Raw genomic sequence first — 54,754 nt, forward strand, 5'->3', positions numbered from 1 at the left:
TGCACCTTCAGATGTCGTTTCTCCACAGGGGGCTGAGTGATCGAAGAGGAGACGTGGTGCCTCCTCATGAGGGCTCTAAAATTGATGTGCCCTTTTGGTTCTAGTGAGGGTGACCTTAAAAAATCAGAAACACTCAGCGAGCGGCACAGTCCCTGTCTCACTGCTGATCAATCTCAATCCTCCACCCGACTCTCCTCCGTTCTATTTAGACGCCGGAGCACTCGGAAGAGCTCATGTACTTACATTTTTGCTATGTGTGGGCAGGTTGAAAGAATGCCATACAACCATGCAGGCAGGTAGTGTGTGCTTTGTTGAATAATGAGTGAATTTCTTGTGCATAACTTATGTCAGATAGTGAGACAGCCCTGATGGAAAAAGAAAGCTATTAGAGAGGATGTATGAAGTAGCAGATGGTCCCAGAATTCAAATGTGGCAGGCCCTGATTATAACTGACAAGCTACCAGTATCTGACAACGTCTCAGACTTGGTGAGAATGAATTTTGGGGAAAAAAGTCTCTTTCAAGCCTAAGGAAAGGATGCAATCAAACCTTTTAGCAACGGTGGGCTCAGGAATAATTATCACACTTTGGCTGGCTTTGCGTTTAGTTGTTTGATAATTACTGTTGTCCCTGGTGATTTCTCATTAGGGTGTTGACCTTGGGGAGGTGCATGCACCATTGACATCTTAACTATAGACCGGAACATGCTTGCATAATGCACATGGAGGGACACTCTGATCGCATTGTCCGCTGAGAGCCAACTGGAGCGGAAAAGGCAGTGGAAGTTCAGGAAGCGTGGATAAAAAACTGAATGTGATGAAGTGCTGCAAGGGCAAGACGTCTTCAACGACCCCCCCCCCCCCCCCAACCAGAGTGCACAGACACACACACTCGGATTTCAAACACTAGGACACACATACATCCCTATAGTCCATTACCTCAACCTGCCTCTCCACCTCCCCCTGACCCTGTCATCCTGTCCTCCCCCCTCCGACTCATTACTCCCTCACCACCTATCTGCCACAGCTCTCCGGCCCTCCACCTGTTCTCTCCCCTCGTCTCGCTCTCACTCGCTCCCCGCAGGTCGGCTCTCTGTTGATGTCAAGGTAGGCAGCGTGGTGAGTAATTCTCCCAGTGATACCGGGCTCCTGACCTTTCATTGCACCTTAAGGAAAGAGGGATTTCTCTCCCTCCTCACCGGCGTCACTCCTCATCCGCGGTGACGGCTCCCGGTGCATTCTGGGGCTCCAGCCTGGCCTTGGACTGGGAGGAGGAGGGAGGAGAGGTTGGTGGGGGGTACTTGTGCTGTCACGATGGAGAGTGTCAGGCCTGACCCCCCAGGTGGCCTGGAGGCTGACAGCAGACAGACCTGCTATTTGTTGCCTGAAACACCTCTGAGGAAGATGTCAGGTGGCATCACGGCCGCACATCACCTGCCCCTGAGGCCGCTCTATGCACTCTGTCTTCACTTTCATGAACAACTGCCAAACACCGTACCAGTGACATACATCACATCCTTCATCCCACGCAGAAACTGGCCATACAGTTGCAAACTACCTTATTTGGCGTGTGATGGAAAACCTTTTCAGTCCTAAACTGCAGCATAATCAGCCTGAAGATGAAGTCTGTTGGAAAGTCCTCCCCAGACAGCCACATGGTGAAACGATCCTCCATGCCACTTGACTGTAGTAATACTCCCATGTTTTGTCTGAGCTCTCCTGACACTCAGCACTGTGGCTCAGAGCAGGGGGGTTGTTCCTGTGTTCTGTGGTTTGCCATGAGAGAAAGGTGTTTGATTTCTTCCCTGCCAGCAGCATAACCACTCTAGAAAACACAAAGCCAGCAAACACATTTGATAACACGCCATTACACGGAATGAAGGGATGAGATGAGAAAGAAGTGTACTTTGAGCATCCACTGCTGCAGTTCAGTTCATACAGGGGTGAGGGGAGTCAACAGAGCTGATGTGTAAGTCACAGTAATAAGAAAATGAAGCAGGACTTAATCTGAGATCCTGTGTATGTCCTCCCCTCCTTCTTCTGGCCTTCAAAGCCTCTTTTCTGCAGCTTTTCCTAATTTACACCAAGTCAGAAGAATGGGTAATTGCTGACCAGAAAACAGGTTTATTTTGCTATCCTATTAAAAACACACATGGTGACAATGTCCTTCCTGTGCCGCAGAGCGATCAGAGAGGCAGCACTAATGCTCTCGACTTCACACACTTGAATGCACACACATAGGGGTGGGAATCTCAAAATTAGAAGTGGGATCACACCGGTGGTATAACAAGCGACAGTTCTTCTCTTTTTTTTCATTCTTTTTTTTAAGGAGGGTGTTGGTTGTTGTACAAGCCTCTTGCTCAGTAGTCCTAATTTCCACATGGTCCCACAGTGACAAACCCTTTGTCAGCGACGAGGGCTTTGTAGATATTTATGTGCCTGGGGAGAGAATTCTTTTATTAATATTATTCCAAACAATGGAGCGCACACAGGGACAGAAGTGGGTCACAAATGGATTATCTATTTTGTGTTTGTTTGGTTTTTTTGACACCACTTTTATTGCGTTCTATATTTAGATGTTGTAAGGAAGCGTTTCATTTTTGTGCCTTTGATAAAAGTGGTGACTGAGTTGTGCAGCTGCAGTGCACAGGACTGCTTTAAGTCATGAAATGGAAACACAGAAAGTCTTCTGATCTGTCACTGAGTTGTACAGTGAAAAGTAAACTCCCTCTGTTCATGTCAGCCTGCTTAGGGAAAGATATTGACAGAAGAAAAGAGAACTATATATCTAGTTATGTCTGTGGTGATAATGAAGAAAACATTCAGTCCTTACTGTTATGTCTTAGAGCTGTAGCATTATAAAGAGGTAATGTGCTCCTGTAGCTTCTTTCACGCAAAAGATGCATTTTTGTAATGGAAGTTTGGAAATTGAGAAGATAGATCATGACGCTCTATTCTTAGAGTTGGTGCTGGAGAACCCATGGGCCACACATGCTGTACACAGTCACACAGGATGGAACATTTTCTTGACATAATTGTACCATAGTGCCTCGCACTTTTTTGAGTTATTAAACTCACATTTTGTTCCAGTTTAAATCACATGTAAACAGGTCATATATACACAGGTCTGTGTAGATTCTCAGTCATCCAGGTCATGGTTTTCAATGGAGGGTTGAATCAAGGGTAGCTGGACTTGGTTGAACAGAAACAGTCGTTGGAGTCACCTGAGGTCAAGTGAAAATGACAGAAATTGGAGTTGTCACATGAGGCCAACTCTGAATGGTTGTTAAATCTCCTGGGAAGGACAGCATTGTAGATGAGTGATAAGTGATAGCCACTTGTACTGCACCTACAATGCTGTCCTTCACACCTGTCCTTTACCTTCCTGCTGTTACACTGCCAGGTGAACTAACAACCCAAGCGTCCTTGATGACAACTCCAATGTGTTTAGGTTTCTACAAAATATATGAAGAGAATTTGTAGATTTAGAACCACATCAGAAAATGGCCAGCTGCTGGGGTTACGTGAAACTGACTAACTTAACTAACTTAACTGTGAAGCTTTACAACACGTGGCAGCATTCACCCATTCACACGCACTGAGGCTGCTATGCAATGTGCCAAGTTCATCATGAGTGATAAAAATCCAGTTTCTATCCAGGGATCAGTCCATCTGATTGGTGGAAGACCCATTCTACCTCCTGAACCAGGGCCAAACTGGTGGCTTCCTCACTGTCACATTACATATTGTCATTTTATTCATTGTTTTATGCAAATACTGACTATAGCTGCCTTGACATTAGACTAAAAGCCCTTTGTTTTGTCACATTGTCATTTTGTGTTAGCTTGGTTGTGTCAACAGTTAGCTTCTTAGCCAATCTGAAGGCTGACAGGGAAACAAATGTTATTGTAGTAATGTTACTGAATAATAACAGTGGTATTTTCTGCTGGCTGTTAAAAGATAAATGATGACATGAATCACACAATTGTTTTCATTTAAATGAGCATTATGTGTAGCTAGTTTATGAACGTGCAGTATCACAGATGGCATCGTGTTCTCTCAACCTTTTTGCTTTGCATGGGAAACAAATATATTTAATGTGAAAGAGATATTTGTGAAGTTACACAGAAACTCAGTAATTACTTTGACATTTTAAAGTCCTATTACTGGACTATAAATTGGTAAATTAATTCATCACTAAAGAATCAAAACAATGAGGCCATTGATATTTAACTGACAAGAATTAAAAGAAAGAAACTTGAAATGAATACAGTCTGTATACCTACTGTAATGTTCAGTAGGGCAATATTAAAAAGAAACCACACACAGGTAGTAATGTGCACACGGGTACACCTGCACTTTGTGGAGGTTTGTGCACACGTGTGTGTCCTTGAAATTGGTGTGGTGATAAATAGAGGTGAAATGGAAAAGTAAATGTGGAACCAATTACTTAACTAAAAGGAAAACTGATAAAAGAATACCCCCTTTAATTTTTCTTTTTAAAAGTCCTATTGTTGCATTTACGGGTGAATTACACTCTTTATGTGAATATTACATAATCTATGTCATCTGTTCATTTATTGCATTAATCAATTCTAAATCCATCATAACACGATCTCTTTGTGGAATAGTTGAATAATTCATGTCTGTCTGTTTTGCTGCTCAATACCATAATACACAAATTGCTTTAGAACTCTGTCCAGATATGAACTGTCCAAATGAATGACTTCTCAAAGTTTCCATTATGGTTTGTTGGTGCACTCCCAATACTGCCCACACCTTATTCATTAATAAATGTAAAAGACCATCACTAAATGAGCACCAGCATTACAGTGCTTTGTCGTCTTACATCTGTAACTCCTTCCATGGCTGTCACAGACACACAGCGTGGGTAATTAGCCTGGCTGTCACCACACCAGTGGGAATGAAAGGACACCTCATGACCCCTGAGTCATGCTGGATCAAAGGTCACTTTAAGGCCATCGGTAAGTCTGATAAGCATGCATCAACTGTGCGTGTAAGCTCACACAAGGTCTGCTGAGTCTCATTATATTTTTCAGTGTATCTTTGAGTTAAACGACTTACAGTGACATAGTAGATTATGTTAAAGAGGAGTAAACAGCAGCCTTAGAGAGCCGGAGATGAGGTCTGGCTGCCCTCTCCTCTTTGCTACATTACTGTAAGGTTGAAGGGTGAATGTGGCCCTGCGGACACAAGGCAGTAGATGGTGATGGGCTTACTGAGAGTGACATTTAAGATAGAAATGACATCAAGTGTGGCACCGCTGTGCCCCATGGCAAGCAACCACATGGAGACAATGTCAGCATGATCTGACTTAGCCCCAAAATGTTGTGGATCCCCCACCCCTCTGACGCTGTACACACACCCACACACATACACACATATCTCTTACACATGTCAACTGCATCTCATGTCAAGTGACAGCTAACAAGATCTGCCACCTTCCAGATGTGGATGTGCTGTTCTTGCCTTGGGGCGGATTTAGCTGCATGAGATTTATATGAAATACACAATAAATGTTCTTCTATTTTTGGGCTTTTTTGTTGTATTCCCTTTTTTTTTTAAGCACTGGGAGCATTAAAGCTAAATCCTCATTGCTACATTTAAAATCACATCTATCTGGCTGAGGTATTCAGCTATATCTAAGCTAGATATGCTTAGGGTGAGCAGAGGTGTCTTACTGTACCAACTCTGTTCAGGAAAATAGATTTGATATAAAAAAAAAATGAATTACAGTTGTTGGGGCGAGTAGCTGCATCACCTGGTAAGCTCTCAGTATCAGCAAACCTCAAAATCCAATTATCTTATTCATACATGGCACAGTGACCTTTGACTTAACATTCAAATGGTCAATTTCAGGAGAACTCACAGAACCACAGGAAGCATGAAGAATTGTTTTTCTTTTGCTGAAAGCTTATCTTGAACTATGGCTATGTTTTATAGAAGATCTGCTTTGTGTCCTACATAAGTCATCAGAACTACAACTCCCAAGGAGAATGAGATCAGATAGGGAGGTCCGGCATCAAGGACGGGGAAGCCATTTAAAGGTGACATTTCAGTCAGCGCAGCAGATGCTGCCAATCTATCTTTCCTCAGTTCTATCGCCTGCCCTTGTTTTACATCCCTGTCTCTGCCTCTCTCCACCTCTCTCTGCCTCTCTCACTCTCTTTCTCTTTTGGCTTTCTTTTGCTTTCCTCCTCCTTCTCATTTTGCCCATTACCCCCCTCCCCCACCTCTCCCTCCTTCCACCATCCCCCACTCTGTGACGTGCTGACGAAGCATCAGGGAGGAAGCAGTGTAATAAAAAGAAGCACTAATGAAAGGTTGAGCGGGGTCAGCGTACTCACATACCTTTGCCGGACAAGGGGAAGAGAGGTCATTTATTCCAACGGGGCAAACTGTTTCACTTTTTGACTGGGGGGTGTCAAAAGTTCAAAAGGTCGCAATAAAGGACACCAGGTCATAGCCTCTGGGCTGAGATTCTGTGCGTTCTGGGGTCAGAGGTCAGCGCAGGAATGCTGGGTAAACGGGAGGTTGGGAGCAGGGTTAAAGGTGTAGTCTCCATCCCCCGTTTGGATGAACATGTCAGAGTAAATGTGAATTGCGCTCTGTGTTATTCATGTGACTAGAGGTCGCACTGTACCTACAGTAGCAGCAGGTTTAGGCTGAAGGTGTAACTGTGATTTAATATTCTAATTACACACAGTGGAGCGCATATAATGGGAAGTAATGGGTCATGTTATATTCAGTCTGTCAAAAGAAGAATTACAGAGTTTAATTAAACTTTTCAGGAATAACTGTTGCTGCATTGGATGAAATTTATGTATCTAATATATATCCCATGACAACCATTCTTCCATGACTCAAACTGTGGAGTTTTGCATACTGTAACATATTACAAGATTGAAGGATATAATAACAACTCAAATAAACACAATATATTTATCATTATGGAAGATAAAAATGTCAGTTTCCATACACTTCTCCCTGCCATTACTTAAACAAAGTACCAGTATTAACAATATAGAAATCTAATGACAGATCAGATGAGCTCAGAGCCATTTTGAAATCTTTAGGTGTGACACTGCCATCTACAGGAGCAATATGAAACAGCCAGTGACAAGTCACCATATACGCAGTACCTCAGAAGAGTACAGTTCCAGAAAATGATACAACTAATGACAAGAGTTTCATGTGATGATTCAGATCAAAGCAAGAAGACTGTGTTGAAGTGAGTGGAAATAAGCAGAGCAAAGGGACTACCAGAGCTAGTTTAATTAGACCACACAGTGAATCACTGAATATTGACCTCAGAGTTGCCTACAGATTGGTCTATGTCAATGAGAGTCTTAGATGTTGATCACTTTGCACAATTCCATCTGGAGAAGAGCATCAACTGCAGGAAATAGCTGAAATCTGTAAAGTTAAAAATGTTGCTCAGGATATACTGTAATGTTATACGGTGAGGGATGTTTCATATCCGTGCTTAGTCTCATTTGGACAGAGACGCTTTGTGTCATCACTGATTATTAGCTTGGAACATTCAGATTAAAGTAAGGCCTGCCATGGCTGTGAATATTTAAACTTGTATTCCTGACCTGTCCCAGTAGAGGACAGTGCACCAGGACTCAGTGCCAACACTGTTCAAACATGAAAAGAGCCAAAAATGAAGAGAGTCAGTGATTTTATGAAGTGTACAGGATCTCTACATGATGACACCAGAAAAGTTTTAGTATTTCTTTGGGAGGAGTGTTGCCATTTCAGTTATCCTTTGATCGCTCCAACCAGTATTAAAGCTATGGAAATATATTTGTATTTCTTGGTCCCATTGGTCACAAACGACAGAGGCAGTAATTCTGCTCCAACTGGCCACACAGCTAGAGTGAATCAAACGGTTGAGATGTCCATTTACAGTAGAAGCATACTTCTGATCTGATTAGGTACTGTATTCTAATTTAAAAGCATCTCCCAAATGTCTGAAAATGATATTTATATAATCATTTTTATGAATATTATGCATTAACTAAAAAGAAACTAAAAGATCAGCAAAGTATGATTACCTTTGAAAACTCCACAATAATGGCAAGAGTGGCTAACTGGAAGGAGGCCACCTGAAAAGGTCTGGTCCAGAACACCACAGTGCAGCCTCGGGATATTTTGGGGCCTGATATACTTCAACTGAGTCCTTGTGATGGCTCAGTCAGGTTCAGTTAAGCACAAGTCATTTTTCAACAAGACACTCCAAATCATAATATGCCACCAAAGGCTTAAAGGCATGAAACCAGACCAGGATTTCCATATCAGCTCTGCTGTCATACGGTCCCTCTGACTGAATGTTCTGCAGCAGTGGTCACAATCCAGCCGCAGCAGCAGCAGCAGCAGCAGCAGCAGCAGCAGCAGCAGCAGCAGCAGCAGCAGCAGCAGCAGCAGCAGCAATAATATATTAAATATGCAGCCATAACATTTTTAATATGCTGCAGCACTAATAGCTACTTAGAGGATTGTGACTGAAGTCAGTTGAACTACAATAAGCTTGCAGTGAAAGGTAGCCCAGAAGGTTACAGTTAGACCATTAACACTGCTGAGACACCTGTGAGCAGGACACTTAACCCCCCAACCGCTCAGTGGTCAGTTTCCACTGTGGTTTTAGTGGGCAGTTTCCAGGTGTGAGTGTGTGAAGCAGGGGATCCCAGAAAAATACACTTTCATACTCAGTGAACTGACTGGTTATGATCAGGTTTTTGGAGTTATGTTTACACGTGTAAACAGCTTATTCCAGTTTCAGAAACCTGGATGTGAATAGAAACCACATTATCCAGGTTTCTGAACAATCTTGTGGCTGAGATGATGTGGAATCAAAATACACCTGCAGTTAGATGATCAGAACCTGGATACTCTGATGATAAAGCATACAGGGATGTGAATTACCAGGTTTTCATGTTGCATATAAATGCTATATCCCGAATGTGATAAAAAAAAGGGGGATTAATACACATGTAAACGCACATAGATATCCACCGCGGGATTAGATTTCAGGTATTGATATCAGTATGTGAAATCAAAGGATTACATCAGAATTCATCAGTAAGTAAGTGTTAATTGGAAATCGCAGCATATCAGATCTAAAAATAAACATTAAATGGATGCAATAAGTATAAAATCTGTTCTACAAAAGCAATAACGGTCACACAAATCTAATTTCAATTTCAAAAATTCCCCTGATGATATCATCATCATCATCATCATCATCATCATCATCATCATCATCATCATCATCATAAGCTATTGGTGTTTTTGAATTTTGACGCTTACTGGTGACTGAAAGTCCAGGTCTGTCATCTTCTGCTGCTTCCATCTTGATCATTCTGTTCTCATCATTAATCTTACTCATGACATGCTATCAGCTCTGATGTGACAACTTTAACTTGAAATAACTGAAGAAATGCCATTTTGATTGGTCATATTGCTGCTGCAGATTTGATTTGCATTAATGTGTGTAAAATGTCATTTTTAGTAAAAAAAAAAAAAAAAAATCCTTGCTGCAGTTAACACAGAGATGGAAATGTTAGCCCCAGTGTTGGATAAGTAACAGTCGGCTCTTGAGTAAAATGTAAGTAGCATCTTTGTTCCTTATTACCAGAGAAACATTGTTCTCATTCTCTGACCTAATTCTGCAGCGCAGCTCTGATCACAACAACATGAAAGGTCTTCTTTATCTCTGGATGAGAGACAAAAAGACAGCGGGGCAGGAGAAGGTGTAGACAACTGTAGTGGGGAGGAATGGGGGGAGGGGGCTTTCAAGAGGAGATTACCATTGAGCCTGACATCAATAATAATTGTAATAATGTTATTTTCACATGCCTGTTTGCTGGGACCACCGCCTGGAGAGAATAAGAACTGGAAGCTCAAGACTTAAACTGATGTTTATCCTCAGAGTAGATGAAAAGCAACGACTGTAATAAGAGGTTTGTATTTACAGATTTATGGGATTTATCAAAGTGAAACACAGACATTTCCTGAAGTATCACTACTTAGAGAAAAGGTAAATGTCTTTGCAACATCCCTCTGAAAACACACTGTTTGAAATGCCTGAATCACTGCAGCACTGTGGGATGGACTGAATTAATTATGCTTTTCTGATAGATATGTTCCAGTTTATTCATTTTTCCATCACAGAAATAATCTAATTTATTGGTTCTAACTGTCAAATACACGTCTGTTTCTTTACACAGCTTCAGAGACAATGGAGGACATATGATTCAAGGTATTCCTGGACTGATTACAAAGTGTTTCATGCAAACCTTGGCTTCAACATCTGTCCAAACATGCACACACGAAACACGTTGATAACGTGACAAAACCTCAAAGAATATTTGTTCTCATCTGCACGGATATTAAAGGAAGCCATCAGTAAATCAGTCTTTTGTCTTTGTGAATGCAGTCACCAGAAGTTCAACCTCACTCAGTGATTACTTTATTTCTGTCAGGTCATTATCATAATCATTTCAGGCACATGCCAAACAAAGCCGGCCTGTGTTGTTTATTGTCATGTTGTCACGGGTGGCCTGGCTCTTTCTGGGGCCAGTGTTGGACAGCGATGCCTCACTGCATCTATTGGATTATGTGAGGGATTTGAAGCTAGGATTAGTCCATTGGGCTGTAGACAGCACGGGGGCTGCGTGAGCTTTTGCATCAGCGGGGTGTGTTAGGGTGCATGTGTGTGTTTGAGCTGGAGGGTGGTGTGTGAAAGTGGTGTTTGGACATTCCAGAGGCCACAGTGTGTAGCTTTCTCTCTTGGCTCCATCCAGATCTTTGGCACGGACCTTCAAACATGAACCTGTTCTGCTTCACACTGGTAAGATTCATCATCTTCTGAACTTCAGAACCTTTTAGGTTTGCCTATCAGGAGCCCTCGTTTAGTCCCTGCAGCCCTAAAAGAGCTGGGAAGCTGAAGACGCTTCGTGTGCACTGTGGGAGCGACAGGTGATGTTATTGTTGTTGACAAGAATCTGAAATAGTCTTTGTGGGGAGTAAGACAAAAGTGCAAACAACTTTCCCTCTTTGTAAGATACATTAAGCTCCTTGCAGTGCTAGCATTCACTGTTGTGTTGGCTGTTTACAAATGTACAAATGTACTTTCTTCACATTGGTATAATCAGTCATTATGCAATGGTACAATAATCCTGTTAATGTGACACATTTTACAAGAATATAACAACTTTGCAACTTTGTCTTACGTAATCACTGTCACATTTAGTGCACATGTACTTCATCTTGAATTATGTTAAAGGAAGGATGAATGTGCATGTGCTTGGTCTTAACGTGACATTTAGAACAACAGATCATAAAATCAGTGCTAATTGAGTGTGATGGAATGAAAATTTCCTGTGATTATCACACTATTAGTTGTAATTTGCAGCAATACTAGTTTGTTGTTGGAAGTGATTGCATTAACAGCTGTAACATGGCCGCACACGTTCAATTAGACGATTAGTGACAATCTATAGTGGTGGCTGTTAATACCACACTGACACCTCTTTCACCCAGTGCTTAACTATACATTTAGCGTCAAAACAGTACAAAATGTTATCAGCCTCATGAACTCAAAACTGTAACAACTCAGCGGCATAGGATGTTTCCTCACCTGAACAAGCCAAGACAGATTTATGTCAAAGGTTCCACAACTGGTGTCATTCATAAAGGTTGAAATATTGTATTAATGTATGCAATGTAATATGGGGAAGGACATAAAAATTGAGAGAACTGCAAAAAAAATCTCAAAATGTTTAGATGCTGTAAACCCAAAACATGCAGCCTGAAACATATGTTGAAAGCTACCATGATACACATACAAACATGTCAGCTCATAGTATCTATGTCACAGTCTTAAGGTTTAGATGACTGGACTTCTAACCCATCAATCCCATCAGCCCCATCCTGTTCTGTAAACAAACAGAGGCTATCCCTGACATGGGGGACCACTTCACAAAGGGTGAGCAGATGTCAGAGTCATGAGTTTAAGGTTGTAGCCAGGATTTTAGAAATGCTGAGGTCATGAGTCTCCCCCAACAGAGCGCTACCCACCAACCAAACAAGTGCAAAAACAGCAAAATGTGTTCATTTAATTGTTATTTCCTATTTTCTGCCAATTATATCACCTTCATTCCTCGCTAGATGTGGAATACTGCTGGGAAAATGCTTTTTAATTTCTTTCTTTCTTTTTTTCTGCCTAAAAGCAATCAAATCTTGAGATATTTGGTCTACATTAATACAAGAATCAACATTGAAAACGCAACATGTGCCTTTTGACAAGGACATGGAGCTCAGTTTTAATGATCATTTTTTACATATTGCATGCAGCACTTCTCACATAGAACAAAATCCAGCCTTTTCTTTTGACATGGCGAGACATTTGAACTAAATCAGTGTGTTCATGGCAGACTACTGATGTGCTCTTCCCTCGGACTGAGAAAATTCAGCACAAGAAGTACACCAAAGTGTTATGAATATTGATTATACGTGTTTGAATGGCAAACTGTATATGCAGATGTCAGAGCGTTAGATTAGAGGCCATGCTTGTCTCTCCCTGATGTACAGCTTTTCATTGATTTTGCATTGAGTTGTCTCACTGATGATTGATGAGCCTCAACAGCAAGATGTTTTAGTCTAAAAGTTAAAATCAAGCCATCATTGTATGTGTTTTTTAAACCAGGCTGCTGTCACCATGCAGACTAATTGCACTGATTGCATTTTTTTTTTTCCTCAGGAGGGCTCCACAGATAGCATATATGAACCAGCCCACAACCAAACATTTAAGGAAGTCCTACCCAAGTACCAGTGCAGCCCTGCTCTTAGGAGGTGTAAGCCTGAATGGGGCGGCTCAGATCCATCCATAAACTCTGTAAGTTTATTAGCTTTATGTTTTATTCAGAGCTTGACCTGATGAACATCAGTGATGCACATCATGGACTCTGGAGAGTTGTGACACTCCTCAGATCCTTTACTGGCTACACAAAGGGTCTGAATGATACAGGATGAAAGCCTGCTCTGCACAACCAGAAAGAGAGCCAGAGGGAGGTGTAATAGTGGTGTTGATCAGGCATGTGCACTTTAACCATTCCAGTCTTACACTGGAATTAACCCTGTTCCCACACCGTGTGTTGCAGGATCCTGCACAGTTGATGCGGGTACACATAAAGCTGCACAATAGTTAAGAAGGAAACAATGCTAAGAGTCTGTGAGGTTGTCTTTTGGCACAGCAGTTCTTTGAACTAAATGCCACCATTAGCATGCTCAACATGCTGATACATTGCTGATGTTAAGCGTGTCTAATGTAATGTTCTATACTGCCTATCCCTTTTGGGGTTGTGATCCCAGCTGTCAACGGGTAAGAGGCCAGTCGACTGCAGGGCAACATATACACAGACAACCATTCACGCTCACATGCATGCACGGGAAGAACATGCAAACTTCACACAGAAAGGCCCCGCCCGGGGATCGAACCGGCAACATTCTTGCTGTGAGGCACGCGCACTACCTGCTCCACTGTGCAGCCCTGTTTACCATGATCTGTTCAGATCAGTTAATTTTTGTATCACGTACATTGAAGTAGCCAGACACCAAAACATACCAATGTGGTGGTGATACATTTGTCAGACATGAAAAAAACCTTTTACAATTAGCACTAAGCAAGGAAATGCAGCTGAGGCTGATGGGAATGTCATTAGTTTTGCAGGTATTTGGTCATAAACCAAAGAAAAGAATAAAGTTTCCCCCTGCTGATGGCAGAAAAGTGATTGCAATTCATCTTGAGTGAGACACTAATGTTTGTGGTAAATTTCATGGCAATCCATCTCACAGTTGTTGAGATATTTAATTCAAAACCACAAATATGAACCTCATGGTGACGTGAAAGGAAAATTCAGAGGATCAGCAAAATCAGTAAGCTTCACTGTCTGGTGCCAAACCATCTTGTGCATGCTGAAATATTTCACAGCATAAGGGAAAACTTAACGTTTGGTGGCAGTCGATGAATAGTCAAAGTCATTAGAATTAATCCTCTCTAGAAATTTCATGCCATGCAGCCAATAGTTGTTGAGATATTTCACTCTGGACCAAAATGTGTCTGTGCAGTCAAGCTGCTAGCCTGACTAAAAAAGGCACATATAGTCCAGAGACGCACTAGAGACATTCCTATTTATTCTCTTCTTATTCTTTTTCATTTTGCAATAAGTTTTGCTTGTCTTTGTTTCCTGAAGGACCGACCTCAAGACTCAATAAAAGTAATAAAAAGGAATAATAGAAGGTATGTGAGATGCTGCTCATTTCGTACAGAATTGTTTTGTAAGTGAGCACACACTGCTTTTCTTGCTGATAATTTCAGAATATGTTCTGTTGTGATGTTTGTAATTGACTCATTACAATCAACCTTTTTCTCATGAGGGAGCTTAAATATTTGTCATTATCATGTGTCATTTTAGGTCATGTGTGCCAGCATCAGCCTTGGACAATGAAACATTAGGTGGGTTCAAATGATGACTATCACTGATGTTCGTATCTCTGAAGTTTGTGCTATTAGATAGTTTAGATGACTTTACGGGCAAGTTACAAAGACATTATTCATGCCTGCTGGACATTATCAGGTGATGAAGAAGAATTTATCTCATCAAATAAAAGTCCAGAACAATACAGAAATATGTCTACCAGAGCAAAACCAGGTGCTTATCCAAGGGCACCATGTTTCACTGAGGTTAGGTCAGTAGAATGTCAGAGACCTTATCAGAGTGAGGAAGCCAAATAAAAGCAAATATCAAATGACTGTGGAAAAACAAGTTGGTGTTATTTACCTCAAAGCTGAATCAGTGCTAATGACATTATTGATTTGTATGTTTGACAGTGTAATCATTAAATGAGCATTGTCTGACCTGTGTGGATCAATCCTACAGATATGTGCAAAGCTCCCCGTCAGAGCAGCATGTTGACAAGAGATGAGAGAGCGAAGGAGCTGAACTCTGACAGGACACAGACCCATCTGCTGCCAGCTGAGGTAAAACCATAGGACTTCACCACATCACCTTAGCAGAGCCACATTATGATGAAAATAGTACAGTATCCATGTTGAAAGTGATGCTGATGCTTTATTCTCTTGGTTCGTACAGTTGGCTTTTTTCACACTTCAAATCTAGTATCTCATCATTCACAATCTCTTCAGTGCCACAAATGATAATTATTGGCAAAGCTATGCAGGTGAAGAGAGCAGTCTTTTCTAATCTTGCAACAACAAGACTGTGCGTGCCAGATAGGGATGTAGATAGCTGACATACCTGGGTTTGTGTGCACATATTTGTACACATGATGGAAATGTCAGTGTCACTTTATCTTTGCTCATCTTGCACAGTGTGATGGTGGCACTGAAGAATGGAACAGATTTCATTACAGACCCTTTGAGAGTGGTTTAAAGTACATTTTATTTGGAGTCTAAATGTGTGAATCAGAAATCTGGCTAATACTTCAAAATGAATTCACTTGGTAAGTTTGTGTGGTTTGGATGGAGGCTGCAGGGGTAAACAGAAGAGTGACTGTGAAGCAAACCTGAGGAAGGTCAGCTGTATGTCAGCCAAATCAGATCCACTGTTCACTTTAATCTGCTTTCTAATCTTTAATCTCCTTTGTAAGGCTCTTTTATATCCGCCCTGTGTTCTTTAAAACACCTGGATTTTGTACTTTTTGATGTTTTTTGTGCCAACAGCTGATAGTTGAGAGAGGGAAATCACAATAGGACAGCAGTGCCATCCACACAACAGGGAACAAGTGATGGGGATGGTTAGTCATGGAAAAGAGCATGTTTTAGCCCTCTCATCAGCTTCGTTGTTATGTGACTTGTACACACTTGTACATGTAGACAGTGGTAGAAGTACACGGGTATTCAGATTTTTATCTCACACAAAACTAGTGGAACCACTCTGAGAAAATACTCCATTACAAGTTAATGTCCTGCATTCAAAATCTTACTGAAGTCAAATAGGAGACACCAGTTAGAGTTTATATGATTCTAAAAGTAAAAACATGATCTGAAAAATAATGAGCAAACATATCTGTCAAATGAGTAAGAACTGTACTATTTGCCTAGGGAAATGCAGGGGAGTAGAAGCAGTGGTGGAAAGTAACTGAGAACATTTCCTCAAGTACTTACTGAAGTACAATTTTAAGGCACCGGCACCTGCACACAGCATATCTGGTTTATGTTACTTCATACATACACTATGTTTTAGAGGGAAACATTTATGTTGTAAGCATAAGATAGGCTCATGAAAAATCTGATACATTGTCAAAGATTATGTTTATAAAGTAGCTCAAACAAGCTGGACCAGCGTTAACATTAAGATGCTGTTTACACACTGATGCATCAGTATTAACAATCTAATAATGCCATATACAATATGTATGAGTCACAGGTGACATTTTGTTACAGTAATGACTGTTTTTACTTTTAAGTTTATTTTAAGTACAACTCGTGGTAGTTCATATGCTAAATAAAAAGTAAATCTGACATTATACCAGATACTCTCTGTGTGGTAGTAGGGGATCAGAACAATTTCATTCAAATACAAGGCTGACATTGCATATTGTTAGTGTTGCATGTGTATATACTGCATTGAATGTACATACTGTGTCTTAAATACAGGACGGTGAAACTGCAGCTGACACAGCACAATCAATACACAATACAGGAAGACTGAAAAAGTTGCAGAATCTGGTGCAAACACAGAAGGGACATCAGAGTGGAGCTGGAAAAGAGAAAAGCACATCTGAGAACAATGGTGAGTTACTGTGAATGACATCCTTCAAACTGTTCATGACGCTGCCTTGAGTCTGTTTTCATTAACAATACTTTCTGCTCAGCTTCAGATCATCTGTCAAATGTGTTGAGTAACAACAATCCAGTGCTAACCTGCATCGGCCTGGGGAAGAGAACAGAGAAGAAGCCCTCTAAAACTGCTCCATCACTACAGCAGCAGCAACAGGCCAAAGATGTCCATGAAGATTCAGAGGAGGAAGGAGGTTGGAGCCCACGGCTTGGAAATTACCTGTGGAGCCCATTTGAGTGTCCACAGCCCTGGACTCCTTTCTACCACACCTGTCACCAACCTCGACATGAACTGTGGGTCTGCGGTGGCACCTTGTCGCTGCCCCGGACAACAGAATGGGATCGATTTGAGAGTTTGATCCAGGAACTGGACAGCAAACAGTCTGATCTGTCTCCCCCACGCACAGGCTGCAGACCCATCACAGATCTGCAGCGCTCACAAAACACCGTAAGTCAGACTTCCCTATTATTACCATCAGAAAATGAAAGCAGATAGACTAAACAAGTAGTGATTTCAGTGCATCATCATATGTTGCATGTGAAAGGAACAATTATGGGAAATATTCTTATTCTCTTCAATGAGAAAATTGATACCACTCTCATATCTGTCTTAAGAAAGGGGCTGCTTTACAGACGAGATATAAGGTGTTAATTAGTGAGCTTTAGTGATGCTGGTCGGCAGATTTGTTACATTTGGACAGAACCAGCAGAGCTGTTTCCAGTCTTTATGCTAAGCTAAGCTAACCTGCAGCTGGCTCTAGCCTTAAAGTACATTTAACAGGCAGATGTGAAAGAGGTTTTAACGCTCTTATTGAACTCTGCAAGCAACTAAAGATTATTTACCAAAACTGTTGCTTTATGTGGCTTGGGAGGTTTTCAGTCCATTATTCTTATGTCTCAAATGATGTTAAAATATGACACATGATATTCAAATAGCACTGATTTTACTTGTTAAGCATGTATTGTTTTGCCAGTACAGTACAATTCAAGAGTAAGGCTGCAGTCTATGATGTCTCTCACTCTTTGTGTTGTTGCAGTTCATCTGTAGCCTGCTCCCACATCTCCAAAGTATCATTAAACTGTGCTTTGCTGGGCCTGACTGTCTAATTGCACCTCAGAGCTCTTTAGGGAACATTTAGACTAACTGAAGTCTAATTGAAATTTCCAGCTAATAATTGTTTTTTATTGCTTTTAGGGTATCCTGAACCAAACGTTTTACTGCTTAGTTTCATTTTCAGCCTCAGTTAGCACTGCTAATGCTCCATAAACTGCTATTTAATAATCATAATCATATGAAAACAAAACAAATGTGATGGCATTACACAGACTGTGTCGACCACCCTGCTGAAACTGGCGAATGTAGACGTCCTCCCTAAATAACCTGTAACAGCTGACATCCCTTAGAGTTTACACATAAGAGGAAGGAAGCAGCATCTTAAGAGTTGAACATAAAGGGAGATCCAGGAAAGATACATGAGACGCTCATGCATGTTTGAAAAGTAAGGTTTCATGATCTGCGATCTCCATGATTTATGAGATTTAATACATAAGTGTGTAGGAATTTCCACTTTCATGTAAATGCTGAGCAGTCCAACAGCATCCATAATTACTTATAATGTCAGCCAGTCTGTGCAGCCAGTACCAAAAAATGGTTTCTTTTATCATATTAAAGCAATATTACAGTCCTACGCACACACCTGTCCTCTGGCACAAAATCCAGTTAGAGAGCTTCTTCTCTCATACTCGTAGTTCAATTATAGAACGCTTTGTTGAATTATAATTGAAATCAGATTCCACACTACACATCAGAGCACATGATCACATATTTCAGAGAGAGACCCAAAAACTCAGCATTAATATGGCTGTTTCATATAATTGCAAATAGGAAACAATGCACTACAAATGCTAAATACATAACTCCATGTTTGTAAATTGCACCCAGTATTAAGGACAATGGTATTAATAGTTGCTTATCCAACCACTTATAGCGTGACAGTGAGGCCTCAGTTCACCAACGGTCAGTGTTGGGAAATAAGCCAAGAGTCGGTGTAACAGATGTTCTGATAGCAGCACTGAATGACCGCTAAACTGAAGCCAATGGCAAACTGGGATGAATCGTTGCTGTCATTTTCATGTTTCCCCTTTAAAGACAGTTGCATAGGAAAATATAGAATATAAATAAGATATTATGTTTTTTATAATCTGATGATCTATGTTGAAATATATTAGCAAAATAACAGTGAGCCTCTCCCCACATGATATTGAAATACAGTAAATAGTGCAAGATCAGCGCAGCATGACCAAGCCGCAATATTTTGGCTCAGGGTATCTAAAAAAAATGAGGCATATCTAACAACTGTATGGCTGACAGGGTTTAACCTAATTCTGAACACAAATCACAAACAGGGAATAAACACCCAACTATTCATGTTGTGGGGTCACAGGAAGAGCACACACACAAGCAGATGTCCATCTGTCACCAGAACAACCACATTTTAATCTCTCTTTTACCCAAACAGTTGACCAGATTTGGGAGATTTGACGCCTTCAGACAGCACTCGCCTTTAATGAAACCACAGGATAACGGGAGCTCTCTGGTAAGAGATCCATCCTCCTTAATCTACGAGCTTGTCCGTCTGTGAGCTTTCTCAAATGCCCTCTACACAAAGCCAAATCCAACTTTCAGACAGAAAATGTACACTGTTTATTTGTGGAGGAGAGCTCTATTTTCAAAGTGTTTTGTTCTTAAAGCAAAAGCAGGAGCAGAATGGTGATCCAACAACGATGAGGCTGCCGATGAGGGAGAAGAAGACCTCATCACATGGTGACAGGGAGCACGTCAAGGCCTCGCCAGAGAAAAGGGTCACAGCCATCATTGTATGTCATGCAGTCTACAAAGCTCATGTTAATACCCAGTTTTAAGTTCATGGCACTCTGCATTTGCTGTGGTTCACACCAAATGAAAAAACATCTGTTACCGACACAGCTGTCAGCACCGCACCTGCTCTGCCGCACTGTAAGCTATCAATCAAACTATCATTTGCCATTTAACTGAAAGGGCTTTACAGATGAGTGTTGACATTAGCACTAAAAGTACAGCAGGGGCTGACAGGTCCAACATGCATGAGGACTCCTGCCACCTTATCTGGTTAACTTCGTTTAAAAATGCCTAGAGCTGTAAAAGATGGGTTAACACAACTATGGGAATATGATATATGAAAAGTTTCACCCAAGATTCTGTCATATTTCTCATATCTGCAAATGCATTTTTGTCAGTAATAACTACAATGTGACTGTTTGAATAATCCTTAGAGATATTTCCTTTAAAGAAAATGGATTGCCGTCATCCATTTTATTCACGCTTTACATACATGCACAGTTCATGTATTACTAGTCAAAACACTGATTAATTAGAACTGTGAGTGACACTTTTAACATTGATTCATGCTTAAGTAATGCATAACTAATGCATGAGTCATGATGATTTAAATGTATGAATAAATGCAGGATGTATAATGAATTTCTGTTGCTCAAGGTTAAAAAGAAATCCACACATGCATGCATTCCTCAAACTGTGTACATGTCACCTGCATTTCCTAAAAATAGCTCAAGAGGACAACTTGATCCTGTGCATATCTCACACATAACCTCCATCAGGTTCACTGACCTGTCATATTATGGTAGTTTTATCATCTGATAGCTGACAGGCATCATATTACAGATTTAATTTATGTTATCTTTAATTACATTTTTGGAGCAGTCACAGTTCAGTAACACTATATAATAATGGTACAAAATGTATGCTTAACTAAGTGCTTAACTAATGAATGAGTCACATTGATTTTATTCATGAATTATGCACATGTATCATGAATTCCTTCCTCTCACTGTAAGAAATGATCAAGTCACTATGTTTATGTGATTAATTCATGATTAACGAATATTAACTTAAAATTCCTTCTTATATTAATTTATAGGACACCAAATTATCTGCAATCCAGTTACATAGACGAGACCATTTCATTCAGTCCATGCATTGGCTCAGCTTGTCTGAGAAAAGAACTTTATTTTTTCTTTTTAATCAAACTAGGAGTCAGATGCAATGATCAACATGTTCCTCAAACAACTGTTACATTTACAAGTAAAAAAAACCCAAAACATCATCGTAGCCAGGCCAGCTGTGTGGCTGTAGTGATGGCAGTGAAGTTGGTCAATCCAGCAACATATAGATCACTTTAGCTTGAGCTTTAATTATGTGCTACTGAATTTTGATGATCTATTATATGTTAACTCATCACATAAAGTCATAATGAGTTGATCATTTCATGCAGGATTCATCTATATTAAGTTATGCATTAAATCTTTGTGACTGAGGCATTATTTATGCATTCGTTAAGATTATGCTTCGTATCATTATTGAAAACAAATTATGAGTGCTCAAAATATTCAAATCAAACCTTCCTTAAATTCATGGTTAGACAAGTGAAAAAGTAATTGAAGATATCATAAATGCATGTTTGCTATAGTCATAAATGATATCTTTAATGTAGTGCTGTCAATCGATTAAAATATTTAATCTCGATTAATCTCATAGTTAACTTGCGATTAATCACAAATTAATCGCACATTTTTATCTATTCTAAATGTCCCTTGAATCATCATTTTAATGCTCTTATCAACATGGAAAAGTGGATAGGCTTGCTTTGTGCAAATGTTTTTTAATTGAAAACAACAACATGTAGTGTTATATTTCGCACTAACATTCTCACTTTGAGCAGTCATTCATATCTGAATGAATCAAATTTCACACAATTTAACACTGTCAATAAAGCGATGGCAAAAAAAAAAAAATACAAAAAATCCCCTTCAACAATCCTTTCTAAGGGATCAAAACAGGGTGATACAAGATAAAGTTACAAAGTGCACATCATTGTAAACTAGGACTCAGCCTATAGTTCAGTTAAACCATGGCTTAAACTTTCCTTTCTTAAGTTTCCTTTGAACATAACAGCATCCGTATGTCTCTGTTGAAAGCCATCCATTGTCACCTGGTTTTGACAAGGAGGCGGTGGAGAATTCGCAATTGGCGTGTGTTTGGCCATCAAGTGATATTTCAGACTGCTGCGGTGATAACTCAGTTCACACCAACAATACACACAGATAACTTTGGTCTTGTCAGTCGTTCCACTGTGTAACATATGAACTGATGCACCTCTGGCTGGTTTAGTCGTCCCCTCGTCTAATGCATTAATGCTATTTTTAGAAAAATGCATGTGATGTGTATAATGCAATTTAGTCAAACAAACTAGTGATTCAGAGTAAAACATGGTGTGCCATCATCTTTAAATTACATGCACTGATACATTTTGCATTTGTCTGCTTTGTGCCGCTATCATAAATCCTAATTATTCCAGCAGTTTAAGTACAGCCAATCCAGTATCTTACACTTCAGAAACTGCACTTGATGGATTGATGTAAATATGGTCTGTGGTGTCCCTGTACAGGAACAGGAAGTTAAAAGCTGAGCACAGGTAGTTGGGGATTAAACTCACCACACACCTCCTAGGTCTCAGCTATAAAAAGCAAGGCAACTCTTTCAGGATTAAGTGTTTTGCTTGCCAGAGGAGCTGCGTGTCCCAGCATAAACTAAGATACTGAGCTGTTCCTTCACATGAGGAATCAAACACAGCAGCTTAGGGCCCTGACTCAGCTTTCTGGTTGGTTAACTTTTTCTTTTGTTTGCCTGTAGTGGAAGATAAAAAATGACAGAGAACTAAAAATGTATAATGCAGAATAAAAATGTGACTTGGTGTTTTCACTGTGCAGGATGGAAACACACAGCAAGATGAAGCAGACAAAAGAGGAGTTGGCGGTGGAGGACCATTTACTGAAGGACACAGGGGGTGCAGTAACTCTCTGGAAAGCCTCTACAGCCTTAACAGTGGACAAAGCTCCTCAAGTAAGCGCCTTCAGGCATAGGTGTACTCTTCACACCACAGCCTGATGCATTATGCCATCTTTGCTTGTACACTCAAGTATCCTGTCCTCCCCTTAAGGTGCACTAATTTGTAGAGCTGCATTATCCCCTAACAAATCAAAACCTGCATCCTCCACTCAGGCCATCTTACTGTTGACATGAGGATGACTCAATTAGACAGCAGTATGGAATGAAGTAATTAGCTTGCCCTTTATTGAACCCTCGTGTTTGTCTGCTGTTCCACAGGTGGAGTCACCAGTGGGTCAGACTGCTCCAGTAACAGAGACAGTCTGAGGCTGGAGGACGATCTATTGTACACAAGACAGTTCTGTGGTAGAGCCAGAGTCCATACAGACTTTGTGCCAAGTCCATATGACACAGAATCCCTCAAACTCAAGGTAAACCAGTCTGGAAAGGAAATAAACTTACTGTGGGACTGTATAACTGCAACTGTATTACACTGTGAAGGTCATGAAGGTGACATTGACGTGAAATGTCTTGACGTGAAATGTCCTGACAAAGTGTGGGATGGACTGACCATTGTAGTAACTTTGTTTATGCCTTATAATTCCATCCAGTTCCACCCTCAGATCAAATTTGTCAAACACTTGGGTTTATGACTAAATACTTTATACCTTAAACTCATGACAGTCCCATCAGCCTCAGTTGTAAACTACAAAATGCCACTAAGCAAATGTTAGCATGATAACATGCTAAAGTAATATGGTGAACATGGTGACATGACACTGCTGAACACCATAAACTGTATAAACATCAAGACATCACCTTTGTGACATCACCCAAAGGTTTCCAAAGAGCCATTGTGAAACTCAGTGACTGTGGCTCTGGCCGTCACTGTCTTGGCAGTGCCTGACTCCTCCAAACTCCCAGCTAATCCCAAAATAGCCAAAGAGGTGAAGCACAGGTGCAGCTGAGGTTGGCTGAATGTAGCCTGGTTGCTGAAAGCTAGCAGGTAGCTGTCACGCAAAGTGGCCATGCCCATAATTATGCATAACTTTAAGCCTAAATATAATTTAAACAAGTGATTTAAAAATGTAAAAATCCACCCTGCATACAGCTATCATGAACAGTTTTGCACCGCGCTGTTAACATGTTTATTTCCGCCGTAAATTTGGAGATTTTGATATTGGGGTCTATCGGGATTACCTCTTTTGGAGCCAGCCTCAAATGGTCATTTGAGGAACTGCAGTTTTTTGGCTTCGTTTTTCAGACCCAGGGGTTGCTGCTTGTTAAACATCAACATGCTAGCATTATCCTTGTGAGCGTATTAGTATGCTGATGTTAGCATTTAGCTCAAAGCACTACTGTGCCACAGTACAGCCTTACATTGCTGCTAGCATGACTGTAGTCTTGATAACGAATGACCAATTTGCCTCAACAGCCTGACTCTTTTGTCTTACTGTCTGCTAACAGAAATATGAAGGCTATAAACATTTGTTATTGACTGTATCTTGAACTTTGTGCATGGTACCAGTCAAATAAATATAATAAAACTAAACTAAACTTTCACTCAGATGGGAGATGTGATTGACATCATCGCCAAGCCCCCGATGGGAATATGGACAGGTATGCTGAATAACAGAATGGGAAATTTCAAGTTCATTTATGTGGATGTGCTGACAGAGGAGAGTCCTGACACACACGAGGACACATGTACCCACAGAGTGAGGCAGAAATCAACTGTCCAGGAAGTGTTAAAGCGCCTTAGCTTAGAGGTATTGTGTTCTTATTTGTCTTTCAGACTGATTTTAATGTAGCCTATCAACATTTATCTTCCATATAAGAGGGTGTTCTTCATCTTCTGAAAAATGCTTTTTCCACTTGCTGCCCTAGGAGTATTCCTCATCTCTGCAGCTTCATGGTTACCAAACAGTGGATGACTTGATGAGGCTGCGGGAACATCACCTGACGGAGCTGAATGTGACTGATCCAGAGCACAGGCATTGTCTGCTCGCTGCTGTCGACTCTCTGCAGCAACTGCGCTGTGAGTAATGGGAAACACAGAAAAGGTCATCCAAGGACAGTGTCACCAAGCACATTTTGTGACAAGATAAAACCCAAAAAAGATACGCTGAGACGTTTGGATTCAGAAAGGAAAAGGGACAAGTGACATTGCACCTCATGTAGATAAGACTGGGAGGGTATCCGGGCCACAGCTAAAGAGGTTAAGGATAACAGGATAACCCCAAAGAGCATTTCTGAGAATAGAATAGGACACACAAGGACAGTAGCTGCAGACAGATAGGCCGTTGAGCCTTAATGCACAGGAATAATAGCTGTAAAGGATTACTTACTGCTCATCTTTTCAACTCTGTGACAGTCCAACCAGCCATCTCCTCTGCTTTACAGCTGATAGTCAGATGGAGAATGAGGCCAATCAGGAGGCCGAGACCCCCAGCAAGAACATGAAGGCAGATATGAACAACTGCCCAAGAGACTCTGGCTGCCACATGCCATCTGACGGCTCTGACAACAGCACAGAGGACACAGACCTTCACTTTATCTGTGAACACCCTCTAACAGCTGAGATGACAGCTTCATGAGAATAATAAGGCCTGTTTCATTCCATATGTCACTGCTGGGCTTACTTGTGAATCAAAAGCAGTTTTTTATGTCATGCAACAGTGTAATTTGTAAATATGAACAATGAAATGCCCATGCTGAGCTGTTACCACTGCTAATCCTCAGCCCCACTACTGGCCGCATGTAAGATGTTCATTTGTTTCCTGAAATAAAACATTTTATGAATATGTTTTCTTTAATGAGATTTTGCTGTGTCCAATAACAGACAATGAGGAGAATCACCATGAAATATATAAATGCTCTCACATTACACGCAACATGACAGTTTGCTCAGTTGACTCCACTGACTGTCCCATCAAAGTACAGGTGTCCAGGGCATTACAAGCCAACCTGTCAATTGTTTCATTGATTAATTGATTAACTGTTTGGTTTGCAAAATGTCAGAAAAACACTCTTTGCTTCTCCTCTTGTTGATTTGAAGAAAAATAAGGAACTAAACATGTGCTGCTCAGAAATGTCTGGACCAGCCTGTCTACAGCCAACAATTCTGTGAGGCTCTAATTAGGTACAGCAGTGCTTTGAGGCAAATGTGAGCTTTATCATGCTAATATGCTGAAAGTTTAAATGCTTGAAGTGCTAGCATGCCAACATTTGCTCATTTGTCCCAAACACACAGTACAGCTGCGGATGATGGGAGTCTCATTAGTTTTGCAGATATTAACCAAAGTAATTTGACCTGATGGTGGCACGAGAAGAAAAGTCAGACTGATTCAAAGTGAGTACATTTCATCCTGAGGGGGACATCAACATGTGCACCCAATAGCTGCTGAGACATTTCACTCAAAGGCTCAAATGTCAGCCTCATGGTGGCACTAGAGGAACAGTCTGAGGACCAGCAAAGTCAGTAGGATTAATCATCAGGTAGCATAATGCTTTGTACAGAATGTCAGATCCATCCTGTTGAGATATTTCAGTGTGGACCAAAGTGGTGGGCAGACCGACAGACACAGCCACACACACACATTCCTTTGTCTTCATTATCAGGCATACTGGTAGAATGCATGAAAAAGCAAAGCAGCTCACTTCTCTGATCTATTGTGAGTTGATATTATTTTTTACTTTTAAGTATTTACTTTTAGATATATTTGTTGCATCCTCCACAAAAGACAACCACATTTTTCAAAGAGAAAAGATCACTTTTATTGAACAGCTGGCATGTCTGCAGCTAGTAGTGTAGTTTTAACTTGAAAGTTTGTACCCATGCTAGTAAACTAAAAGACAAAAAATATTCTAGCCTACATCCTACCGGTCCATTGATTTCATGAAAAAGGCAGTCATGTGAAAGTTGTAGTCGCTAACGTGACTATATAGTTAATAAATCATGGCATGACGGCAGGGAAAAAAGATTAGAACATTCACTACTATATCCTCTCCACGTCCCCCAAACTCCCTCATGAAACTGGTTTCATGTATCTGTCTTTCACACTGAAAAGAAGTGCATCAGCCATAATGATAATAAATGCAAACATAAAATATACATTTGATAAACCAAATGAAACCATTGATTGAAAAAAGATAAAAACATGTTAAACAAGTCATATTTACAACAGTCGATAATATAGGACACTACTTGAGTCGTTTGCCCATTTGTCAGCGATGACAACATAGACACATACCAGCCATGTGTTCCCAGTGAAGATTTTGATGCTTCATGCTAACCTTCAAGCACAAATTTATCACACTGAAAGTAAGAAACTAAATGGCCGTGTGGCTAAATGGAGAACTATTGTTGAGGAGTGTGGTTAACATGGGCAGTCTCACGCAGTATTATGAAAAAAATGCACACAAAATTATATTACATATATACATATATTACATATAACTTGTATATAAACAAGTGAACAATGTGTTATTTCAAAAACTGATGAATCAAGAGGCCAAACAGAGGAAACTTTCATTGTCCATACTTTATCCACGCTGTCGTCACATCCAGGGTAAGGTGACTCACAGGTCACTGCTCCTTTTTTTTCTGACAAGAAAATAACATTCAGCCTAAAAATCTCTGAAATCAAACTAACATTCAGGATTTGCTAGCTGTGGCAGTGTGTTTTGCTCAGCGACTGAGGCCTCCATGAGAGTATCTTGCGTAATTGTTCTCGGGATACAGAGAAAGCTCCTCTGTACTGCTGAGTCCATTGTTGAGTTCTGAAAAAGATGACAGAAAAATCACTGATGATGTTGCAGCTCTCTTTACTTAAAATTAACATATTGTGATGCACTTTTACATGATTTTGCTAGAAATGATTTAGTTGCATTACATTAACAGCAGGCATTTATATACGCACCATCAGATCTGCTTTTCACTGCCCACAATGCAAATGAGTACATTATTTACACATCACTTAAACTACTGATGTAATTAAAGTAAAAACTACAAATTATGTCCAACTATGGCACCCCCAACTGGTAGTGCCATATAATTATAAAACTCAATACTAAAAACCCTCCACTGCTCTCTCTGTTGCCTTGTATCACTCTGCTAAGCCCCTTCTACCAAAACCATGAGTTCAGATGGCAGCAGAAGGAATCAGTCGACCTGTGAAACCTCATGCCTTTGTAGGGCCTGCTTTCCAGGGTGTGAGCCTCACCAAGACCCCAGTCCCTCTTAGCCTGACTTGTCTTCTAAGCGCCCTAATGTTTTGTATCACAAGTTGCAGGATTTTCTACAGGATTTTACACACCTGAATCAGGCTTTCACTCACTTTCTCCAACGCTGGCACAGTGCTAAAACAAAGTGTGGAGGCAAGCCTGGCTATAAGAGACTAGACTTTCATCTGAAGGCACGTACAAGCACATTTGCATGTGTAGAATAGCCAATAGGAACACCCTCTGTGATGCCAAAAGTAAACTGCCTACCTCAGCTTTAATAAGAAATATTGGTTAATAATGGCTGTGTGCTATAATAATGTCTAGATGCATGTTGGCCCACCACAGGGGCTGATTTGTGAATTTAGGAGCTCAAAGGCTGTATTTCCATGTGGACATTATTTATGTTTGCTCTGTCCAGTAACAACCTGGACAATTTATTCCAAGGTGTGAATGCAGTCAGAGCTGCACCTGAGAATATGAGCTTCTCCTTCATGATGTTGACGTCCCGACTGGACCGACGCGCCACAGCGCTCAGCATGATCTGTTCTGGGTTGTAGTTCTGCATCCCGCTCATCCTCCACCTGTTATAACACACACAGATACAGACCATTACAAGCACATCTGGGCAATGATTCTATCAAGCCAGACAGTTCAATATTTATGGTGCCCGACAGTCTTTAAGGTAAGGATACACATGAAACAATACATACATGTAATGGAATGTATGCCAATAAACAAGAGGTAAACAAGTGCAGTGAAAGAAAGGAAGGAATGGGCCTCTGGGTGTCAGGCAGAAAAAGTACAAGAAGGACAAACAGAGAGGCAGAAACAAAGGCCAAGGCAGTCGCAGCAGTTACCTGATCATATGATAGCTGACAGATGCCAGGGGCAGTGGAGGAAGGTTGCATGCAGATCAGACAGAGCACAGGACAAAGTAAGAATGTCAAAGGAGAAAGAGAGTACAAAGAGGACAAAGAGAGGTTATAGCATGGAGGAGAAACAGAAACATTCAGAAGACAAAATACAGCAGGAAGAAGGAAGAAGAGAAAAGTAGAAAATATAAAGAAACTAGAATAACTGCCTTGCACCAATGCTCAGGGACCCCCGAGAAACAAAAAACGGTCAAATTCCTTGAATGTGTTCAAATGTTCGGCCAATAAAGCAGATTCTGACAGAATGTGAATTTATAGCCATGACAATAGACATTGCTTCAAATATGGATGTTGCTGCAAAGAGGCATTGTAAAACTGAATTGTTAAACTTGGTTGCTTTCACACACATCTTCAGCCCAGGAACATTCAAATATAAAATGTCATCATTTCATCATCTCTTCCTTTTAGGCATTTGTGTGAAATCTTTTCATAATTTTATGTCCAAAAACATGTTTTGTGAGGTCACAGTGACCGTTGACCGCCAAAATGTAATCAGTTCATCCACGAGTTCAAGTGAACATTTGTACCAGATGTAATGAAATTCCCTCCAGGCGTTCCTGAGACATCGCATTCACAAGAATGGGATGGACGTAAGGTCACAGTAACCTTGATCTTTGACCACCAAAATCTAAGCAGTGAAGAAATTCCCTGAAGGCGTTCCTGAAATATCAAGCTCACGAGGATCGGACAGATGGACAACCCCAAACATAATACCTCTGGCCAGGGAAGCATAAAGAGCAGACTGACCAGACCGGACAGCTCAGATCCAGTCAGACTCAGGCTGCTGTAAGTTCAGCGTCTTTGCATGTGAGTGCATTCAGATATGTGCTGCTCATGCCAGCGTTTATATAATACTTGATTGAGTTCTAAAATTGTTTATGAGGTAAAGAAAAGCACATTTACTGTTTTTCTACAGGACATTAGGTCTAACTATGTTCACTGAGGCAGATAAAATGTTTAATTATACCATCCATAACAAGAGATGTCTCAGTGCACGCTGAAAATAAAACTAAGACCTCATGATTTTTAAAGGTTGAGTCTGGGTCCAGACCTTGTCTGGCATCATCACATGAAACAGCGCTTACTCGGCTTAAAAAGCAATTGATCCAATGAGCACTGCAGGAGCACTAACAATTAGCCAATCAGTGCCATGGACAGGACTAACGGCATTGTCATGCTGTTGTCAAGCTGCGCGCTGAAACCAAGGCGGCTCTTCACCTGACATCGTGGTTGATTTTACTTTGCTGCACTCCCCTCTTAATACCCTGCATGTTGTCATGGCTACGCATCAGTGTTGACTTAAAATTCTGTTAGATCCTCTCTGGTGATTTGTTGAAAATCAAATCCCTCCCCCATGGAAATCCGTTGAAATAAAGCTCATTTAGAATAAATGGGAAAATAAATGCGGTGACTCTTAATTACATTTCTGTGTTTGCTACTTTTATGACAGGTGCTTATGCATTAAAGGTGAGTGCTGTAGTGATCAATACAATATATCTGTGACTTTTAACATGATCACAGTGCAAACTTACTTTTGAAAACAGAAAATCCCGATGACTACGGCGATGGAGACCAGATCTGAAGCGATCCAAATGAAGTTGTAAGCGTTCTGGCTCTGCACGACAAGAGAGAGAAAAGTAGTTTCTGGTGAACACCAGTGGAGGTCACCATTAACATGCATGTCTCCTGAAGCAAACACAAGGCCCTGACTAAAGCAGAGGCCTGCTGGACAGCTGCTTTTTAGTCCAGAACTGTGCCCTTGTCTCAATCTGTCCCAGACACTTTCCCAGGGTCCTGTTGTTCTCTAATGCCACGCTGCGCTGAAGTCTGCCGCTGAGCTCCCTCATATTTCTCTGTGTCCTTGCCCTCGAGTCTTGCTGAGCCCTCGTCAGTCTCTGTCCTCTCTCCTGCTGTCCTCTCGTCTCGCTGTGTGACCTTGTCTGTGCGTCTGTGTGAGTGTATGTGTGTATGTGTGTGCATGAGTGTGGTGTCAGATGAGAGACGGAGAGAAGAGAGCTGTTTACCATGAGCCAGATGGGGTAAGGCACCTTTCGGAGGACTTGGGGGGCATCAGAGGACACAGAAGGCACCCCGCTACACCACAGAGTGGAGTACAGCCAGGGCTCGTTCACTGGGTAGACAGTCACACTCACATTATTATCCAGATACTCCCTGGGGAAGAGAAAAATACATGTCAGGCCTCCCTTTCACTCTTTAGCTCCTTTGACTCTCTTGTCACAGCACAGAAAATACTGTTGCTTATCAAAAATGTACACACTGTGAAATATTAAACTTAAATATTTCATCTGTATCCATTAAGCCTGTGTTTAAAGGATCACAACAGTGTACGTTTGACATCAATGCACAGCTTTCTGCCACAGAGCAGTTTGGATTATTTCAAAGGAGTGATGTTCAGTCTGTGCTCTTCTCACTAGTTTACAGTACATGGGGCTCACGTGGTAAAAGGTGATGTCACATATTTGCATGCGCCAATGAGAGTAGAACACTAGTTGAATCAAAATCAGATTATATTTTGGGGTTGTTTGCTGATTTTTGCAGCAGTTAATCACACTTTGATCAGTACACACACCCAATTGTTCCTATGCTTGTTTAGCTCCTGACCATTTCCACAGTCCAAGTCAAGAGTTACATTTGCTTATAAATTAAAGTAATGAAAATAAATATGCACATATTTTCATGAGGCGGTAGTCCAAATTGCAACAGAATGGTCCTTCACTTGCTGTTTGAAGGATACTTTTCAGATAGTGCTTAGAGCAACATACAAAGCTCCTCCCTTCACTTTTTCCTTTCCCCATTGCCTGGCAGTAGTTGCTCTTACTGTATGTCTTTGCGGCTGGCCTTGCTATAATGGAGGGTCAGACTTGTTATTCCTCTCTGCCTTATCTCGTCCACTGACAGCTTCTCATTTGCGGTCTGCTGAAGCCCTCGCACCCTCCCCCGGTCCGTGTCGGGGGTCCACGTCACCTGGCAAAAACACATATGACATGGAAAGACCCTGATCAGACAGAGGGCAGCATATTCTTCACATGTAGAGAGGTTACACTTTAATGGTAAAAAGGTGCTGCTTGCAGAATTTAAAATACTAATATGAATGTGATGGCAAATAAGCTGTGATGCCCTGGTATATATTGACTACAGTAAGCCAAGGAGGACACGACAAGGTGTTTGGCATCCTGTTTGACATTTTTAATCAAACATAAGACTATATTCTTTAACTAGGTTGTAATTCATTTAGACTTGCAGGAGTTTACAGTAGTTTTCAGCTGAAAGAACAGTACCCTCGAACTGGTTGGGCTGAAAAGAAATCCATCTCACACTTTTCTCCATTGTAACACACTGTACTACACTAGGTTACAGTATTACAAGCAGCACCTTTAACTAATCAAAGAATTGTTATAGAGGGACCTACAGTCCTCACCCTCTTCTGGGAAATCCCTGCTTTCTGAACAGCCCACAGCGTGTCCATGAACCAGTTCCGGGAGCGGGGGTGCTCTGGTGGAGGCTTGCGGATGTTGAGCAGAGCAGAGCTGTTGGCCCTGGCTGCCAGACGCAGCATTTCCACCAGACTGCAAACTGTCTGATTGCCTATTCTGCTGCGGTCCCTCGCTGTCAGGGTTTCTACTGTCCAGTAGGGGTCACTCTGGAAGCAGGGGAAAGCAGCAGAGAGAATGACGCTGACATGTAACATACACTACGTACGTCTGTAGAAATACAATATAAAAACAATTATCAATAATCTAAACCAAGCATATAAAGCTTTGTGGAAGGTTTATCTTTTAGATATCAGATTTAGAATTTGAATTTGTTAATATGTTATTTGCCTTCATTCCATCACTTTTCCACTGAAAAGAAACCAAAGCATCTCTGCACTTATGCTCTTGTTGTCTAAAGAGGGACCTTCTTCAAAATTAGCACTGCTCCACTGCAATTATATTCGATAACCTCAAAATATTGCCAGTTTTCATTATTGGAAAAGCTAACTTATTTCTACAGCACTTACAGACTTTCTAACATGTTACTGTTAAAACTGGAGGGTTCGCTACATTTTACAGTCACAAAATGTGCTTGCATCATATTCTAAATACATTTTCACTGGAGGACAATTAATTGTCCTACACATCACCAGCATAATTCATCCTGGACTCCTTTAAAACTGAAATATTTTGTATCCCTAGAGGACTTTTTGAATATGACAAATGATGTGATCTCGTCCAAGAGGAAAAGACTGTGATGGAATCTGCTTTAACAAATGAAGGTGAATTGAATACATTTCAGTACCTCCAAAAACCACTGGCCTGCGTTTAGAGAGCGAATTTCTGTCCAGTTGAAGAGAGAGGCATCATCATGCTGCCTGGCTGGAAAGATCTTACTAATGTCTGTGGTTCTTCTCAAGGTGCGGTCTCGCATTAGGAAGGGAACTCCGTCCACACTGGAAGAGACAAAATGTCAGGAAATGTCATACTTTACAACGTCTATTATGATTTAGTATATATTTTGGGTAAAGGAAATATAATAATTATCTACCAACAAAACAGCAGTTCAGTAAATAATCAAAAAGCAGGTATGGAGTGTGCTGACAATCACAGAACATTCTTCTTTCAGAGACAGGACGACAGGTTGTGTAAAGAATCACACAATATTCTTCTGCATCTTATTCATTAAATTTTAAATGTTGCAAACAAACAACCTAGATCTCAGCTATGGGATCTACATGTGGAAATTCAGAGCACAGTAAGTTCATTAAATATGAACAGCCCAGGATTAAAATGTTATAAATGTGTGGTTAATAACCTGATGGTGACATCTGCCTCCAGGGAGCTGGCTCCCTGCTGCAGGGCTCTGTTAAAGGACACAATGGTGTTTTCTGGAGCCAGCTAGAGCAGAGAGAGACAGACACAAGCACTACTGTCAGTCACTGTGTGCAGAAAACATACACGAAGCAGAGGTGATAGAATTAGAAAAGAACATTTAAAGAGAGAAGCACAGAACACATTTGTGGGTAATGATTCAAAGTCAACCTGAGGTACAGTACCTCCTTTACTGTGCATATCTACACACAACACATGGTTTGTTCATTTAAGTTCTTTATGGCAAAAGACTCTCCATAATTTGTGTGTTCTGTGTTTGAACTTGTACATTTCAAACACAGCACAATTACCAATGGGCTACTGACAGACACAGGCAAAATGCAGTAACTAAGCTACATCTGTTTACATATCCATATAATTTCCATAGAAACATATCATTTCCATGAAAACAGCATGTGGTAACTACAAAAAAGAGAGAGAAACAAACTTAGATCAACAAAGACAAAGATCCAACTCAAGTAAGAGCTTCAGCCTGCTCAGTGAAAGCTAGCTGGTGAGATAACCATGGCACCAAATGTACTTTTCCCTCGCTGTTTTATGTAATTCTGTAATTTGCTGAACCAGCATCTAGCATAGTTTGTTTGTTATTCATCATGACTAGGTAAATGACACAGTAGCTAATTCCTATCATAATGGACAAAAAATAAGCTAAGCTCTCGCACCAGATTTGGTGAATTTAAACTACCTTTAAATCACAAATGTAAGTGTATTAAATTGTGAATAAATCTCTTATATTGCTGTCGATATAAATATTGATAGCTGACACAGACACCCAGCAAAACAGATTTTAGATCTATGAACAATGAACTATAAATAATCAGAAGTAGGTTAATTTTCTTTTCTTCAACAACTTAATAAAATTGATTAAGAAGGTTCTGCATTTCCCGCTTGTATTCTGTGTAGACAGTATCTGCACTTTTTATGTCGACATGTTATTACGTAGGTTCTGTGATTTTCTGCTTCTGCATTTGCTTTCTGCTTTGCTGGGCAGAATATTTTCAACTACAACACAGTTCCCAATAGACTCTCTCGTGTCCGTGAATTAATCTAAATATTTCTGGTAGTGCTGTCAATCGATTAAAATATTTAATCGCGATTAATCTCATGAATATCATAGTTAACTTGCGATTAATCACAAATTAATCGCACATTTTTATTTATTCCAAATGTCCCATTAATTATCATTTTAATACTCTTATCAACATGGAAAAGTGGATAGGCTTGCTTTGTGCAAATGTTTTTTTATTGAAAACAATGTGTAGTGTTTTATTTCACACTAACATTCTCACTTTGAGCAGCCATTCACATTTGATTGAATCAAATCTCACACATTTTAACACTGTCAATAAACAGATGACAAAAAAAATAAATGCTTGGTTACGAAAAATCCCCTACAACAGCCCTTTCTAAGGGATCAAAACAGGGTGATACAAGATAAAGTTACAAAGTGCACATCATTGTAAACTAGGACTCAGGCTATAGTGCAGTTAAACCATGGCTTAAACTTTCCTTTCTTAAGTTTCCTTTAAACATACAAGCAGTCAGACTATGATGCTCTTCTATTTATTCACCACAGGCTCATCAACCCAGCCTCTTATTTCTCCTCAGAAACAATGAACATTACTTGGCTATGGCTGCATTAAGCTTGTTCTTAGTTGCGGTATCATATGTCTCTGTTGAAAGCCATCCATTGTCGCCTGGTTTTGACAAGGAGGCGGTGGAGAATTCGCATTCGCCGTGTGTTTGTCCATCAGGTGGTATTTTAGACTGGATGTGCTGCGGTGATAACTCACACCAACAATACACACAGATAACTTTGGTCTTGTCAGTCGACCCATCTGGCAACTTTTTGAAACTAAACCTTCCATTCAGAATCTTGTTCGCATCCATTTCAGCGTTTCATGCTTGACATCCACACAAACCGGTAGCCTACTCTTTTACAGCTAGTGAGCAGGCAAGACACCAAAGACGTGTGCGTGGGGCGTGCCTATTGTTTTGTTTCCAGTTTACAACCGGATCCTGTAATTTTCCTAACGTTACTAGAAGTGGCCACAGCTTATAAAAAACTACAAGTTCACTGGGTCACAAAGAGTGTTAATCGCGCGATAAAAAAAAAAATTACGCCGTTATGCGTGAATAACGCGTTATTTTTGACAGCACTAATTTCTGGTGATGCTTTGTCTTTGACTAGAGTTTTTAGTACTATTTCAGCTTTATACAATCATCCATTTATGGCAGGAACTGATCAGTCAGTGACTGTGTTGTAGTTCATAAAATCTCTGCCTACCATTCTGCTTATGTGTGTTTCCCAGCTGAGATAGGCAAGTATTGATTTCATGGAGCATACGTTGTGGTAACATCTGAATAATTCACATGGTACTGTGCTGATGCTTATAGTCATGAAAACAGCACACAAAACATATTCATTTATCAAAAAGCTTTGGTTCTGTTATTTATTTAATAACTCCACACAGTTGAGGTGTTTTCGGGCGTGTGTGTGTGCATTTAAAGGACAGGAAAACACAGCTCTGAACATCACTGTACATTTGTTCATAGCTAGTCATCTGGAACAGTATTTGCTTGCCCAGCTGTGAAATGACAGTTCAGTGTGTTGTTGGCTCTCATGCTTACTGAGCCTGATAACAGTAGCTCATGTACTGCAGCTATACACCACACTGCTGTGTGGAATATAGTGCAGAGGCATGCACACAGTCATTTATGAGCATAAAAATATATCAATTGATCCATCATCGTGGGATATTGGTGTGATCTAACAATTGTTAATGAGAAAAGTTATCAGAAAACATAGTAAAAACATAAGCCATTTTTTGTAGTTTTCTCACACTTTTATCCAGAGTACCAGCAGGAAATTGATATCAGACATGTCTTGGCAGCTGCACATCATCCATTTGAACAATTAACTGGATCAGACAGTGAGGTCTGGCAAAGCATCAACTCACCATGGGAGCTCCCCGGCGGCCAGTGATGTCTGGTCGAGGTTTGAGGCTGTGGCGGTCCATGATGCAGGGGCAGGTGAATGTGAGCGGTGCCAAATAGAGAGCCAGGAGGATGATGATGTAGATCAGCAACACCGTCACCTGGAAATCTATGAGTTAGGAGTAAAGAGGTTTTAAGAGTCACTTTCTTCATCTTCAGCTCATCTCATCTTCCCAATATGACAAGAAATGTTTAGCTCTGTCTGTGTTGGCTGGCAGAACTGGTAATCTGTTTGGAGTACCAGAGTGTAGCACTTCCTCACAGGGGAAAATAATTTGCTAATGCTGGAAAATTCTGACAATTACTGGAAAGCACTGAAAATCAATTTAACATAGAGTAGGCACAAATGAAGTTAAACAACTATGACAGCACCTTGTAATGGAAACAAAAAACTATAACATTATTCATGATACAATGATAAAAATTGTCTTCTTCAGTCCTTATCACTCTTAATAAAAAAAAAAAAGAAATCAAAAGCTGAAATCTGTCCGGGTGATGACAGAGATCTTAGAGTGAAATATTAAATAGAGAAATAACAGTCAATACTCACTGGATCTCTCTCTGCGAACCACAAATCCAGCTATTAACCAGCTCATAGCTGTGACTGTTGCCAGGGCTCCAATGTGCAGGAAAGGTGCTGTGGACTGGTTATAAAGCACACACATAAAACACTAGTGTTAACTGGTGATTACCTATTGGAGTCAGTTCAACAGAATACAATTATGAGAGCATGTAGATCATAAATAAATGTCTCAGAAATCAGTACATGATGATCAGAGCATTTTGTCATGGTGTTATGGGAGAAACAGAATACATTAGGAAGCCTTGTCATTGCTAATACAAAATGCAGCAGTTTTTTAACATTAAAACTTTTGTTGTAAATGTGATTCATTTGTACAAGATGTCGGTTTGGTCAAGATTTAAAGGTACAATGTGTAAGTACTGGCCCCCTCAAAGGTTGCTGGGGGGCAGCATATCATCAGAGTAACCGCTAACTGATGTGAACTATACTCTTCTCTTTACTCTATCAGCTGCCGTTAGCTTGTCAGCTCAGCAGCTGTACAGCTGGTTGGCCTATTAGGGGACTGAGTCTGCCCCGACCAATAACTCAGAAGACCGGGGAGATTGTTGGTATTAACATCCTGGTCATTGGAACCAGACTCAGCAGCCAATGGAGTACATGGCTGGCATGTGTGGCATTCCCCAGCCACAAGAGGGCACCAACACATCAGATTTGACCGTGTGGCTGGTCAGCCCCTTCTCTCTGGCACAGGGAGAGCTGGGCTGCTTCCACTCAAAATGGATGTTTAGAACGAGTCTGCCAACATTCTCCAGGAAGAAATTTCCACCTCGAGAAGTAAAGGAGCTATAAGAGTTGACCCTCCTGGGGAGACCCGGGATTCTAGTGGTTTCTAGTTGAGGTATTTTCTAGTGCCAAAGAAGTGGGGGAGGGGGATGAAAGTCATTCTGGATCTCTGCCCTCTTCTCTCTAGTCTACCCTAAACTGTGATGTAAGGAGATACAAATTCAAGAAGGCACAAAAAGGTGAAGGTATTTTTATCTGAAAGAGTGGAGGCTATACAGACAACTCTAGTTGTTTCACCAGGATGACATGGTTTCTCTCAAGCAATGCCAGAGGCTGTTCGGCCCGATGCCCTCTTCTGTAGTGGCCATACCACTGGGGCACCTGAATATGAGAGGTATCCATTGCTTGGTAGCCTGTCTGGGTATGGATCCTCAGTATGATGGCCACAGTCAGGTGAGGGCTTCCACAGGCTGCTCAGTTGTACTTGAGTTGTAATGGAAGGGCCCAGATTTCCTGTCTTGGGGTGTTTCTATTGGAATGGTCGTGGAGAGGAAAGTGATCACCACATATGCTTCTCTAGTACGCTGGGGTGCCACTCATGAGGGGAGAATGGTAAATGGGAGACGGGACCCTCACATGCGTTCTGCCCACATAAATTGTCTGGAGCTGCTGGCTGTTCAGTTTGCTCTGAAACTTTCCTCCCTTGGCTGAATGGTCATCATGTTTTAGTAAGGACTTACTATTCCACTGTCATAGCTTACATCAGCAGGGAAGGGGGGCTGAGGTCCCCCAGATTACACACATTGCCACACAAAATTCTGATCTGCAAGACAGAACTGTTATCCAGGGGCAACCCACAGTATGAGGACTGGAGGCTGCACCCCGAGGTGATGAAACAGATTTTATTACAGTTCTGACAGGTAGCCGTGGATATATGCAACAGTGAAGAATGATTAGTGCCCTCTGTCACTCTCTCTACATGATCAGAGACTCACTGGGGGTGGATGTACTGGCACATAATGGATTTTTATGGATTTCCCAGGTAGCTCTCATTCCTCCAACTCTGGCCAGAATGAGGGAAGGAGGATTGTATATGATCATAGCTTCCCTCTGTTGGCCAGGAAAGCACTGGCTGGTGGAGATTTTTTACCTTCTGAAAATATTATTCTACAACCTAATTCCTTGCTTTGGCCTCAGCTGAGCATGTAGATGAGATCTGTGCACTTTCCATGCATCAGGCATGTATGCAGTTGAGGTCAGTATGCAGCCTAAATGAGCCTTTATCCACAGGGTTACAGTCTTGTGCCCCCCTCCAGAACTGGCTGCTTTCAATACCCTGCCTTCTCCTCTGAGGAGCACCGGCATGTGCCTGCTCTGTGTCCAGTTTGAGGACTCTTTTTTTTGGACAGGACTCTGGGTTTTAGACAGGGTGGGCAAAACTACACATTTCAATTCAGTTCAATTCAATTCAATTCAATTTTATTTGTATAGCGCCAAATCACAACAGAAGTTGTCTCAGGACACTTTCCATATAGAGCTGGTACAGACCAAGCTCTTTTATCTACAATGAAACCAACAATTCCCCCATGAGCAAGCACTTGGCGACAGTGGCGAGGAAAAACTTCCTTTTAACAGGCAGAAACCTCAAGCAGAACCAGACTCTGGGTGGGCAGCCATCTGCCTCGACCGGTTGGGTGAGAGAGGAAGAGCAAGAGAGGGAGAGTGAGACAGACAGACAGACAGACAGACAGACAGACAGACAGACAGACAGACAGACAGACAGACAGACAGACAGACAGACAGACAGACAGACAGAAATGCAGTCAGAGAGAGAGAGAGAGAGAGAGAGACAGAGAGACAGAGAGACAGACATGCAATCAACAGCATGTCCACACAGCATCTGTCCCACTAGACAGTAGGGGCTATTGCCCTAGCTTATACTAGCAAGGGTCTCCAGTCTCCTGCTGACCTATGTGCATGTTCTCCCAGGGGTCTAGCAACCTTGTGGGTGCTCTTTTTAAGGGGTTTTCGTTCAGGAGGTGGCATGTTGGGCCTCGCCCCACCTGTTGACTAGATTTTTTAGGTTGGATGTCACAGCACCAACTCTGGCACATTCAGTCCTTAATCAGGGCTCTTCTCAGAACTGGGTACTTTCCTTGTAAAGTACCAGTGGAGACAGTCTCCTTTACAGACATGTCTGTCAATCTGAGAGTCAGTGTTTTCCCCATTGTGAGACATGAAAAGAATGTTGTGAAAGAGAAATTAAAGTTATGGCTATAACCCCGGTTCTTTGATTAACGTACTGTAATTGTCTCACCGGACCACCCTCCTCGCTAAAGAAAAGAGGGAGGGGTGAGCTTCTTTTGATTGATGACTGATGCCGTGCCTAATATATAGGAGAAAAGGAACATCCCCTCCTGACATAGACATCACTAGTGCCAGGTAATTAAGACAGGAGTAATGTTATTTGAGTGTCTGATGAGGTTATAAGAGGCGTTCCTTTTGTGAGACACTCATGCTAATCAGAAAACGCTAGTCATATCCATAACCTTCAGTTTTACAGGACATTATGTGCCGGACTGCTTCTTGCCTGGGAGCAGTGACTTCACTTCTTTGTTCTGAGCTAAGCTAACTGGCTGCTGGCAGTTGCTTCATATTTTTAGTCGTGCTACATGCATTCTGCACAAATTTATTTATGTTGAATATAATTCAGCTTGTCCTTAAAAGAAAAAACAGCCATTGACTGTGACTGTGCAAGCAGGTTATAACGAGCCATATTTACGTTTATTGTTAGGTGGTGACCTCTAGTAGCCAGAAAAACTGTGACAGTGTCCTGTGTGAAACCAAAGTGAACATTGACCCAAAGTTACATAATGTACTTAAGTTACATCACATATGTAACGGTAACATACTTATTTAAACGCACAATCCTTTCATATACCAAACCAAGTATTTTTGTTGCCTATATCTATATCTACCTATATCTAAGTAGTTTTGGTGCCAAATGCTAAGCATACTGCCAGCATTTCAGTAACATACTTATTTTAACCTCCCAAAAAAGTAAAAAAAAAAAAAACCTGTAGTTTTCAGAACTCTTTTTTTGTGCTGTTTGGAACAACATTAATAAATTCATAATAAACTTAAAATCATACTTTACCTCATTTAAAGAATTCATTAATGTCCCTTTATGGAAAGCATAATCTTCTTCAGTCAGTTCAGTTGCAATTTATTACACTGTCCTTTAACTGTCACTATCATTTATTTTATGTTATTAGTAATTAGTCAAAAATTGGAGAACTAAATGGGTAAAAGCACAACATGCAGCTGCATTCTGATTCTAACCTGCAGGGATACAAGCAGGATGTCCCACTCATCTCCCCATATGTCATCAACAGAGACAACACCAGAGATCGTGGTGAGCAGTGTAGCCAACACTCCAATCTGTAGAGACAAAGGAGTAATGAGGAGATCAGATTTTATATTATGTGTGTGTGGAGAAAATCCATGGCAAAAATTTAAGATGTGAATCACATCACCTTGTGAACCCAGTAGAGGTTCAGCTGTTGGCCCAAGGATATATGGAAAAGTGCTAAGATCTGAAAAAGAAGCAAGAGTCACTGTGTTATATCGTAACAGAGCAATTAGCAATTTGAAAACACTCACAGAGATTTTAAAAGCATTGTTACCATTAAGAATGTGATGTAGCTAAATCCCACGGTGGTGGATGCAAGGATGGGGATCGTCTCATCCCTCCATTCGCCAGAGCGGTTGTATACTGACCTGGAGTGTGAACAGGTAAGGTCTCAGTGATCTATGCACATGGTAAAACTTATAAATTCTTGTCAAAAAGGAGAACTGTGCCTCAGCTATGCAGCACGATAACACCAAGAACCCACTATACAATCATGCTGGTAAACATCCAGCTGTCCGCAACCTTATCTGGAACTGGTTCCATCCTTGGCCATAAACAAAGTTACACTTACAGTCACATAGTGAGATAACTTACTCACCAGTTGAACTCATTGAAATCATTTTGAGCCACCAACCAGAAGTAGGCCCAAAAGAGAAGCAGAAGGAAAGAACTGCACAAGATGACGAACCATGTACACTCCCACTGTAAAGCAAAACACAAACAACAGTTTACCTTTTCAGGTTTTACACTGGGACTACTTCACACACACACACACACACACACGCACACACACACACACACACACACACACACACACACACACACACACACACACACACACACACACAAATATGGAGAGTTTGATCCTTAATTATATGCCAGGAATTAAGGTGCAAACACTGAAAAAAGCTCCTATCATCAATATTTTTATATAAACAATGGATCAATGGATGGCTTCATTCACTCCCACAGCTCTCACAGTGTGATTTCCAACAGCAGTGGCAGGGAGCACTTGTTTTCTTCAAATGTATGCTATTTGCAACATCAAACAGCCAACAGCAAACAAAGTTAGCAATCTGCAGCTGAACTAGTGAGGTAGTATTGCTACACAGTTCTTCTATTTTCTCAAAACAATCTGCATATGATGACTTGCTGTAAATCATGCATGCCATTACTAAGACATACCTAGTCCAAAATACATGTTTAGAATAGCACATAACAATTGTTATGGTAAATGGTAAATGGACTGTATTTTGTATAGTAAGTTTTCTAGTCAGAGGACCACTCAAAGCGCTTTTACAACTGTACTGTTACTACTTAAACATGTTTTCTCCTTCCCGGGTTTTTAACCCCTTCCTGTACAGTCTTCTGGCTTGACATGTGGGACAAAGGTATAGAGGAGAGTTTGTGCCGCATTCAAGGACTCTTCCCTTCAGTAGTTAACACGATTAGGAGCTAATGCCATGTGAGGGGAGGTGTAAAGTATGATAGGCCAGTCAACAGATCCTGTTGAGCATTGATCAGCTTTGCACCACACTGTGCCTGATGTCACCATTTCCAGCAACTTATGTAAGAAGCTGGGAGATAATTAGATGTGTGTGCAAGTAAAGAGCAAATGGCTGCACTAATGAAGCAGTTGAGTCTTGGCAGAATGACTCGTAAAAGGTTTCACTTTTAGCCAGGAATGGAGAGGGAATGAATATCCATCAGGTAATATCTTCTAACCTAATGCGTCCAGTTACAACATGACAGTGGAAGTTGGAATCTGACAAGTACCGGTGGCTGATTTTAATTGGTTTAGCAGTAACCTGGAGGTTAGGTGACGGTACATGGCAACGAGGCACTGAGCATTGAGTCCCATTTATTAATCAACTCAAGCATCAAACAACAGTGGAAATGATGGCCACAGATTTTCTTAACTAAGCCCAACCACTTCCCAGCATTTGTGACTTGTATGATTCCGGTTATTATATTTTTTTATATTTTCTGCATCCTGGTTTCTACTGTAAGTGGGCTTGCACTGGAGAGAAACAACTGTATGCCACTGTAAAATAAATTTTATTTCACAGTACTTCAGTACTAAAGTAGTTCAGATCACTTTACAAATTCCCCCGATACTTCCTCATTTTGTGTGAGAAATAAACCAAATTCCAGATTTAAAACAAAAAAATTTACAACCCCTCCAGAGACTGGTCGTTTGGTAGATTAGGATTCAAGGTCGGGGGTCACCAGCAGGGTCAGAGAAAGGTGATGGCTAACAGTTCAAGTAATCCCTAGCTAAGAAAATCTCCTCGGTGAAGAAAATGATGATGAGGAGAAGCCTGTTCCTCAGCTCAGTAACTAGTGTCAAAGGACATTCAGTACATAACTGCTCCAATGGGACTGTCCATAATGCTTCCACCTGCAAGGACTTTATGTCACTGTAAATGCTAGTCTATATCACAATAACAATAAAGTTTGTGATATTGTGCATTTTTAGATTAAAAAATGAAAGACAAAAAAGCATAAACACTAAACACAAACTGACCATTTTCATCAAATTGCTGCTGCTGCTGCAAAAAAAAACTAAAGCCAACAAAGGCAAGTCCTGCTCATTGATTTGCAACATTGTTTTCCATGATGTGATGCAACCAGAAGGGCTTTGTGCCTGAACCTCAGTTATCCTACAAGAAAAAACATTTCATAGTCAATGGGGATCTAAAAATCTGGGCTTGAAAAGCAAGCCCATAAGAAAAAGTTTCTCATACTGTTGGTAGCTTTCCTAACACTAAACACATTTACAACATTTCATCCATTCATCCAATGAGTTTGAGAGACTCCATATCAAATTTTCCAACCTTTACCAGGCCACTCTCACTGTGAAGTAGCTGCAAGTCATTTTCAGGAAAGCTGCATGATTTCTGGCACTTTCTCCTACGTGCTACATGGCCTTCAAAGGTCTTTCTATCTTTCCAATTAGAACTGCTGGTACCCAAGTTCTGACAGCACTCATAAATCCTGATCTACAGTATCTGCTGACTTCACCATATGACGAGCCTCTACCTCCTTTCCTGTTATAATAAATACTGAACAGAGTGGCCTGCATCAGACAAGGTCAGTGTCTGCTGTAAATGGACACCGATAAAGCAAGAGCACATGGGGGTATTCAGGTATCAGGTTATATAAAACCTGCATTAATTTATTTTTTGACCAATTGGGGGCCACCCAACAAGTGAACACAAACGGTTGTCATTTCAAGGTTATCAGTAACCGTTGTTTAATCACGCCCCTCATGGTCTCATGAGGTACCCTAGAAAGAAAGCCTTTCTGAAGGCCTTTCTGAAGGCTTTCTTTCTTGGAGCTAGTTAGTTGAAAGCCTGGTGTGTCTTATACAGACGCTAAAGGGTACCTTATTACCAGGGGAGCATGACAAAACATCAGCATTTGACAACCTGGGAATAAGAATGTGCTGGTGAACACAATATTGAGATATTCTCCCATTATGAAGTTGATTTGTTGGGTCGCTGTGGCTCAGGAGGTAGAGCAGTCGTCCACCTATCAGGAGGTCGGTGGTTTGATCCCTGGCCTCGACAGTCCACATGCCGAAGTATCCTTGGGCAAGATACTGAAGCCCAAAAACTGCCCTCCATGCTGTGCCATCTGTGTGTGAATTCATATGTACATCGCTTTGGTTAAAAGCGCCTGCCAAATGACTAATTGTAATTGATTTGGCATCAAACCTAGTAACACATCCAGCAGACACAAAGCAACATACACATTAATTTGAAGTCATGTTTCTGGCCACCAGGTAAATATTAGTCCAAAATGAACTCTCTTTTAGCTGAGTGGTGGGCAGGTAGTGGTTTACCAGAGCCTTTTCTCTGAAATAACCATCTCTTGTCTCTGAAAATGAGAGGAAGCAGTTAAATTGTGGCCCATAAAATGAAAACAATGAGCTAAAAGAGGTTAAAATGCTCTGCACAACTGAGGGGAACTGCAAAGTTGGCTGATAGTTGTCTGTAGGGTTCTTTAAATGTTAGTGACATGACATAATTTGATCCATACATACACACATATACATATTTGACACATGATACACATACACCCTCCATTTTGTTGGATTTACTGTGCATGTTGTTATGAGCCACAAATGAAAAACAAAAGATGTAAAGATTCCACTACCAACGAGTGAGAGACACTGAGGTTCAGTGTGCTGATGATGTCTAAGAAAACATTAAGCCTGAAGCCCAAAGCAGCACTAAGGGTGTAATCTGTAGGACTGTTGTAATAATACAAGAGGTCACACATCACTGTGTTGCAGTGTAAACACACACCATTTCAGTGCATGAATGCTAACCTCTCTTTATGTGCAAGCACTCTGTGTGTGTGTGTGTGTGTGTGTGTGTGTGTGTGTGTGTGTGTGTGTGTGTGTGTGTGTGTGTGTGTGTGTGTGTGTGTGTGTGTGTGTGTGTGTGTGTGTGTGTGTGCGTGCGTGCGTGTGTGTGTGTGTGTGTGTGTGACTACATGAAGCTTTGTAAGTGGAGACAGAGAGGGGAAAGAGGCAGCTGTGTGCTTGTGTTTTTTCCTCTTGGTCAGCACACCATCAGTGCCAGACTCACACATTCAGTAAATGGACTAATTTATGGCTGAACCACTGGCTCTTTGTGATAAAGGAGACATCTAGCAGCAGTAGCTGTGGCTGCCCAGTGGGTGTCCAACACAGCTGGGTGTCTGGCTCTGCTTTACACATCCAAACACTGCACTGCTTTCTATTACTTGCATTATTGTAAGGATAATTTCCCCCAGTTACTAGGGTCTGGTCTAGACGCCACTCAGGAATTCAGTTAAAAAATGGGATGACATCAAGTTCTACTGGATCACTTTTGGAAACAACCTTTCTAGCTGTATTAGAAAGGTAATTTCTAAAGAATTACTGCAGTGAAACTTAAATCAATGAAGCTATAAATTCATTAACTCTTACAAACACCTTAGAAGACAAACAAATATGCTGGGATTTCATCAGTTTAACAGTATAACAATAAGATAATAAAATGATGTTAGCCTCAACATTTTTCTGAACAGTTGTTATGACAAAAGTATCTAAATTCATTTATTTTCAATGGGAGTTGAGATCCCAAAGCATGTCTACATCTAAAATATTTCCATTTGGGCTGTCATGGTATACCTCTGTATGGTACTACTGTAAGACAAGTACCATGTAGACTGCAACATCTCTGGTTTGAGGACTATATACTATTACTGTAATTTAATCCAATATGTAAAACAAGACAAACAAGAGAAAGATAATAATGTCATTTTTGAACAATAAATGGCAAATAACGTGACAAAAGGAGGCTGTTAGGCCATAATCAAAATCAAGAGTGTGCTGCACTTTGGGTGCTGTTGTGTAGTTCTGCGTTGCCTTTCACAAAGCCTGACCTATTTTTTGGCCTTCAGATCCACCAAATGGAAAACAGTTCATTCATTCCTGAGGTGTGATCAGGTTTCAGTGCAGCCTCAGCAGGATTGTGTTTGTCATTATCAGCCCGTGTTTTGCTCTGCTGATTTACAGTAAGCCACATGGTCACACACTCTCCACTCAATCTGCTTTCTTTACATAAATGCTTATCTACAAGATCCCTGGATACAACTAGTAAACATGGACACGAATACAAGTCAAGACTGCTTTTGTCTTAAGCCTTTATCATACAATCATGTAGGTACACACATACAGAAGATGTATTCAACACATCCCTCTTTGCATATCAGCCCTGTTTCTTCTTATCATTAGAACCTATAAGACTGCAACTTGTGTTTTCTTCATGCAGCAGCTAAAACAGCATTTGCATTTAGCAGATGTGCTGTAAATACTATGACTGAAGCACCTACAATTAACTTAATAACCATGGTTCTGTACTCTTCCTCCTTACTTCAGCTATAACAGCTCAAGCGTGATAAGCAGTTGAAAGATGACACCCAGGTTCAGCTTTCTTTGTCTACTTTCTGTTGAGCTGAGTAATGACTGACTCACTGTAGGCTGATGTAAAGGAAGGCTTGTCCCAGCCAGTGTTATGCAGCAACACTTTAGGCTCACATGTTGTGTGTTAATAGCTGGCTTGCGAATGTTAGCCACAGGTTCTGCTACATACAGTAGTCACCTAGTTTTATTTAGAGTTGGAAGGCATGTGAACCGCGCAGCTGAGGTCAGGACTTCTGTAGAGCTGTGTGCCATCACTAAGGTTAAGATAGGTGTTGATGGTCAGGAGGATGTGGAGGTATTTAAAGGCACCTTTGACAGAGCTGAGCTGAAAAACGAGTACTGCAACTCATCACTTTTGCTACTAAGTAATTAGTGAAGTCATGTGTTTACTTTCCCATGAGTAATGTGTAATCAGTAATTGATTTCAGTTATCAAATCACTTGCCCAACACTGGTGGGAGACAATTTAAGCATGTCGGACATACTCACTGTTTAGTGGCAGAGACAAAGCTGGAAGTCAAACCTCAGTTTGTTTTTTGGTATTGACTGAGATGTGTCCGTGTATCAAAAGCCAAGGCAAGATGCAGAAAGTTACTGCTATGTTTTATTAGTAAACCAAGCAAGTAATACTTGACTTTTATATATTATCATGATACAGTATCAATACTTAATGATCAGCTGTATTGTCTTACCCTGGAGCTGTCGTCTTGGGAACGCTGGTAGCGTTTCCAGCGGCAACCATAGATCCCAGTGACAAAGGAAACAAAGACCTGCTTCTCATAGACCTGTAAGGGTTGGTGTTTCACCATGCTCCTTCAGCCTCAACGCGCCACCAGTTCGTTAACATCCCACACAGGACTGGGAACCCTGAAGAAGACCAAAGTGTTACTAAACAGAAGAAGCTTTCAAATAATTAGCTGAGTCTTTGTACATGCAATTAGATTTTTCATCAACATGTCATGTCACGTCATGTATATTTTCACAAAACAAGGGGAATATGTTGACGGTACTGGGCCTTATTTGCAGTAACAACACCAGTGAGAGGAAGTCAACACACCATTCAATAGTGAGTCATGTCTGGGACAGACATAATAACATGCTATACAGTCTTTACAGTCACAATCTAAGAATTTCTAGCTGTGGAAAAGTGATAAATGGACATTAGGTAGGTAGAAAATTTATGTATGGGTACGATTTGAACCTTTAAGAAGAAGAACATCGTTGAAAAAGAAGAGTGAGATGGAGTCAATATGTTGCCCTCAACCTTGCTTCTGCCTCAGAGAGAAGCTTGTTAGCGGCAGGTAAAAAATGTCTTGGTACTTGTGTCCTTTTTTGACTTTTCTTTTCACATTTTCAGGTCATTTTTGTATGGGATACCTTACAGGCAGAATTATCGAATGACATAATTTCAAGTCATGTAACCTACAGTATGTGTTATTTATATCTTGTCTAAAAATACAGCTGGTTCCTCGGAACAAACTCACAGTCTGAGCATGTGACTTTTAGGGCCTTTCTGCTTATACCGAAGCTGCTACTTAGCAGGACCAAAGGTCCCAGCCATATCGTCACTCAGTGGCTCAAAAATGTGCTGTCATATACAAGAGAGAGGTATTTAAAGAGTCGCAACATCACTGCACTCATACAACAGAACTGACAGCAAGAGCAGGAGCTCCATGCTGAATGCTGTTGTTTACATCTACACATAGGAGAAATGTGTCCCTCTGATCACTACGGTGACAAGAGACACTCCACACGTAATCAAGGTGACCATGGTGGGCTCCTCCTTATACCGCACCACAACATTGTAAAGGAAAAAACAGTTGAGTAGTGCCAACTCGGCACGACTGCCGCCCCATAATGGAAAAATCCTATAATAGAGAGCACCTCATTTCTTTTAAGTCATCTGAACCAAAGTCAGAAGTAGATGTGGAAAGAGAGGACAAGGTCACTCAACCTCATGGCTGATGTTAAATGCGGCAGTAGCACCGTCCTTAAAGAGACAACAACTCCAGTGGGACTCAGTCAGTAGAGAGTGAATGACACGTGAAAGCTGAACCCTTTGGTCCCCACTGTAACCCCCGCCATGACCATGGTCAACTGCCTGGAGCAGACCATGAGGATGAGGTTTCCTAGACAGAGAAACAGTCACCCCAAAAGAGAAAACAAAGTACAGCTGAAAACTGGTGACATAAAATGTCTCACATTTTATTTTCTATCCTTTTTTGACAGAAGACAGCAATGAACCATGGCCAGATGAACGTAGATAAGAGTGCGTTTCCTGGTCAGTAGCAAAACAAACTGCACCTTTGTCCTTATCTCTGAGCAGAGAATGATAGCATGACAGGTGTGTGTGAGAGTGTGTGTGTGTGTGTGTGTGTGTGTGTGTGTGTGTGTGTGTGTGTGAGTGTGTGTGTGTGTGTGTGCGTGTGTGTGTGTGTGTGTGTTTGTGTGCATGCGTGTGTGTGTCTGTGTCACTTCAAGATTTGCAAAGATTCAGCATCTTAGTTTAGCTAGTTACCATGCTTGTTTGCTGATTAGCACTATAGCCAAGGTTCAGCTGAGCATGAAGAAAATGTCATAAGTTTGGCCATAAAGCACTGAACAAATTGAAAATTTGCTGGCGCCAGATGAAAATGGACAAGACATGGACAAGCTTCATCTTTTCAGCTTCATCCTGTCAGCATTATGAATATCTGTAGCAAATTTCATTTCAAAGAGAGAGAGAGATATTTCAGTCTGTACCAAACGGTGGACTGACCTGCTGACAGACCGATACTGCCATTGTGAGAGCTGTGCTGCTAGCATGGCTAAAAGCTAATTGGAGGGACAATCCCCTTTATTGGTCACACAACACTTCCATATGCACACACACGCCATGCACTGGTGAAATTTTTCCTCCGCCTTTAACCCATCCTGGTCGTCCTTCCTCCGCGGCAGACCAGGAGCGGTGGGCTGCCATCCGACCAGCGCCTGGGGACCCAGTTCTCTTTCCTCACCATTGGTCAGGTGGTGATCTTCTTGCATGTTTTTTGTGGGGGTATTTTATGAAGGATACCCCAGGTGAGCACAGGGAGAACATGCAAAATCCACACAGAAAGGCCCCTTTTTCCTCGAGCAGCAGGCACTGAAGGCATGGTGGAGGACATGCCACCAGCGCCCACAGCTGGATTCGAACTGGGACCTTCTAGTTGTGAGACGACAGTGTTACCACTTGTCCCACCGTACCACCATTTGTAACTGTAATTAGTAACTAGAAGATGTAAAGGTAGAATGTTTGTTCAGGAATCACTGTTAACGTACAACCATGGTCAAAAGGAGGAAACTGTTACGTATACATCTTGCAGATCGGCAGCATTTGACTGTTGACTGGTTATTATATAGTAACTCGTGGGCATGAGGGAGCCTTCTCCTGGACTGAGAAAAGTTGGCAGATTCCCAGCATTCACTTCCTGACCCCATCCTCAAACAAGGGCCAACTGGAGCTGAAATCACAAGGGCCTTATTCCAGCTTGGCTGATTGTCTCACTTCTGGCTTTCTACCATGGTGCTCTGGTCACAGACCTATGGTCATCATGCGGTAAAATAGGGTCACTCAGTCAGGGTTGAGACACTTCGCTCACTTATTGCTGCGTGATTCCAAGTTTCTTTTAGTGAACTGGAAATAAATCCATAGAAATTATGTCTGCCACAGTGCGTATTCAGTAAAAGGATGCAATTATGAAAAGACCATCTTCTCCCACTCACTTTTCCTTCCAGTGGCTGTAAACTTGATCCCTAATGTGGATAAAAGGGAAATGATTCTTAGGAGGTACAGGTATGTACTTCTGTCTGACATCAGGGTTAATGCTATCATAGTCAGATGTTTTTGATGGAGCAACGCTGTGAAAAGAAGACAAGCAATGCTCACTGCAACACAAAATATCATAAAAGAGATGCATGGCAAGGTGCAACTGCTATTGGAAAATGACATAAAACGTATTCCTGAACCTGCATTAACACTTGACAGAGAAGATGCATCTACTAATGAAACATGTACAGCATAAACTACCATGCCTTTGAAGGAATGTCTTCAACATGAGTTCTATTCACAGTCAAACCACTGTGAGCAACCACATGAGCACTTCACACAAAATGTTTGGCCTCAGAGAATTTGATCTTGATGCACCTGAATTTACCCGATGAAAACAAGCAGTGTCATACTTGCTACTTTCTTTGTTCGAAGTTCAAAGTGGTTAATGGAACGTGTGCAGTGTACTGGCTGTAATGAGTCAGCAGTGTGAGCTGTTTCTGATGCTGTTCTTAGAGTAGCAGAACTGTACTGTTGATTGAACTCTCAGGTCTAATGTACCATAAATTTTTTATGTATTTTCTATTGTTTCTTTTAGCTTCTGTCCCACTGTGTACAGTATAGTCTCTCCTCTTGCAGTATGCTCTGACACCAATACATGAATGTGTGTGAACAGGTGAAAACTGACCTGTGCTTTGAGTGGTCAGCAAGACTAGAAAAGCAATACATAAATGTTGTCCATTTATTCTCTGTTTCAGCACAAGCCTAAGATACATACTTCTTTAATCTGTTATTGTTGCATTTACAGCCAGCTCCTTGCATTCTCAAAATATGACTCTAATTCACTCAGGTTCACATGTACTCAGCCTTTGACAAAGCTCTTTCTTGTGGGCTTTCAGCTGGCCTCTCATTCAGCTGTCTCCAGGCCAGTTTCTTCTCATGAACCTGCCATTTACCTGATAGGACATTACTATTCACTTTCCTGCCAGATTCCACAGGTTACTAGGTTACTGTCAATACCCCTCCAAGGCAGCAGGTGCCTCTCTGTGTAAACTTTGTCCATGGGGTTAAAATGTGCTCATTGAATAATAATACAATAATCCACTAAGTCTTAGCCAACCAATTGTCACAGAGCCTCTGCCATATCGGTCTATTATTAGCCTTTTATCTCGGTCACTGTCGCCTCTTTCCAGGCTCCCATCGTTCACTCCTTCATGAAATTTATATATGCATGCATTAATAGTATCCTTAATCTTTCAGTGGATTTGGCCAAAAATAGAGTTTCCATTAGTGCCACGTGCTCATTATCCACACACAGGGAGGAGTATGAGGGCACGACTGAAAACAAAGCTGCTGTTGAAGCCATGGACTTTATCTCAGTAAATGTTGATGTTTTTGTCACCCTGTGCTAACATGCATCCATCAGGTGGTCATAAGACCTGAGCTGCTGCTCGTTAAAGTGAGACACTGTTCTCCTGCCCTGCGCATCATTAGCCAAGCAACACCCGCCAGTTCTGAGGCAAGGTTGAATTTATTAAAGGTCTCATTTATTAAAGGTCTCTATTAAAGGTGATGTGAGTCTGACAGACAGGGTAAGTGGCGCTGCAGCAAGGCCTGGGTACAGACAGAAGAAAATTGGTAATCAGATACGTCTTTCTACTAATCAGATTTGGGAGGACAACAGGACAGACCAATGTGATTGACACTTCATCCATTTGCTTTGCAAAGATGATGACATGACCACCTGGTTGGCCTGGAAAGACTTTTCTGGTCAAAAAAACTCACTATAGGTCAGTGCTCTCAATTCAAACATTCAGTGAAGAACACATGTACTGTATACAGGGCCAACTGGACTATACTCAGGATAAAAGGAATGATACATATTTTCAGCCATCATCAATCTGCCACATCAGCTCAGTGTCTACCATGTCAGAAGAATGCTGTCCTTTACAGAGACATTACATGTATGATGGGCAATGGAGTCAGGTGAAAATAATTCAGGTAAGTGTGTGTGTGTGTGTGTGTGTGTGTGTGTGTGTGTGTGTGTGTGTGTGTGTGTGTGTGTGTGTGTGTGTGTGTGTGTGTGTGTGTGTTCATTTCTTATTTCTGTGCATGTTGACTTTGCTTCTCTGTGTCTGTACAGGTGTCACTGAAGCAGTTTCACTTATTTCACAACTGTCAATCAACCATCATGCAGAAGAACACGAGACAACCAGAACCATGTTCTGTCTCCATCCTCTCTCCTTTAGTCTGTCATAATGTCAGCACCCTTATTAGAGGGGGTGGGGGGCGCCTGCAGTCATAATGCTGTGCTGATGCTTCTCATGATGGCATTTGAAACAGTTAAAAATGAGTTTCAGAAGACCTGACTGAAAAAAAAAAGAAAAAAAGAAAAACTGCATTCACCCAGTGAAGACAGATCACTCAATTCCACCTCACAAAACACAACACAGTGCCAAGTGCCAGTCACTGAGATTATATGAACATAATCCGATGAAGTGCGCACAAACACTTACTGTATCTCCACGACAGCGTTTGGATCCTAGACAATGCAGAAAACGTCAGATGCTCTTAGTTAATGAGCTATTTCCATGATGAACGTCGTCTCTTCACAGCTGGACTTTACGGATATTTCATATAAGTCTTTAAAGTTACTTTGAGCGGCCGCGTGAGACAGAGCGATGGCACACATCAGCTGACTGTAGACCCGAGCAGCGATGACGACTTTCAGCAACGCTGCGTGAACCATTCACATCTAAAGAGTAGAAATAAATCACAGGAGAGTTTCTCCTTGAGCAGACGGACCTTCAGCGTGCATAGAAGAGTTAAAAACTGTAATCCGTCAACACGGTGTGGGTGGAGCTGTGCAGCACACTGCAGAAAATACTCCACGGAAGCAGTTTTTACACCAACCACAGAGCTCACTGGAGTGCTGAGCTGTCAGAGGTGGAGGACCTGAGCAGCAGTGGTGGACATGATGGAGCAATGTTAGATTATTCTGAAATGATCCCTGGGTGTGCCATGAGAGTCTTACTATTCCAGCAAAAAAAAAAAAAAAAAAGTTTCTAAAGATAAATTATGGCTTTATTATTGGCTAATCAATGATAAATCCATTTGACTGACATATCACCTTCTGAAAAGGGACAGCATCTGGACTATTTTCCATTTATTAGCTACTAATTAAGCATTTAGTAATGGATTGCCAACTTTGATAACCACATTGGTACCAACCAAAGGGATTCTTCACTTTTCTTTATAAGTGATCTAGGGTAGAATTAGTAAATCATTTATCAATAATCACTGACGCCTGGGGTTACAATTCAGAAAGCTTTTCGAAAAGGTCCCATATTTTTTTTAATCTTTTATCATTTCATTTGTCTTTGGGTATGGTTCTGTTGGTGGGTGAGTAGGGGATGG

The 54,754-nt window shown here is 41.1% G+C and overlaps 2 protein-coding genes across 6 annotated transcripts; one reads left to right on the top strand and one right to left on the bottom strand.

Annotated features, from left to right (window-relative positions):
• The first annotated feature begins 10,640 nt into the window (after positions 1-10,640).
• On the top strand, positions 10,641-25,633 carry samsn1b (SAM domain, SH3 domain and nuclear localisation signals 1b). The gene is made up of 14 exons (XM_070982990.1): positions 10,641-10,874; positions 12,786-12,920; positions 14,278-14,324; positions 14,500-14,540; positions 14,965-15,065; positions 16,704-16,839; positions 16,922-17,334; positions 19,406-19,483; positions 19,638-19,763; positions 22,713-22,845; positions 23,110-23,261; positions 24,399-24,599; positions 24,718-24,868; positions 25,234-25,633. The coding sequence occupies exons 1-14, from the start codon at positions 10,851-10,853 to the stop codon at positions 25,425-25,427; spliced, it is 1,932 nt and encodes a 643-aa protein (XP_070839091.1). The 5' UTR covers positions 10,641-10,850; the 3' UTR covers positions 25,428-25,633.
• Positions 25,634-26,582: 949 nt separating this feature from the next.
• Positions 26,583-54,171, bottom strand: gdpd5a (glycerophosphodiester phosphodiesterase domain containing 5a). Of its 5 annotated transcripts, none has more exons than XM_070983152.1 (17): positions 53,854-54,171; positions 48,243-48,417; positions 42,191-42,294; positions 41,867-41,960; positions 41,717-41,776; positions 41,523-41,621; positions 37,425-37,518; positions 36,838-36,983; positions 33,801-33,883; positions 33,288-33,438; positions 32,419-32,649; positions 31,828-31,973; positions 31,013-31,160; positions 30,521-30,603; positions 28,914-28,928; positions 28,525-28,637; positions 26,583-27,612 (listed from the first exon to the last, which is right to left on the bottom strand). In XM_070983152.1, exons 2-17 carry the CDS (start codon positions 48,357-48,359, stop codon positions 27,521-27,523), a joined length of 1,776 nt encoding a protein of 591 aa, XP_070839253.1. In that variant the 5' UTR covers positions 48,360-48,417; positions 53,854-54,171; the 3' UTR covers positions 26,583-27,520. The 5 variants fall into 5 exon arrangements, with proteins under 5 accessions (XP_070839253.1, XP_070839254.1, XP_070839256.1 ...); XM_070983153.1 differs by having other exon boundaries at positions 32,428-32,649; positions 53,854-54,042; XM_070983155.1 differs by lacking the exon at positions 28,914-28,928 and having other exon boundaries at positions 32,428-32,649.
• Between the last annotated feature and the right edge of the window lie 583 nt (positions 54,172-54,754).

The sequence above is a fragment of the Chaetodon trifascialis genome, chromosome 16 (genome assembly GCF_039877785.1).
Source record: "Chaetodon trifascialis isolate fChaTrf1 chromosome 16, fChaTrf1.hap1, whole genome shotgun sequence".
In the NCBI taxonomy this organism is placed as follows: domain Eukaryota; kingdom Metazoa; phylum Chordata; class Actinopteri; order Chaetodontiformes; family Chaetodontidae; genus Chaetodon; species Chaetodon trifascialis.

Bases quoted from the DNA above. Each gene is read 5' to 3' on its own strand.
- gdpd5a (XM_070983152.1), bottom strand. From the start codon at position 48,359: ATGGTGAAACACCAACCCTTACAGGTCTATGAGAAGCAGGTCTTTGTT. The intron at 41,961-42,190 runs GTGAGTAAGTTA...TTCACACTCCAG, and splicing joins GATTTCAATGAGTTCAACTG to GTCAGTATACAACCGCTCTG. The intron at 31,161-31,827 runs GTAAGAGCAACT...TCTCTTCCCCAG, and splicing joins GCCAGCCGCAAAGACATACA to GGAGTATCTGGATAATAATG.
- samsn1b (XM_070982990.1), top strand. From the start codon at position 10,851: ATGAACCTGTTCTGCTTCACACTG. The intron at 15,066-16,703 runs GTAAAACCATAG...TCTTAAATACAG, and splicing joins CCCATCTGCTGCCAGCTGAG to GACGGTGAAACTGCAGCTGA. The intron at 19,484-19,637 runs GTAAGAGATCCA...TTGTTCTTAAAG, and splicing joins AGGATAACGGGAGCTCTCTG to CAAAAGCAGGAGCAGAATGG.